Raw genomic sequence first — 72,089 nt, 5'->3', positions numbered from 1 at the left:
TCTGTTCCCGGATGATCACGTTGAACTTCCAGGCTATGGAGGTGACTTCTATGAGGACTACTACGGAGCTATCTGAGTTAGTAGTAGTATCACTAGTATTGTAATAGTTGTATCTCCACTGTCCTGCGTGACTTGTGGGATATGACTTTGTGTGTAATAAATTCCGGAGGTGTAGACAAATAATGTATAGGAGCTTGGAATGCCTCCGATGAGATGTAACGTCTTTCATCATAGTTGTACTATAGCATGGGCTTGTACTAAACTATGTATGATGTGTATGACCGTTGGTATATATATGGCCGTTTTATATTACCATGACATACGGATGAACATCTCTGCATTCCGTGTCATCCATTACATTCTGCACTTCCTTGCTAAGTTTGAGCCATCCTTATCTAAACCGTTGTCTTGTTTTCTCCTAGGATGGTCAACACCCACAGCAACCCTGCTGCCCCGGTGCAGGGGAAGCCAGTGCAGCTAGGGGTGAAAATCTGCCTCACCCGCCTTCTCTGGCCGAAGTAATGCTGGAGGCGGAAAGAAACAAGCGTGAGACTAACCGCCTGCTAGAGCGGATTGAGCAGAACACTGCATGCCATCATCGAAATGACTTGGTGTCAATCAATGACTTTATCAAGCTGTACCCACCAAACTTCAACCATTCCATCGAGCCCCTCGACGCGGATGACTGGCTTCGCAGCATTACCCACAAGCTACGTTCTGCCAACGTAGCCGAAGCCGACAAGGTTACTTACGCTGCCTACCATCTCGAAGGCCCTGCTAGCCTCTGGTGGGAAAACTTTGAAGCTATGCGCCCGGTCGGCCAAATCACTACTTGGGCTGAATTCAGTGAAGCTTTCCGTGAGCATCACATTCCGGAAGGTCTCATGGATCGCAAGAGGGAGATGTTCTGCAATTTCACCCAAGGAAGACTGACTGTGGATGCATATAGTCGTGAATTTGGGAATCTGGCACGTTATGCTCCCGAAGAAGTATCTACCGACGCTAAGAAGCAGGCAAGGTTCTGCAAGGGACTCAGCCCTGAGCTTCGCCGCGATCTTCGTCTGCACGAATGCACCACTTTTCAGAAGTTGGTCAATAAAGCCATCAGTGCTGAGACAGGCCAGACTGATTATGACGCTTCACGCAAGCACTCACGTGATTTTGGCTCTTCATCCGGCTCTGGAGCTCAGAAGTGCCGGGTGTGGATCCCAAGCACGGCACTGCCATCCAGGTTTATTCCGAGGCCATCCTTTGAGGCGCCTCGTCCCAACCAGCAGTTTGCACCGCCCAAGCCCTATGGTGGCCCCGCTGCTAATGCTGCTCCACGCCCCAATGTTGTGACTTGTTTCAAGTGTGGAGAGCCGGGTCACTATAGCCGAGAGTGTCCTCAGAACAACAACCCCAATCAGACTGGAAAGTCTGTTGGCCGTGGTAAGCCAGCGGGAAAGACATTCTACGCCAAGCCGGTCACTACTGCCCGTGGCCATGTCAACTATGTTTCAGCCGAGGAGGCTCATGAGGATCCTAACGTCGTCCTTGGTACGCTCCTTGTTAACTGCCATTCGGCATCTATTCTTTTCGATATTGGAGCATCTCATTCATTCATATCCGAGAACTATGCTCGATTGCATAACACGACATTCTGTGACATGCCCTCTACCATGGAAATTCAAACCCCTAGCTCTAGATGGCAAACTTCTAGAGTAAGCCATGGGAACGAAATTCTTGTCGATAGACTTGTATTCCTTGCATCCTTAATAGCTCTCAAGTCCTCGGACATAAACATCATCTTGGGTATGGACTGGATGTCAGCTCATTATGCTAAGATTGATTGTGCCACTAGAACCGTTCAACTTACTCACCCATCGGGCAAGACAGTCAATGTCTTAACTCGAGTGGCCAAGCGCCAGCTTTACTCCCTAAATGCCAACCCCCTTCCAGACCTTGAGGATGTTTCGGTAGTCTGAGATTTTCCGGATGTCTTTCCAGAAGAACTGCCAGGTGTTCCACCTGACAGGGATGTCGATTTTGTGATAGACCTTGTTCCAGGAACCGTTCCAATTTCTAGAAGACCCTACAAGATGGCACCCTTAGAACTAGCCGAGCTTAAGAACCAACTCGATGAGTCCTTGAAAAAGGGTTTCATCCGTCCTAGTTCCTCTCCTTGGGCTTGCCCCGTCCTCTTCGTCAAGAAGAAGGATGGAACGGATCGAATGGTTGTAGATTACCGACCTGTCAATTTGGTCACTATCAAGAACAAGTATCCGCTTCCCAGGATCAACGATCTGTATGATCAGCTCGCTGGATCCTCAGTATTTTCCAAGATGGATTTGAGGTTGGGCTACCACCAAATCAAAATCAGAAACGGGGACATTCCCAAAACGGCCTTTGTTACTCGTTATGGCCAATACAAGTACACCGTTATGTCTTTTGATTTAACCAATGCCCCAGCCACCTTCTCTCGGTTAATGAACTCGGTCTTCATGGAGTACTTGGATAAATTCGTCGTAGTATACCTCGATGACATACTCATCTACTCCAAGAATGAAGAGGAACATGCCGAACATCTAAGGCTGGTATTGATGAAACTTCGAGAGCATCGCCTTTATGCCAAATTCTCCAAGTGTGAATTTTGGTTGCCAGAAGTGACCTATCTAGGCCATGTAATCTCTGGTAAGGGTATTGCTGTCAATCCTGAGCGAGTTCAAGCCGTCCTTGATTGGACTCCACCTGAGACGGTCAAGCAAGTTCGGAGCTTCCTTGGCTTAGCGAGCTATTGCCGCTGCTTCGTCGAGAATTTCTCCAAGGTTGCTAAACCTCTAACTGAACTCCTCAAGAAAGATAAAAAGTTCGAGTGGACTCCACAGTGCGAGTTCAGCTTTCAGGAACTGAAAAGACGCCTGACATCTGCTCCCGTACTGGTACCACCAGATTTCTCCAAGGACTTTATTATCTATTGCAACGCCTCGCGACAAGGACTAGGTTGCATACTCATGCAGGATCGTCAGGTAATTGCCTATGCTTCACGGCAATTACACCCACATGAGGAGAACTATCCCACACATGATCTGGAGCTTGCAGCTGTAGTCCATGCACTTAAAAACTTGGCGACATTACCTCCTCGGTAATCATTGCGAGATCTTCACCGATCACCAAAGCTTGAAATATATCTTCACCCAACCAGATTTGAATCTCAGGCAAAGACGTTGGGTCGAGTTGATCTCGGATTACGACTTAGGAATAACTTACACCCCGGGCAAAGCCAATGTCATGGCTGATGCACTAAGTCGTAAGTCCTATTGTAACAACCTGATGTTACAACAAAGTCAACCACTTCTCCATGAGGAATTTTGTAAGCTTAATCTTCACATTGCTCCTCAAGGATTCCTATCCACCCTGGTGACGAAGCCTAATCTTATGGATCAGATCATAACCGCCCAGCGGTATGATAAGGGCATATCCCGGATTAAGGAAAACATCGCTAGCGGAGTTGCTAAATGTTTTTCCATGGATGAGCGAGGTGCTGTCTTCTTCGAGAACCGTTTGGTGGTTCCCAAGAAACAACATCTACGCTAGTTGATTCCTAAGGAAGCTCATGAATCCCCTCTCACCATTCATCCCGGTAGTACTAAAATGTATCAAGACCTACGCGAGAGGTTTTGGTGGACTAGGATGAAAAGAGAAATCGCTCAATACATTGCTAATTGCGACGTTTATCATCGTGTTAAAGCAGAGCATCAACGGCCTGCTGGCACCCTTCAACCTTTGACTATTCCTGAGTGGAAATGGGATAAAATCAGTATGGATTTCATCACTGGGTTTCCCAGGACTAAGAGAGGGAATAATGCCATCTTCGTCGTGATCGACCGACTTTCCAAAGTAGCCCACTTTCTCCCTGTTCGTGAGAGTATCACCGCTAGCCAGCTTGACGTAGGTTGTTCTAGGATCACTTCTTGACCATAGTTTCTCGACCGTGCCTTGCATTCTCTTCTCGCTCTCCTTTGCGTATGTTAGCCACCATATATGCTAGTGCTTGCTGCAGCTCCACCTCATACCTTTTACCTTACCATAAGCTTAAATAGTCTTGATCGCGAGGGTGTGAGATTGCTGAGTCCCCGTGACTCATAGATTACTTACAAAACCAGTTGCAGGTGCCGATGATACCGTGCAGGTGACGCGGCCGAGCTCAAGGAGGAGCTCGATGAAGATCTCGTTCATTGTGTTGTTTCGTTCAGTTGATCAATAGTGGAGCCCAGTTGGGGCGATCGGGGATCTTTCGCATTAGGGGTGATCTTCTTTTATTTTGGTTCTGTAGTCGGACCTTGGTTGTATCTGGATGATGTAATGCTATTTTCATGTATTGTGTGAAGTGGCGATTGTAAGCCAACTATGTACCTCTTTTCTTATTCAGTACATGAGATGTGTAAGGATTGCCCCTCTTGCGACATTGCCTTCAATGCGGTTATGCCTCTAAGTCGTGCTCCGACACGTGGGAGATATAGCCGCATCGAGGGTGTTACAATTGCGGTGATGATGATGACCCCCGGTGGCACTCTGGTGCCACCAGAAGCGAGGGGGAGAGAGCCCTCCTCCTCCTTCTTCTTCTTCTTCCTTGACCTCCTCCCTAGATGGGAGAAGGGTTTCCCCTCTGGTCCATGGCCTCCACGGCGTGGGAGGGGCAAGAGCCCCTCCGAGATTGGATCTGTCTCTCCGTCTCTCCCTGTTTCTGCGTTCTCAGATTCTACCCTTTCACAGTTTCTTATATTCCCGGAGATCCGTAACTCCGATTGGGCTGAAATTTTAACACGATCTCTATCCGGATATTAGCTTTCTTGCGGTGAAAGAAGGGCATCAACCGCCTTACGGGGTGGCCACGAGGGCCCAGGGCGCGCCTGCCCCCCTGGGGCGCGCCCCCTGCCTCGTGGCCCCCTCGGGCATCGTCTCGCGTGGATTTTTCTTCCCAAAAATCATATATATTCCAAAAAAATCTCTGTCAGTTTTTATCCCGTTTGGACTCTATTTGATATGGATATTCTGCGAAACAAAAAACATGCAACACACAGGAACTGGCACTGGGCACTGGATCAATATGTTAGTCCCAAAAATAGTATAAAAATTTGCCAAAAGTATATGAAAGGTGAATAATATTGGCATGGTACAATCAAAAATTATAGATACGACGGAGACGTATCAGCGGGGTCCTAATGGAAACTAAGGGATATTAAGGCCTCCTTTTAATAGAGTACCGAACCAAAGCATTAACACATAGTGAATACATGAACTCCTCAAACTACGGTCATCACCAATAAGTATCCCAATAATTGTCACTTCGGGGTTAACGGATCATAACACATAATAGGTGACTATAGACTTGCAAGATAGGATCAGGAACTCTCATATATTGATGAAAACATAATAGGTTCAGATCTAAAATCATGGCACTCGGGCCCTAGTGACAAGCATTAAGCATAGCAACGTCATAGCAACATCAATCTCAGAACATAGTGGATACTAGGGATCAAACCCTAACAAAAACTAACTCGATTACATGATAAATCTCATCCAACCCATCACCGTCCAGCAAGCCTATGATGGAATTACTCACGCACGGCGGTGAGCATCATGAAATTGGTGATGGAGGAAGTTTGATGATGACGATGGCGATGGATTCCCCTCTCCGGAGCCCCGAACGGACTCCAGATCAGCCCTCCCGAGAGAGTTTAGGGCTTGGCGGCGGCTTCGTATCGTAAAACGCGATGAATCCTTCTCTTTAATTTTTTTTCTCCCTGAAAGTGAATATATGGAGTCAAGGTTGAGGTCGGTGGAGCGTCAGGGGGCCCACGTGGCAGGGGGCGCGCCCAGGGGGGTAGGGCGCGCCCCCACCCTCGTGGACAGGGTGTGGTCCCCCTGACATGGATCTTTCTTTCAGTATTTTTTATATATTCCAAAATAATTCTACGTTGATTTTTAGGTTATTCCGAGAACTTTTATTTCTACACAAAAATAACACCATGGCAACTCTGCTGAAAACAGCGTCAGTCCGGGTTAGTTCCATTCAAATCATGCAAGTTAGAGTCCAAAAGGGCATAAGTGTTTGGAAAAGTAGATACGACGGAGACGTATCAACTCTCCCAAGCTTAAACCTTTTCTTGTCCTCAAGCAATTCAGTTGATAAACTGAAAGAGATAAAGAAAAACTTTTACAAACTCTGTTTGCTCTTGTTGTTGTAAATATGTAATGCCAGCATTCAAGTTTTCAGCAAAGATTATGAACTAACCATATTCACAATAACATTTAGGTCTCATGTTTACTCATATCAATGGCATAATCAACTAGCGAGCAATAATGATAAATCTCAGATGACAACACTTTCTCAAAACAATCATGATATGATATGACAAGATGGTATCTCGCTAGCCCTTTCTGAGACCGCAAAACATAAATGCAGAGCACCTTTAAAGATCAAGGACTGACTAGACATTGTAATTCATGGTAAAAGAGATCCAGTCAAGTCATACTCAATGTAAACTAACAATAATGGATGCAAATGACAGCGGTGCTCTCCAACTGGTGCTTTTTTAATAAGAGGATGATGACGCAACATAAAAGTAAATGGATAGGCCCTTTGCAGAGGGAAGCAGGGATTTGTAGAGGTGCCAGAGCTTAGTTTTGAAATATATATGAATACTATTTTGAGCGGTATACTTTCATTGTCAACATAACAACTGAGAGATCTCGATATCTTCCATGCTACACACATTATAGGCGGTTACCAAACAAAATGGTAAAGTTTATACTCCCCTCCACCAACAAACATCAATCCATGGCTTTCTCGAAACAACGAGTGCCTCCAACTAACAAGAGTCCCGGGGGAGTTTTGTTTGCAGTTATTTTGGGACTGGGCATCCTGGTGCCAGCCATTTTCTTGTGAGTGAGGAGCGGAGTCCACTCCTCTTGAGAATAACCCGCCTAGCATGGAAGATACAGACAACCCTAGTTGATACATGAGCTATTCGAGCATACAAAACAGACTGTTTATTTGAAGGTTTAGGGTTTGGCACATACAAATTTACTTGGAACGGTAGGTAGATACCGTATATAGGTAGGTATGGTGGACTCATATGGAACAACTTTCGGGTTTATGGAATTGGATGCACAAGTAGTATTCCCTCTTAGTACAAGTGAAGGCTAGAAATAGACTGGGAAGCGACTAGCTAGAGAGTGACAACATTCATGAACATGCATCAAAATTAATCAACACGGAATGCAAGCATGAGTAGGATACAATGCACCATGAACATAAATATCGTAGAGGCTATGTTGATTTTGTTTCAACTACATGTGCCAAGTCAAGCCACTCGAATCGTTCAAAAGAGGATACCACCCTATCATACCACATCACAACCATTTTAATAGCATGTTGGCACGCAAGGTAAACCATTATAAGATCCTAGCTAATTAAGCATGGCATAAGCAACTACAATCTCTAATTGTCATTGCAAACATGTTTCTTTCATAATAGACTGACTCAGGAACGATGAACTAATCATATTTACAAAAACAAGAGAGGTCGAGTTCATACCAGCTTTTCTCATCTCAATAAGTTCATCATATAATCATCATTATTGCCTTTCACTTGCACGACCGAATAGTGTGGATAATAATAATAGTGCACGTGCATTGGACTAAGCTGGAATCTGCAAGCAATCAATTCAAGAGAGAAGACAAGGTAATATAGGCTCTTTGTTAGATCAACAATAATGCATATGAGGGCCACTTAGCATTTTCATTATGGTCTTCTCCTCTAGACCCCCAAAGGACAAGAAAAGAAATAAAACTATTTACACGGGAAAGCTCCCAACAAGCAAAAAGAAGAACGAGAAATCTTTTTGGGTTTTCTTTTTAATTACTACTACTACAGCATGAAAAGTAAACTAACTAAAAGCTACAACTAATTTTTTTTGTTTTTCTTAAGGTTTATCAAACACACAAGAAGAAAGCATAAAAAGGGAAATAAACTAGCATGGATATTACAATGAAAAAGTATGAGCACCGACAGCTAGCAAGAGTGTGTGAACATGAATGTAATGTCGGTGAGAAATACGTACTCCCCCAAGCTTAGGCTTTTGGCCTCAGTTGGTCTATGGCCACGGCTGGCCTGGCGGATATCCAAAGTAATAGTTGGGGTCATACTGAGAAGGAGCCTCGGGTTGCCACTGGTTGGCAATCTCCTCCGGATTCCACTGATAAACAGACTGCCGGTGAGGATCAAATTATGGTTTCGGCTCTGGCTCTGTAGCTGGTGTGGGTTTCGGTAGGCGTGAATGGCCTCCGGTGGAACAAGGTACTTTCCTGCAGATAAGTCAAACAAGGAAGGAGCAGGCAAAGTAATAGTCTCAGGGTGATTTTTATCAAATATCAGCTTGTACTTAAGCATCTTTTCCTTATTCTTAACGATAAAATCATGTGCTACCATACTCTTATAGTCCAGAAAAACAGGAGGCAACAACTTTTCTTCCTTCTCATAATGTCTAATACGTATGTTAAAATATGCAGCGAGGCGTGATGCAAAAATACCTCCCAAGATGGGGCCCTTAGTATGGTTAAGATTTAACCACTTTGCAACAATAGCGCCCATACTAAATGTGTCATCAGGGAACAAGGCATGGCACAAAATAACAATATCAGGGGCACTAAGGTTGCCACAGTTTTCGCGACCAATTAAGCATCTACTAGCAAATATTGCAAAGTAACGTAAAACAGGAAAATTGTATGCTAGTAATTCTTGCATCGGAAACCTTTCTCGTTTCCCCTACAACAATTGTATCAATAAACCCTTCCACATCGTCACGATGCAGTTCCTCTACACTGCCCTCAAAAGGGATCAAACAAACCCGACAAAAATCACGAAGTGACATCTCCTTATGCTCATCATATAAATAAAATTCCACCATAGGTGGTGAGCTCCTAGCATGGAAATGAAAGTTTTGCACAAAGATATTTGTGAGTAAGAGATATTGTTCGTGTTGGTCGTGGAGGAAGGCGGTGAGGCCTGCATTCTCAGCCAATTCATAGAAATCATCATAAATCCCGGCTGCTCTCAAGAAATCATCACAAGGCCATTCACACGGCGGAACCTCCGCGGTGCGAGGGAGATTATAGTTGGGCTTCTTGTTCTCTTCACTTTGTTTATCCTTCGAGCCTCTTCATTATTTTCTGAAATTTTTAGTAACTTCAAAATAAAAGTGAACCAAACTCAACAAAATTGATAGCAACTACTCCTACAAGTGCCTAGAGGTAATATCATGCATTAAAACTACTTTTGACCATATAAATTTGACATGCAAGCTCAAGAACAGGGTCACCTAAGCAGATTTTTTTTGCAATCAATAAAGCACTAGAACAAAAACTAATTGGACCATTGGAGGAGTCACATACCAAAGAACAATCCCCCAAAGCAGTTTTGTGAATGGAGCTTTGAGCAAGGAGATCGAAAATGGCAGCAAGATGAGCAAGAACTCGGGTTTGAGCTGGCTAGTGATGTTTTTGGGAGGAAGAAGGAGTGTGTGGTAGCTGGAATAAGTGGAGGGGATCCACCATGGGCCCACGAGGCAGGGGGCGCGCCCAGGGGGGTGGGCGCGTCCCAGACCCTCATGGCCAGGTGCTTGCTCCCCCTGCTGTGTTCTCAGTGGCAGATATTCTCAAATATTCTAGAAAAAATCATATTTAAATTTCAGGGCATTTGGAGAACTTTTATTTTCGAGATATTTTTTATTGCATGGATAATTCAGAAAACTGACAGAAAATACTATTTTTGCTTTATTTAATATAAATAAAAGAAAGTAAAAAGGGGATAGAGAGAGTTGTGTTCTCTAAATTCATCCATCTCATGCTCATCAAAAGGAATCCACTAACAAGGTTGATCAAGTCTTGTTAACAAACTCATTCCGAATTGCATGAAACCGGAGAATTTTCGAATAACACTAGGTTACCTCAACAGGGATATGCACATCCCCAACAATAAGAATATCATATTTCTTCTTGACAGTAGGAAGAGGAAATTCAAAACCACCAATGGTGATTGTTGAAAATTTTCTAATAGAATTGATACTGTGGACTTGAGGTTGTTTCCTCGGAAAGTGTACTGTATGCTCATTACCATTAACATGAAAAGTGACATTGCCTTTGGTGCAATCAATAACAGCCCCTGCAGTATTCAAAAAGGGTCTTCCAAGAATAATAGACATACTATCGTCCTCGGGAATATCAAGAATAACAAAGTCTGTTAAAATAGTAACGTTTGCAACCACAACAGGCACATCCTCACAAATACCGACGGGTATAGTAGTTGATTTATCAGCCATTTGCAAAGATATTTCAGTAGGTGACAACTTATTCAAATCAAGTCTACGATATAAAGAGAGAGACATAACACTAACACCGGCTTCAAGATCACATAAAGCAGTTTTAACATAGTTTCTTTTAATGGAGCATGGTATAGTTGGTACTCCTGGATCTCCAAGTTTCTTTGGTATTCCACCCTTGAAAGTATAATTATAAAGCATGGTGGAAATTTCAGCTTTCGGTATCTTTCTTTTATAAGTAACAGTTTCCTTCATATACTTAGCATAAGGATTCATTTTAAGCATATCAATCAAACGCATACGCAAAAAGATAGGTCTAATCATTTCAACAAAGCGCTCAAAATCCTCATGACCCTTTTTCTTGGATGGTTTGGGAGGAAAAGGCATGGGTTTCTGAACCCGTGGTTCTCTCTCTTTACCGTGCTTCCTAGCAATAAAGTCTCTCTTATCGTAATGTTAATTCTTTGATTGTGGGTTATCAAGATCAACAACAGGTTCAATCTCTACATCATTATCATTACTAGGTTGAGCATCAACATGAACATCATCATTAGCATTATCACTAGGTTCATGTTCACTACCAGCTTGTGTTTCAGCATCAGAAATAGAAATATCATTGGGATTCTCAGGTGTGTTAATAACAGGTTCACTAGAAGCATGCAAAGTCCTATCATTTTTCTTTTTCTTCCTCTCAGAAGGACTGGGTGCATCTATGTTAGCTCTCTGAGAATCCTGCTCAATTCTTTTAGGGTGGCCCTCAGGATACAGAGGTTCCTGAGTCACCTTACCTCCTATAGTTGCAACTCTAACAGCAAAGTTGTCGGGGGGGGGGGGGGGGGGGGGGGTGGACCCCGGGCAGGCAACGGAACCCGGATCCTCTTAAAAAATAACGGGGTTGGCACTGCCCCTCAATACCGGCACGCGCTTGGCCGGGTCGCTCGACCCGGCCAAGTACCGCAAGCCGGCCAGACAAGCCGACCTGGCAAGACGCGTCGACTCGGCCCTAACAACAAGCGCAAGACAACCGAACCCGACACAACCAAAGCCTCCTCAACAAGCCAAGCACCACCCGTGGCGTGCTATGCAATCCAGCCACGGGTCAACTCCCGTCCCATCCAGGCCGTACGATGGGACGAGACCTCAATCAACGTGACCGAGGTAACAGCGCCCCGCCCATGCCTCTGGTCAGCAGGAACGTGGCAACAGTGCCCCTCACCTACCCGCTGACCAGGGCTGGCGTGGCTACAGTGCCCCCGCCTTCACCGCTGACGAGAGCAAGCGGCAACCTGACGGAGAGCACTATACACGACTCAACTCGGCCACGCCCTGACGATCGACAAGACGGCGCACAGTCCCCCTAGGCGTGCGGGGCCCGCACCTAGAGGAACCCGGCGAACCACAAGCCCTCAGCGGGACCCAGCCCGGGTTCCCGGACACCGAAAATACAGACCCACCGACTTGTAACATTACCACTGTACCCCTGGGGGTTGACGTATAAAATCCCCCCAGGAGCCCTCATGCATGGGACAGAGGGAAGAGAACTCATTACATCACACACACCTAGTTAGCAACACCCGAGGAGAGGGAACTGCCTAAGCCTGGGCCAGCTTCCTTCCTCCTCCATACAGCTCTAGGAGCAACATTGTACTATCGATCATCCAACCACACTTTTCAGGACTAGGGGTATTATCTCTCCGGAGAGCCCCGAACCTGGGTATGTCCGGCGTCCCGCACCCGCTCATGCCAACCTCGCCTCTGGAGTCCACCAGCGCCCTTGAGCCTCCTCCTCTCTTTAGCCATCCCTTGGCATCTGTCGTGCGCCCACCACGACAGTTGGCGCCCACCGTGGGGCAGCTCGAGGAGCTGGCCGGGAACATGCTTCAGACGGGGCCCTTCTCCTACACCGACGAGTCCGTCGCGTTGGCGGACGACGTCGTCGGCGCGCTTGTCGCCTCCTTCGCTTCGCTGCGCATCTCCGATGCGTTTGCGGCCGACGAGTACCCCAACGAGGTGCTCAGCTACTCCGACTCTCCCCTCTCCCTCGGCGGCGGCATTTCCACCAGAGCAATGGACGTCCACGTGGAGGTCTTTGTCAACGGACGGTGCCTCCTCCTTGTCGAGCAAGACGAGGAAGGCTGCCGAAGCCAGGGCCGCAGCGGAACGGATCGAGCCGTCCGATCCGTTGGGCGCCGCGATGCAGAGCCTCCGCATCCCCATCGGCACCGACGTCGACACCACCAACGTCGCTGAGGCCCGAACCCAGCTCGAGGAAAGGCGCTAGCAGATGCTGGACCTGTCCGAGACGCTCGCCGCCACTCAGCGTCGCCTGGACGCCGCTCAGCTGGAGCACGATGCCGCCTATGGATTCACGCCCGCCGCGGCCGACCCAAGCTGGGTCGCCGATGCGCGCGCCCAGGGAGGAGCGATCGGCCGGGCCCTCAGCGCCGTCCCAACCGTCTACGAAACCCCAGCGAAGAACATGTGCGCTGCCCAGGCAGCCGCAACCGGCCTAGACCAGCTCGCGGGTGAGGAGCTGAAAGAGCGCATCGAGTGGATGTGCGAACTCCTCCACGCCGCCAACACCCAAGAGGACTGCCTCAACTAGCTCGCCAAGCCAGCGGGATCCAGCTCCGCCCGCCTTGGTAGGTCCGGTGAACTTCTACACACCGCTTCCTCGCCACCCGGCGAGGCGCACTCCGGCCGAGCCCAGACTCGGCGTGACCCGGCCGCTACAGCTGCCGATGGATTGGGCGACGAGCCCGTCCTGGAGATCCAGCATGGACCCGACCAACACGGTCTTTTCTGGCGCTGTTGCCGGGGAGGTTAGCGCTTGAAGGTATATCTTTAGATCTTGCAATCGAGTCTTTTAGTTTCTTGTTTTATCACTAGTTTAGTTTATAAAAGAAAACTATAAAAAATGGAATTGAGTTTGTCTCATACGCTTCACCTTTTTAATACCTTTCGTGAGTATGATGGAAAGGATAATTGTGCTCAAGTGCTAGAAGAAGAAATCTATAAAATGTTTGGCACTAAATATTTGAATGATGAGCATGATTGCAATGTTGTTAGTATGAATTCCTTGAATATCCATTATGCTAATGATATGCAAAGCCACAAGCTTGGGGAAGCTATGTTTGATGAAGATAATATTTTGTGTCCCCCAAGTTTTGATGAGCAAATTTATTATGATGAAAGCATGCCTCCTATCTATGATGATTATTGTGATGACATGTATGCTTTAAAGAGTAATAATAACAATGAAACTTGTCATCTTGATTTCAATTTTCAATCCCATAATAGTTACTTTGTTGCCAGCTGGCGAAAGGGGGATGTGCTGCAAGGCGATTAAGTTGGGTAACGCCAGGGTTTTCCCAGTCACGACGTTGTAAAACGACGGCCAGTGAATTGTAATACGACTCACTATAGGGCGAATTCATTCATGATGCTACTGAAAATTATTATGAGGGAGGAATATATGTTTGTAGGAATTGCAATAATATCAAGTTTCCTCCCTATGTGCTTAAAATTTTGAAGTTATGCTTGTCTTACCTTCCTATGCAAGTTGATTCTTGTCCCCATAAGTTGTTTGATCACAAAATCCCTATGCATAGGAAGTGGGTTAGACTTAAATGTATTAGCAATATTCTTCATGATGTTCTCTTTATGTTTCAATTCTTATCTTTTATGTGAGCATCATTGAAATCATCATGCCTAGCTAGGGGCGTTAAACGATAGCGCTTGTTGGGAGGCAACCCAACTTTATTTTTGTTCCTGTTTAGTAATAAATGATTCATATATACTCTGTTTAGATGTGGTTTTATGCTTTTAGTTAGTGTTTGTGCCAAGTAGAACCTTTGGGAAGACTTGGGGAAAGTCTTGTTGATCATGCTGTAAAAAACAGAAACTTTAGCGCTCACGAGAACTGCTGCCATTTTTATTTGGAGAGTGATATTTAGTTAGTTCTTTTTGAAGATGATTAATAAATAAATTACTCAGGTCCAGAAGTTTATTTCAGAATTTTATAAGTTACATAAGTATACGTTTGATCCAGATTACTACAGACTGTTCTGCTTTTGACAGATTCTGTTTTTCATGTGTTGTTTACTTGTTTTGATGAATCTATGGCTAGTAAAATAGTTTATAAATCATAGAGAAGTTGGAATACAGTAGGTTTAACACCAATATAAATAAAGAATGAGTTCATTACAGTACCTTGAAGTGGTGTTTTGTTTTCTTTCGCTAACGGAGCTTACGAGTTTTCTGTTAAGTTTTGTGTTGTGAAGTTTTCAAGTTTTGGGTAAGGATTTGATGGACTATGGAATAAGGAGTGGCAAGAGCCTAAGCTTGGGGATTCCCAAGGAACCCCAAGGTAATATTCAAGGATAGCCAAGAGCCTAAGCTTGGGGATGCCCCAGAAGGCATCCCCTCTTTCGTCTTTGTTCAACGGTAACTTTACTTGGAGCTATATTTTTATTCACCACATGATATGTGTTTTGCTTGGAGCGTTAATTTATTTTGTTAGGATTTGCTTGCTTTTATTTAGAACAATGTTTTGCATCTTTTATTTCAATAAAAGTGGCATTGATAGCCTTTACTATGCCTATTTTAGAAGTCCACATGTTGCTGTTTAAAAACAGAAAATTTACCGCTGTTGCAATAATTCCCTAGAAAAGTCAGAATGTGATAAAATGTTGAAACCTTTTGAATATTAAGCTCTGATAAATTTACTACAGTGGGAATTTTCTTTCATAATTTTTGGAGCTAGGAAAGTATTGATGTTGCAGCATTCTTTACAGACTATTCTGTTTAGGCAGATTGCTGTTACGTTTGCATTGTTTGCATATGTTTACTTCTTTAATGATTCTATTTGAGGATAGGAGTATTAAATATGCAGAGGCATTTAGTATTCAATGTTGAATAATAATTTTAGTGATTTGCTACATAGAGTATGATAAGGTTTTTGCAATGGTTTATACTAACTTATCTCACGATTCCTTGTTGAGTTTTGTGTGGATGAAGCTTTTGAGATTTAGGGAGACCTTGATATGAGAGGAATCAAGGAGACACAAAAGCTCAAGCTTGGGTATGCCCAAGGCACCCCAAGATAATATTTCAAGAAGTCTCAAGCATCTAAGCTTGGGGATGCCCCGGTTGGCATCCACCTTTCTTCTTCAACAATTATCGGTTAGTATCGGTTGATCCTAAGTTTTTCCTTCTTCACATGATGTTTGCTATTCTTAGATGTCATTTTGTTTTGCTTTTCTTGCTGTTTGAATAAATTATCAAGATCTGAAATTATTAATTGTTAGAGAGTCTTCACATAGTTGCATAATTATTCGACTACTCATTGATCTTCACTTATATCTTTCGGAGTAGTTTGTCATTTGCTCTAGTGCTTCACTTATATCTTTTAGAGCATGGTGGATTTGTTTTATAGAAACTATTGATCTCTCATGCTTCACTTAAATTATTTTCAGAGTCTTAATAGCATGGTAATTTGCTTAATAGTAACATGCTTGGTATTCAAGATTTGTGAAACTTTCTTGTGAGTGTGTTGAATACTAAGAAAAGTTGGATGCTTGATAATTGTTTTGAGATATGGAGGTAGTAATATCAAAGTCATGATAGTAGAGTAATTGTGAATTTGAGAAGTGCTTGAGTTAAAGTTTTCAAGTCCCATAGCATGCACGTATGGTAAACGTTGTGTAACAAATTTGAAACATGAGGTGTTATTTGATTGTCTTCCTTATGAGTGGCGGTCGGGGACGAGCGATGGTCTTTTCCTACCAATCTATCCCCCTAGGAGCATGCGCGTAGTGCCGAGGTTTTTGATGACTTGTAGATTTTTGCAATAAGTATGTGAGTTCTTTATTACTAATGTTGAGTCCATGGATTATACACACTCTCACCCTTCCATCCTTGCTAGCCTCTTCGGTACCGTGCATTGCCCTTTCTCACATTGAGAGTTGGCGCAAACTTCGCCGGTGCATCCAAACCCCGTGATATGATACACTCTTTCACACATAAACCTCCTTATATCTTCCTCAAAACAGCCACCATTCCTACCTGTTATGGCATTTCCATAGCCATTCCGAGATATATTGCCATGCAACTTTCCATCATTCCATTCATCATGACACATTCATCATTGTCATATTGCTAGCTTGATCATGTAGTTGACATAGTATTTGTGGCAAAGCCACCATTCATAATTCTTTCATACTTGTCACTCTTGATTCATTGCATATCCCGGTACACCGTCGGAGGCATCCATATAGAGTCATACTTTGTTCTAGTATCGAGTTGTAATCATTGAGTTGTAAATAAATAGAAGTGTGATGATCATCATTCAATAGAGCATTGTCCCAAAAAAAGAAAAAAAAGAGAGAAAGGCCAAAGAAAAAAAAGAAGGCCCAAAAAATAAAAAAAAATAAAAAGGGACAATGTTACTATCCTTTTACCACACTTGTGCTTCAAAGTAGCACCATGATCTTCATAGTAGAGAGTCTCTCATATTATCACTTTCATATACTAGTGGGAATTTTTCATTATAGAACTTGGCTTGTATATTCCAACAATGGGCCTCCTCAAGTACCCTAGGTCTTCATGAGCAAGCAAGTTGGATGCACACCCACTAGTTTCTTTTGTTGAGCTTTTATACATTTATAGCTCTAGTGTATCCGTTGCATGGCAATTCCTGCTCCTTGCATTAACATCAATCGGTGGGTGTCGGTGTCAAAACCGGCGGATCTCGGGTAGGGGGTCCCAAACTGTGCGTCTAAGGCGGATGGTAATAGGAGGCAGGGGACACGATGTTTTACCCAGGTTCGGGCCCTCTTGATGGAGGTAAAACCATACGTCCTGCTTGATTAATATTGATGATGTGGGTAGTACAAGAGTAGATCTACCACGAGATCGGAGAGGCTAAACCCTAGAAGCTAGCCTATGGTATGATTGTATGTTGTCCTACAGACTAAAACCCTTCGGTTTATATAGACACCGGAGAGGTTAGGGTTACACAAGGTCGGTTACAAAGGAGGAGACACACATATCTGTATTGCCTAGCTTGCCTTCCACGCCAAGTAGAGTCCCATCCGAACACGAGACGAAGTCTTCAATCCTGTATCTTCATAGTCTAACAGTCTGGCCAATGGATATAGTCCAGCTGTCCGGAGGGCCCCTAATCCAGGACTCCCATAGTAGCCCCTAAACCAGGCTTTCAATGACAATGAGTCCGGTGCAGTATTGTATTCGGCATTGCAAGGCGGGTTCCTCCTCCGAATATACCACGGAAGAATTTGAATATAAGGATAGTGTCCAACCCTGCAAAATAAGTTCCACATACCACCGTAGAGAGAATAATATTTCCACAAATCCAATTTGCTGACTTATTTTGGCAACATGACATTATGTCATGGCCTGGTGATTATTCGAACCGTTTCCTTTAACTAGCCCCGCACATAACGCGAGGCAGTTTTTTGACACGTCTTGTCAAAGTAGAGATTGTGTCCCCTTATCACGGGATTCTCATCAATACGGGTGTGGGTAACCCAACCGTGCCATCGATTACGGTGCTTGGGGGACAAGCGAGTTTTACCAGGCTGTGGGGATGCATAGTTTCGTCCGCCCATATAAAGGGATAAGGATTTACCTTTTCATCCATGCCTTCTTCCTCCTTTGTAGTCCACCTTCGCACACTCGAGCTCCAGTGCCCAAGTTCGCATTTCCCACCTCGACCTTCTCTAGCCATGTCCGGAGCGGGAGGCAGGTGGATGGTCTCCTCCGTCACGGAGGGACACGTCAAGAAGCTGAGGAGAGCCGGATACTTGCCCGACGACATCGCGCACCGGCTCCCAGATGAGGGGCAGCTCATCCCCACCCCCAGGCCCCATGAGAGGGTAGTGTTCCTCACCCATTTCCTCCATGGACTGGGATTTCCTCTCCACCCATTTGTCCAGGGGCTCATGTTCTACTACGGCCTGGATTTCCACGATCTGGCCCTGAACTTCATCCTCAACATCTCGGCGTTTATCGTCGTGTGCGAGGCTTTCCTCCGCATCAAGCCCCAGTTCGGCTTATGGCTGAAGACTTTCAATGTCAAGCCGAAGGTAGTGAGCGGCCGCCAGGCGGAGTGCGGAGGCGCCATGGTGGGCAAGATGCCCAACGTCACATGGCTCGAGGGCTCCTTCATGGAGACCATAAAGGGGTGGCAATCGGGGTGGTTCTACATCACCGAGCCGCGTGACCCTACATGGGCAGCGACCCCCGAGTTCCGATCTGGCTTCCCCACACGGCTCACCTCCTGGCAAGAGAAGGGCCTGTTGTCGGTGTCAAAACCGGCGGATCTCGGGTAGGGGGTCCCGAACTGTGTGTCTAGGCCGGATGCTAACAGGAGGCAAGGGACACGAAGTTTTACCCAGGTTCGGGCCCTCTCGATGGAGGTAAAACCCTACGTCCTGCTTGATTAATATTGATGATATGGGTAGTACAAGAGTAGATCTACCACGAGATCGGAGAGGCTAAACCCAAGAAGCTAGCCTATGGTATGATTGTCCTTGTGAATGTTGTCCTATGGACTAAAACCCTCCGGTTTATATAGACACCGGAGAGGGTTAGGGTTACAGAAAGTCGGTTACAATGGTAGGAGATCTACATATCCGTATCACCAAGCTTGCCTTCCACGCCAAGGAAAGTCCCTTCTGGACACGGGACGAAGTCTTCAATCTTGTATCTTCATAGTCCAGGAGTCCGGCTGAAGGTATAGTCCGGCCATCCGGACACCCCCTAATCCAGGACTCCCTCAGTAGCCCCTGAACCAGGCTTCAATGACGACGAGTCCGGCGCGCAGATTGTCTTCGGCATTGCAAGGCGGGTTCCTCCTCCAAGTACTTTATAGAAGATTTTGAACACAAAGATAGTGTCCGGTTCTGCAAAATAAGTTTCCACATATTGCCATAGAGAGAATAATATTTACACAAATCTAATCTGCTGACGTACTCCGTAGTGTGACACACCACGGCTAAGCCTTTATCCGAGTCGTTTCATTATCCCACCTCAGCGCGTCATGCGAGGCGGTTTCCTTGGCACGTCTTGTTAAAGCAGAGATCGTGTCCCCTTATTCTGGGATTCTCATCAATACGGGTGTGGGTAACCCAACCGCTTCTAGGACTCCTAGATTATAGGCAAGTCCTAACGGACACGGAGAGGACGCTTGATATTCACCCTCTTTATAAAGGGACAAGGCTTTTATTTTTCCCTCCCGTGCTCCATCGAATCCTTCCGCCACCTCAAGCTCAAACGCCCAAACTTCAGGTCAGGTGCCCCGAACCTTTAGTCATGTCCGGATCTAGCCTTCAAGGCCGATGGGTGCCTTCCTCCGTCACGGAAGAAGACATCAAAAAGTTGAGGGAGGCCAGATATCTGACCGCCGAGATTTTGCATCGGCTGCCTCCCCGAGGGCAGGCCGTTCCCACCCCCGAACCCAACGAGAACGTCGTGTTCGTCTCCCACTTCCTCCGAGGTCTAGGCCTTGCTCTGGATCCTTTCGTCAGGGGTTTGATGTTTTATTACAGGCTAGACTTCCATGATCTAGCTCCGGACTCCTTTCTTCATATCACGATATTTATTGTCGTGTGCGAGGCCTTCCTCCGGGTTTCCCCTCACTTTGGCCTATGGCTCAAGACCTTTGAAGTAAAGCCGAAGATGATCGAGGGGCAACATGCAGCGTGTGGAGGTGCCTCAATACGCAAGATGACGGGAGCTCCGTGGCCCAAAGGTTCCATCCCAGAGGTGTCTGAATTGTGGCAGCAGGAGTGGTTCTACATCACGGCTCCTAGAAGTGCCAAGTGGGCGGCCGCCCCTGTTTTCCGCTCGGGCCCTCCACCACAACTGATGTCATGGATCAGCAGAGGTCTGAGCTGGGTCCAGCCAAGGACATGCCAATACTGCAAAGCCGCATTCGAGATCTCTTCAATGGAGCTTTGTAGGATCGAAAGTATGTCTAGAGGAGGGGTGATTAGACTACTTGACCAAATAAAAACTTAACCTTTTCCCAATTTTAGTTCTTGGCAGAGTTTAGCTATTTTGGGACAAGTCAAGCAATCATCACACAATTCAAGAAAGCATGCAAAGAGTATATTGGCAGCGGAAAGTAAAGCATGCAACTTGCAAGAATGTAAAGGGAAGGGTTTGGAGAATTCAAACGCTATTGGAGACACGGATGTTTTTCCCGTGGTTCGGATAGGTGGTGCTATCCTACATCCACGTTGATGGAGACTTCAACCCACGAAGGGTAACGGTTGCGTGAGTCCACACAGGGCTCCACCCAAGGGTAACGGTTGCGCGAGTCCACACAGGGCTCCACCCACGAAGGGTCCACGAAGAAGCAACCACCCACAAAGGGTCCACGAAGAAGCAACCTTGTCTATCCCACCATGGCCATCGCCCACACAGGACTTGCCTCACTAGCGGTAGATCTTCACGAAGTAGGCGATCTCCTTGCCCTTACAAACTCCTTGGTTCAACTCCACAATCTTGTCGGAGGCTCCCAAGTGACACCTAGCCAATCTAGGAGACACCACTCTCCAAGAAGTAACAAATGGTGTGTAGGTAATGAACTCCTTGCTCTTGTGCTTCAAATGATAGTCTCCCCAACACTCAACTCTCTCACATAGGATTTGGATTTGGTGGAAAGAAGATTTGAGTGGAAAGCAACTTGGGAAGGCTAGAGATCAAGATTCATATGGTAGGAATGGAATATCTTGGTCTCAACACATGAGTAGGTGGTTCTCTCTCAGAACATATGAGTTGGAATGATGTGTGTGTTCTGATGGCTCTCTCTCAACGAATGAGAAGGAGGTGGAGGGGTATATATAGCCTCCACACAAAATCCAACCGTTACACAGTTTTCCAATCTCGGTGGGACCGAATCAATAAGCTCGGTCGGACCGAAAATGTAAACCTAGTGACCGTTAGTGATTTTCGGTGGGACTGACATGCAACTCGGTAGGACCGATATGGTTAGGGTTTGGGCATAATGTAATCTCGGTGAGACCGATTACACAAACTCGGTGAGACCGAATTTGGTAATTAGCTAACCAGAGAGTTGGTCAGGCAAACTCGGTGGGACCGATTTGCTCTTTCGGTGGGACCGAGTGGAACTCGGTGAGACCGAAAAGTTACAAAGGGGAAACACTGAGTTTACATTGCAATCTCGGTGGGACCGATTCGCTCTTTCGGTGGGACCGAAAAGTTACGAAAGGGAAACAGAGAGTTTGCAACCCCATCTCGGTGAGACCGAGATCCTTATCGGTAGAACCGAATTGCTAGGGTTTGGCAGTGGCTTATGACAAGTGAAACTCGGTGGCGCCGGATAGGAAGAATCGGTATGACCGAGTTTGGCTTAGGGTTTAGGTCATATGTGGATATGGGAAAGTAGCTGAGGATTTTGGAGCATATCACTAAGCACATGAAGCAAGAGGATCATTAAGCAACACCTCATCCCTCCTTGATAGTATTGGCTTTTCCTAAAGACTCAATGTGATCTTGGATCACCAAAATATAAAATGAAGAGTCTTGAGCTTTTGAGCTTGAGCCAATCCTTTTTCCTTAGCATTTTGAGGGTTCCACTTTCACATCCATGCCATGCCAATCATTGAGCTTTCCTGAAATAATCATCTTGAAATAGCATTAGCTCAATGAGCTATATGTTGTTATGAATTACCAAAACCACCTAGGGATAGTTGCACTTTCAAGCTTTTAGTTTGGTTTCGGTAATACAAGTTATGCTGGTTCGTCAAGTCCAGCCTTGCAAACGCCAGCCTCTTGGCCTGTGGGAGTTCAATCCCGAGGGACCGCGTGTCATTCAAAATTTTCTCGGCCTGACGCACGAGGAGATGTACAGGCCATTCTTCGGACCTCAGGTGGAGTGTCCGGAAATCACCGAGGACGTGGGCCTGAGTAGTAACCGCGCCGCCGAACAGGTATGGCATCTTCCGGCCGAACATACTATCTCTCCTTTGTTACGAAGTTATTTCTGAGAGTTTGCTTTTTGACCAGGACTGGCTAACAAAGGCGAAGTTGATTCGGTGTTCGGCCCCCCTCCCTGAGGGTTTGGAAAATCCGGTATTGGAAAAGATGCTCCAGACCGCACCTTGCCCGGAGCCCTTGAAGGAAGATACTGTAGAGGATAATACGGGCGGACGCGGGCCCCCAACGCTGCCCATTCTAACTGAGGGAGCGAGCGTCTCCATGAAGGAAGACGACCAGAAGAGGAAAAGGACTGCGCCCGGGGATTCGGAAGCCGAAGCTTCCAAACGGGAGAAGAAGTCTCCCACAGAGGGTCCTACCTTGGGGGGCACTATTGCCGCACAAAGTCCGCGGGGGGATCAATTCTCTCGCGAGTCGTAAGTGACCCGAAATACTTTAATAGTATAGATATGCCATCTTTTTCTTCTGAGAAAATAACCACCGCATATATCTTTGCAGTTCGGGCCTTAGCCCCTCTCAAATGAGCTCGTCTTCGGGGGATCTTCTTCCAGAGATGATGGAGAGTGAAACGCCTCCTCCGGACTCCTCCGCTCTGGAAGCGGGCGACCCTGAAGTGTCGTCGCGGAGGGCCTCTCCGAGTCCGGTGAGGCCACAAGACAATCCCATTGACCCCCGAAGCTCCCAGTGTCTGGCTCCCGAAGAGAGCAGACAAAAGAGTCCGACACCGTCTAGTGTGCGATCGTATGTTCTGAGGGAGTTGGTGGGGCGAGCGGCCATCCCAGATGAACACCGTGTGCTGATGAATACGGTGATGGAGAGAATATCGTCCGCCAAAAGTGGATTGCATGAAGCTTTTATGAGTCTACTGACAGGCTTTGAGGTACGTAAAAGAATGTATGATAGTCCTGCGCATGCTAGGTGTGCCCTGTGTAGATAGTAGCCCCTGAGATTCTGGTTGTCTCCGGAAATGATGACAAACAGAGGATCATATTCCCAGGTAATAACCATACCGCCTCTATGTGCAGGTGATGGAAGCTCCGGTGGCTAGCCGGACTAGCGAGTTTGCCCATTTAGAACGGGAGTTGGATGCGGCAGACGGCGACATCGAGCTTGTTAACAAAAGGCTTGACGAGGCACAGGGTAAGTGTCATTATCTGGTAAACGCCACATAGGAAGAGCAGCATGATGCCAGTATCTTTAATATGTTGTGACTGCAGATGGAGCTGCCACTGTTGAAGCCTTGCGGGCAGAACTTGCCCGAGCCAAGGAACAAGCAAGGTTGGGTAATGCGGCTGCTTTGAAGGCGGCCGAAGAGTTGCAAGCCGAGAAGGCCGCGCATGGCGAGAGCCGAGAAAAGATGGCCAAGATGGCCATAGAATTAAAAGCCGCCGCCGATCGTTGCCGGGTTCTTGAAAAGGAAAACCAAGCGAAGGCATCGGACCTTGAGAAGGCTGCTGCGACGAGAAAGGACCTCCGCTCTGCTATGAGGGCAAAGAAGGAGGAGCTGCGGGAAGCCGGGGATATTGTAGCTGGGAAATCCTTTATGTTGCGGAGGAAGTTCGGAGATCCATGGTATGCCCCTCTGGATCGGCTGTGGAGTTCGGAGGATGTATATATGGATTTGGCGGCGAGTGCTGCCGATGCGGCCAAGTATTTCCATGGTCAGACGGACCATGAAGTAGACTAGCTGTTTTGGAGACAATTCCATTCTCCCGAGCGTCCGCTTTCATTGACTAACCAATTAGGCGAATGGGCCGAACTAAATAGGTTGTCCAGACTCTCCATGAGGTCTGTTGTGGATCAGCTATGGCCGGAAAGGTCAAAACTGAACAGCTATTTCAGCTTGGTGCAGCAGTTCCTTGAGGTGGTGCCACGCATTAATGCGATGAAGAGGTTGGCGTGCATATAGGGCGCACGGATGGCCTTTGTCCGTGTTAAAGCATATTGGGCAGAGATGGATGCTACCACTGTTGCAGCGCGGGATTCGGCCATAGGTCAAAGGGCTACTGAGCACTACTTTGAAGAAGTTCTTGAGGGTGCTTGTTTGATAGAGACCCAGTGCTCAAAAAATATTATGTTTGAGTGATATGTAATCTCATTGTAAGCGAAATGCTTTTATAAATTTTTATAAGGCTATTTTTATACTTTTTCCTGAAAGTAATATGATGCCTCCTGGGCGGCCGTTTATGTATACATGTGTATAACCTGAAAGATTGCAGCCGTCGGCTTCAACCCTCACGCATATAATGCGGAGGTGCTCGCAAAAACACGCATTCACACTTAACCCAATGTCTTGGTCCTATTAAGGAGGTGATAGCAGAGCGAGCGAGGAAACCGGACTATAATGCTTTAGCACTTTCACTTAGCCATAGGAGTTTGATAGTGGGGCTACTAAATAGCCCATGGTGGCTCCGCACTTTCCCGATCCTGGGGTGCGTACATGCCTGGCCAGAAAACAGCCCTTCGTTAAGGCGGAGGAATTCTAACATTCCAACAGGTCATCGAGTGGTTGACCAGTCTCACGCTATATCATGACAGTCAGTTTTCGGCTTTCTCTACTAAGGTGCTCGTCCGGATGAACCGGGGCACAATCGCAGTAGTTCTCCTGGTGCTAACTTAGTCGGTAAAGCGGAACGCAAGGCACCAAAACACAGGAGCTGGGAAAACCCAACATTTGACCAAAGACAATTATTCGGAGCTGATGCATATAAGGCCAAACTCGCGACGCCGAACACTCCCTAAGGTATTCGGTCTTAGTGGTATAAACCGGGCCTAAATAATGGCCTTTGTAAGAAGCCCCTTGTGTCCAGGTACGTGCATTGTTCTGGAGTGGCCACATGCCAAGACGTCAGCATCCTTCTCAACGGTGGATATGTAACAACAAGAGACAGTAAAAAAGGTTTACGCAGGGTCTTAATCTAAAAGGAATCCTTGGAGCGGGTCCCTGCTGCACGTCTGCGCCTGTGTCTCCGTTGTGCCGTATCCTGGACGGGTGTAGCACGATGATCGTCTGTAAAAGAGAGGAATTTAGGTGAAAAAGTTGTCGTGCAAAAAGATAGTTTTTTAAGGAAACCATGTATAATTCAAGATGAGGAGAAATTGCCACTTGTCTGCGCGCGTTGAGCCCCTTGTATTGACAAATAGGGGTGTGACCATTTATTAGGTATAAGTAGCGGCGCCGGACTCGATTAGTTGTGTCTAAGGTCATGACGACCTATTGGATGCTTTCACTGGTCCGGGCGCCTTTAGTGTGCGGCTGCCAAGGCAGCCTCACTCTCTTCGGCGTGCAGAGATCGCTTGATATTTCTGTGCACTGAAATGATGCCACGTGGACCGGGCATCTTGAGTGTGAGGGAGGCGTAGTGTGGTATTGCATTAAAGCGAGCGAAAGCTTCATGTCCGAGCAGTGCTTGATAACCACTTTGAAACGGAGCGATATGGAAGGTTAAATGCTCACGACGGAAGTTATCGGGGGAGCCGAATATAACCTATAGTAGGAGGGAGCCCGTACAACGAGCCCCTGGGCCTAGCGTTACTCCTTTGAAGGTAGTATTGCTATGGAGAATTTGTGTTGGGTCTAACCCCATCCCGCGGATTGTATCCTGATATATTAGGTTTAGGCTGCTGTCGCCGTCCATCAAGACTCGTGTGAAGTGATATTCGCCAATTACTGGGTCTAATACCAGGGCAGCCCATCCTGCGTGTCGGATACTTGCTGACTAATCGCGATTGTCGAAAGTGATCGGTTGAGACAACCAGTGGCAGGACTTTGCGGTGACATGCACTTGGTTATATTTTCCTGGGAGTGCTGTGTTGTTTTTTCCCTTGATCACGTGTATCACGTTTACTGTTTTGACTTCTGGTGGAAATTTCTTTTGTTCCCCCGTGTCTTGCTTGGGAGGCTCGTCCTCGTCTTCACTTGGTGTATCCTCCCCCTTGTGTACAGCTTTGAGCTTGCCGGACTGCTTGAAGACCCAACATTCTCTGTGGGTATGATTAGCAGGTTTACTAGGGGTACTATGGATCTGACATACTTGGTCCAGAATTTTGTTGAGGCTGGACAGTTCATCCCTGGTGCCTTTAGGGGGCGGCTTTTGACCTGGCCGAGAGCTTTTATATCCGGCATTTACTGTCGTGCCCTTCGTGCTGTTTTCTTTATTCCGGCGTTTGTTATTGCTGTTGTGCCGTGATTTCCTGTTTCCATCTCTAACTTTAGATATACTGGGGTCGCTGGTGCTGCATCTGGCTAGCCAGCTGTCCTCACCCGCGCAAAAGCGGGTCATGAGGTTTGTTAATGCGGCCATCGTTCTCGGCTTATTTTGGCCGAGGTGTCTGGCGAGCCATTCGTCACGGACGCTATGCCTGAAAGCTGCCAAGGCTTCGGCGTCCGGACAGTCGACAATCTCGTTCTTTTTAGTAAGAAACCTGTTCCAAAGCTTTCAGGCTGACTCTCCGAGCTGTTGAGTTATATGACTCAAATCGTCCGCGTCCGGAGGTCGGACATAAGTCCCTTGAAAATTTGCCCGAAAGGCATCTTCGAGCTCTTCCCAACTTCCAATGGAGCTTTCGGGGAGGCCTTTGAGCCAGTGACGAGCTAGCCCTTTGAGCTTGAGGGGTAAGTACTTGATGGCGTGGAGATCATCTCTCGAGCCATATGGATATGAAGGATATAGTCCTCAATCCAGACCCCAGGGTCTGTTGTTCCGTCGTATGCCTCTATGTTTATGGGCTTGAATCCCTCTGGAAATTCATGGTCCAGCACCTCATCGGTGAAACATAGGGGGTGTGCGGCACCCCTGTAGCTGGGTGTACCGCGTTGTTCGGATGTTTGTTGTGTTGCATTGTATGATGGGGCGCGCTTGCGTGGTCCATAGATGGACCTTGTTGCGCCGTCCTTTGGGTGCGAGCCCTCGCATGGGTCGCGTGTTGTATTGTGAGTGGCATTATATGCCGCTCTATGTTGATAAAGGGGTCGTCTATCCGACCAGGTGGCTGCTTTTATATTTGGTTGTGGGGGGATCTGAGGCCTCCTCATCGAATTCAGGTAGCAGCTTCCGCTTTGGGTAGCTCTTGGAGGGGCGATTGTCGCCGTACATCGCTGCTGTGTTGAGTATTTTACTCCATCTGATGTGGAGTGTGTCTTGCGCAGCCTTGAGCCTTTGCTTCTGCTTTTCCAGACTCCTCGCGGTGGCAACAAGCCTTTTACGGGCAGTCTGCTGCTCCGGGTGCCTGTCCGGCGTTATGTCATCCGGACCATTATCCTTGATAGGATTTGTTTGTTCGGTTTGATTATCCGGATTGCCGTTGTCCGGCAGCGGTTCGCCCTGCTCCAGCGCTGGGTCTGTGTGATCGCTATTTCTGTCGAGGCGGGATTTGGGGCGGCGCTTGCATCGCCGCTTTGACTGCTTTTCGAGGGAACAAGCCTTCGGTGCGTCCTTCCGCTCCTTGTCGTCATCTTTTGGTGCGTCCACCATGTATATGTCATATGACGAGGTGGCGTTCCAGGGCCCAATAGGCGCTGGTTCTTCATCGTCTCCTTCATCAACGTCCATACCGTCGATGTCTTCGGAGTCGAAGTCGAGCATGTCGGTTAAATCGTCGAAAGTGACTACAAAGTGGGTGGTGGGTGGGCTTTGAATTTCTTCATCGTCCGTATCCCAATCTCGCTGACCGTAGTCCGGCCAGGGCTCTCCTGATAAAGAGAGAGACTTTAGTGATTTCATAATATCGCCAAAGGGCGAGTCCTGAAAGATGTCTGCGGCAGTAAACTCCATGATCGGCGCCCAATCGGATTCGATCGGCAGAGGCGCGAATGGTTCGGAGTCCGGAGAGGAGTCCGGCTCCTTGGAATCACGATCGCCGTTAGGATCATAGCCCCCGAGGCGGCGTCCAACCACCCATCCTCGATCGGCGCAGTTGGCTCCGAATTAAGGGTCGAAGCCGATGCGGGTGCGGCCTTCAGGGCACTGTTAGGCGGCAGAGCTAGATCATGCTCGTCGTGGTAGTGCGGCGCGCTCGACAGTGGCTCGAATCCGTCGAAGATCAAGTCCCCGTGGATGTCATCGGTGTAGTTTAAACTTCCCAATCTGACCTAACGGCCAGGGGCATAGCTTTCGATCTGCTCCAGATGGCCAAGTGAATTGGCCCGCAGTGCGAAGCCGCCGAAGACGAAGATCTGTCCGGGGAGGAAGGTCTCACCCTGTACTGCATCGTTATTGTTGATCGTAGGAGCGATCGAGCCCGACGGCGACGACACAGAGGAACTCTCAATGAAAGCACCAATGTCGGTGTCAAAACCGGCGGATCTCGGGTAGGGGGTCCCGAACTATGCGTCTAGGCCGGATGGTAACAGGAGGCAAGGGACACGAAGTTTTACCCAGGTTCGGGCCCTCTCGATGGAGGTAAAACCCTACATCTTGCTTGATTAATATTGATGATATGGGTAGTACAAGAGTAGATCTACCACGAGATCGGAGAGGCTAAACCCTAGAAGCTAGCCTATGGTATGATTGTCCTTGTGAATGTTGTCCTACGGACTAAAACCCTCCGGTTTATATAGACACCGGAGAGGGTTAGGGTTACACAGAGTCGGTTAGAATGGTAGGAGATCTACATATCCGTATCGCCAAGCTTGCCTTCCACGCCAAGGAAAGTCCCTTCCGGACACGGGACGAAGTCTTCAATCTTGTATCTTCATAGTCCAGGAGTCCGGCTGAAGGTATAGTCCGGCCATCCGGACACCCCCTAATCCAGGACTCCCTCACCTGTCCTGGGGTAGTTCGGGAGAGCTGACCGGACTCCAAACATGTATTCAAAACATGGTGAACAAGAAGCTCACACTCGTTAACGTAGTCCAGGTCATGCTCCACCGCCGGATCCTCCTGTGCCAACAACGGGCCTTCAACTTGTGGGAGTTCGACATGGCGCAGCACCGAACTCTGAACAGGCTCTTCGACACAACTCACGAAGATGCCTGGAGGGTGCTGTTCAAGAGCGTCGAGGTCCCCCCTCCCATTACTGAGGATCCCGGATTCAGCGCGAAGCGCCAAGCCAGCGCGGTAAGCTGCTTTACCTCTTACAAGATACTTATTTTTCATAGATTGACTCCATGCGGGATCTAAACTCCCGTACCTTTGACAGGACTGGCAGGAGACGGCCGGACAGATCGATTGCCCGACTCCCTTGCCCGAAGGCCCAACAGACGCTCTTCTGGCAAAGATGCTGACTCCGGCTCCTTATACGGTGCCAGAGAAGACCAAGAAGGCCAAGGGAACCCGAAAGAGTTCCAGACGCCAGGCGTCATCGGACTCACCGTCCGAGGACTCTATGGTGCAATCCTCCCCCGAAGACGAGGAAGCAGAAGAAGATGCCCCCCGTCCAGACGGGGGAGAGAAGAAAAGGAAGGCCGCCCCAACTGGGGAGGCCGAAGGGTCCAAGAAGGGGAGGACTCTCCTTCCGGATAGCTCTACCACCGCCGCCGACGGCGAAGACGATTGGCTGCCCAGGGCCAAGCCCCTGGGGAAGTCGTAAGTATTCAGATACCAGAGTAACTCATAGTATTCCTTTGTCGCACTACTTCACCTAACAGCGAAATATGATTATGCAGGCTGCCCCGAGCCGTATCGATGTATCATCGGACGGCTCCCTGGGCTCGTCGGATATGGATAGCGATCCAGTCCCGACCGCCACCTCCCCTCATCCTGCGGACGACGCCGAGGTGCTGTCTCACGAGGCACCGAGTCGAGGGGAGACAGTCCCGGAGGCGCCTCAAGGCGGCCTCCCGGACTCCGGGAGCCGAGGGGACAAGGCCCCTGAGATCTCCCGCGCCGGACCCTCCAGTGGTTCCGAACTCGGGCAGGCGGCCTCCTTCTAAGAGGGGCGAGACGCCTGTACCGGTGACCTCTGTCCATCCAGAGGCACCGGACAATCTGCTGGAAGTGCTCTGCAGCGCTTCCATCAACGAGGAGCACCGCACTATCATGAGTGCGGTGATCCAGAAGGTTCAGTCCGCCAAGAGCGGATTGACTAAAGCTTGTGCCAGCCTTCTAATAGGCTTTGAGGTAAGTGTTTAAAATATAGAAAAATATTACCACATAGACAGTAGCCCCTGATGCTCTGTTCGGTGTTCACAAAGAAAAGCCGAACAGAGGATCAAACAATATCGCAGGAGTCTAATATGAGTATGTCAATATGCATATGCAGGCTTCACTGCTGGCGTCCACCACACTGACTGCGGAGGTCGCCGTATAGAAGCAGGACCTTAAAGGGTCCCAGGATGAGCTCGGCCTTGCCAAGAGGCAGCTCAAGGAGAACAAAGGTAAGTAGTACCTAGTCTGTGGATAATTATAAAAAGAGTGCGATTGCAAAATGACAGGATCATCATGAATTTGCCAGGGGCCACGACCAAAGTGGCGACCCTAAAGCAAGCGCTGTCCGAGGCCGAAGATAAAGCGGCCAAGGAGCGCACTGAGCGAGAAAAGCAAGAGGCTCGGGTGGGCGAGGTGCAGCAAGAGCTCAGGCTCTCGTGACGAAGCTCAAGGCGTTGGAGCTTGACTCGAAGACGCGAGAGTCTAAGCTTGCCGCGGCCCTCGAGAGCGCAAAAAGTGCCAAGGCCGAAGCCCAAAAGGCCCTCCAGGAGATCGACGCAATGAAGAAGATAGCGGCGGGTAAGGCATTCTATATGCAGAGCAAGCATGTAAAAGTAAATTACCGATTACTTACCCGAATTCGGAGCTCTCCAGGAGCATTCGCAGATTTGCCCCGCAGCATGTCAGATGCCGCACAGTTTTACCAGGCCGAGGAGGGAAGCTCAACAGAGAAGCTGTTCTGGTCTCAGTATACTGGGACCGAACACCCGATGCCTCTGAGCGACCAGCTAAAGCAGCTGGTCGAGCTGCACAAGGCGACCGAACAGGCCAGGAAGGGCCTTATAGTCCGGCTGTGGCCTGGTGATGCCCTTCCGAACAGCTACTTCGGCTTGGTGAGGCAGCTTGTGGATGCCTGCCCACGGCTGGAGGTCGTCAAGCGGTCCGTCTGCATCGAAGGTGCACGCCAGGCTTTTGCCCGTGTGAAGGTGCAGTGGGCCAAGCTAGACGCCGTGAAGTTGATCAACGAAGGGCCGCCGCAGGGCAAGGAGCATCGCACCCCCAAAATTTATTATGAGGGTGTCCTGAAGGGTGCCCGTCTTGTAGCGGACGAATGTTCAAAGGATGTAATATTTGAGTAAACTTGCTCGTGTGATCCTGTATGATGAAAACTTGTTTCATATGCGCTATGGAACGCTTGTTTTAATTTAAAATATTACCTTCTGTTTGGTTGTTTATCCAATCTGAGAGATGGCTAGTCCTCGGCTTCTACCCCCATGCCACGAGTGCTGGGGTGTTTGGGATAAACCTGAGCACTCTTGTTCCCATGTTTGGGTCCTTCGAGGGAGGTGCTCAGCACAACGAACAAGGCAACCAGACTAATAATGCTTTATCACTCTCACTTAGCCATAGAATTCTATAATTTTAAATTTCGGCGAAGCCCCTGGTATTCGGATGGCCGAATTCGGGGCGCAATAGACGCCTTTAAGCCGGACAGGGCCGACCCCTCGCTCTAAGCGGCATAAGTCTTTAGGGACTCGAAAACCTCGCCGAACAGCGACCAGTCTATCGCCTTATCATGACAGTCAGTTTTAGCTTTCTCTACTGAGGTGCTTAGCCCAGCAGAATCGGGGAACAATCGCAGTAGTTCTCCTAGCGCTACCTTAGCCGATAGAGTGGAACGTAAGGTACCAAAACATAGGAGGCGGGCAAACCCAACATTTGACCAAAGACATGATTCCGAGCTGATGCATACAATGCTATAAGTTTGAGGTGCCGCACTTGTGAAAGTGTTCGGACTTTTCACACCATATTGTGGGGTACGTAAGCCCCTGGTGTATTGGCCGTACCAAAGTGTACGGTTGCAAGGCGTCATTAATGAACACACACACACACATATATATAACAAGAATGCAATAATAGTCGTAATGTTATGCGTTGTTTATTCAAAAAGGTGCGTTAAAGCAGAATGATACAGATGGTGCGATAAGCAAAGAGTAGGACTATGTCGCTTCCAAGGGAAAGCTGAGGAATAGTATTAAATCAAATATTTCGCTCGTTATTGTAATCCACCTGGGAATTCCGTTGTGTGACGTAGCTTTCTGCCTCCTTGGTTGCTGCATCATGTGTTCGGCAATAGTGCTGCCGGACAGGGTTTCCAGAGATTAAGGTCCCGAAAAAGGGAAAAATAACCAAACGGGAGGCCCCTAGTGCGGTTTAAGCCGCGTCTTGGGGCGTGCCGCAGTTGTGCCCCCCTCCCCACCTGTGCCCATGGTATTTTTAATGCGTAATTATGTATGCGTGGCACGAGTTTCGCCGTTTGGCTGGGACTGGGGTGGGGGCCGCATTGCTACACGAGCTCAGATCGCGCCAGGCGGTCTAGTTGCCGATTGCTCCGAGCACGCTTGAAGGTGTCCGGGTCTTGAAACGCCGAACTGGTGGATTGCCTTGAGAGGCTGCTTTGCGCTTCTGCTGCGAGGGTCGCGGTGTGCTCCTCCGTTCGGAGAGAGCGCTCTGTGTTTCCATTGACTGTAATAACCCCGCAAGGTCCTGGCATCTTGAGCTTGAGGTATGCATAATGCGGTACCGCATTGAATCTCGCAAATGCGGTTCGCCCGAGCAGTGCATGATAACCATTGCGGAACGGGACTATATCAAAAATTAACTCTTCGCTTCGGAAGTTATCCGGGGATCCGAAGACCACTTTTAGTGTAATTGAGCCTGTGCAATGGGCCTCTACACCTGGAATGATGCCTTTAAAGGTCGTTTTTGTGGGTTTGATCCTTGAGGGGTCTATACGCATTTTACGCATTGTGTCCTGATAAAGTAGGTTCAGGCTGCTGCCGCCATCCATAAGGACTCGAGTGAGGTGAAATCCATCAATGATTGGGTCCAGAACTAGTGCGGCGAATCCGCCATGACGGATACTAGTGGGATGGTCCCTACGATCGAAAGTGATCGGATAGGAGGACCATGGGTTGAAATTTGGGGCGACTGGCTCCAATGCATATACGTCCCTGAGCACACGCTTCCGCTACCTCTTGGGGATGTGGGTTGCGTATATCATGTTCACCGTCCGCACTTGTGGGGGAAACCTCTTCTTCCCTCCAGTGTGTGGCTGCCGGGGCTCCTCCTCGTCATCGCTATGTGGCCCCTTGTCCTTCTTTTCGGCAATTAACTTGCCGGCCTGCTTGAACACCCAACAATCCCTGTTGGTGTGATTGCTGGCTTGTCTGGGGTGCCGTGTATTTGACACGAGCGATCGAGTATACGGTCCAAGCTGGATGGACCCGGCGTACTTTGTTTGAATGGCTTTTTCCGCTGACCGGGTTTAGAGCCTTTGAATCCGACATTGACTGCCGTATCCTCGGTATTATCGATGTTAATGCGGCGGTTATGTTTGTTGCGACGTGACCTGCTATTACCGTCCTTGGTATCCGAAGTACCATGGTTCCTTGATATGTTATTACTGCGAGCCATCCAGTTGTCTTCTCCCGCACAAAAGCAGGTCATGAGTGTCGTGAGGGCTGCCATAGATTTCGGCTTTTCCTGACCAAGGTGCCGGGCTAGCCATTCGTCGCGGATGTTGTGTTTGAAAGCCGCTAGGGCCTCTGCATCCGGGCAGTCGACGATTTGATTTTTCTTTGTTAGGAACCGAGTCCAGAATTGCCTGGCCGATTCTTCTGGTGCTGAATTATGTGGCTCAAGTCATCGGCATTTGGTGGCCGCACATAAGTGCCCTGAAAGTTGTCGAGGAATGCGGCTTCCAGATCTTCCCAACAGCTAATGGACTCTGCTGGCAAGATGTTAAGGCAATGCCGTGCTGGTCCCTTGAGCTTTAGTGGGAGGTATTTGATGGCGTGTAAGTCATCACCGCGGGCCATGTGGATGTGGAGGAGGAAATCCTCGATCCATACCGTGGGATCTGTTATGCCGTCGTATGATTCAATATTTACAGGTTTGAAACCTTCTTGGATTTGATGATCCATTACTTCATCTGTGAAGCATAAGGGGTGTGCGGCGCCTCTGTATTGGGCTATATCGCGACGCAGCTCGAATGGGTCTTGCCCACTGTGTTCGGCCCGGCAGGATTTGCTTTTACTGTATCCGGCGTGACGTTTATCGTCTCGCATAGTGGCGCGCCCTCATGATCCATAGATCGATCTTGCATGCTTTGCTTTGTCCTCCAATATGTCTCACAGGTCTGGCGTATCTCCCCATTCCTTTTTATTTGAATGGCGTCGGGGTGCAGGCTGAGTTTTTGGCTGGAATGCCTCTCTATCGCGGCCACGAGGTGGCTGATCAGCCGCGTCATACGCTTCTTCCTCCAGTCGGGGTAGCAACCTGCATTTCGGGTAACTCTTGGAGGGGCGCTCGAGTTTATATTCCTCGGCCGCGAGGACTTCAGTCCATCTGTCAGCTAGTAGATCTTGATGAGCTTGAAGCTGCTGCTGCTTTTTCTTAAGGCTATTTGCCGTGTCTATAAGCCGGCGTTTGAAGCGCTCTTGTTCGACGGGATCCCTTGGCACGGCGAATTCGTCGTCGCCGAGGCTTGCCTCGTCTTCGGAGGGGGCATGTAATTATCATCCTCTGCCTCTCCATCTGCCGCTCTCTTAGGAGGGCTGGCTCCTCCATCCTCCTGCTCTAAATCTTGCTGGAGGGGATTGTTGTTGTCTTCGGCACTATCCGGAGTGTTATTATCTCCTGTGCCGGTATCACCACTTTTGCTTTGGCGGGACTTAGAGCGGCGCCGCTGACGTCGGTGCTTGGGCTGCTTCTTGGAGGGGTCATCCTCCGCTATCTCGTCGCCATTGCATTCTTTGGGTGTATCCACCATGTATATATCGTATGATGAGGTGGCTATCCAGTGCCCTGTGGGCAGTGGTTCCTCTTCGTCTCCCGCATCGTCGTCCATACCGTCGATGTCTTCGGAGTCGAAGTCGAGCATGTCGGTTAAGTCATCGACAGTGGCTACTAAGTGGGTGGTGGGTGGGCCGCGAATTTCTTCGTCGTCCGCATCCCAGTCCTGCCGGACATAGTTCGGCCAGGATCCTCCTGACAAGGAGAGAGACCTTAATGAGTTCAGTATGTCACCAAAGGGCGGGTGCTGAAAAATATCTGCGGAGGTAAACTCCATGATCGGAGCCCCATCGGATTTGGTAGGAACAGGCGCATGCGGTTCGGAGTCCATGGCCGGAGAAGGACCCGGTAGTTTAACAACACAGCTCTCATGCAAGGTAAGGTCGATTGTCGGGGGTTGGGTGCAACATATGCCAACGGATGGCTTATCATGGTGGGGGCGAGTAGAACGTCGCCGGTGCCTGAAAACGGGATGAGGCGAAGACATGCACGCCGGCGAATCTTACCCAGCTTCGGGGCTCTCCGGGGAGATAATACCCCTACTGCTGCTCTACGGGGTCTCCGCATGATCACTATGGTCAAGTGTTTACACGGTTCCTCCTTGAGCTGTGTCTGGTGGCAGGAGAGGGCAAGGCTGGCTCTCTCCTTCTATCTAGTATGGTATAGAACTACTGGCATCCAACCCTTTGCATGGGTGCCCTGGGGGTTTATATAGGCCTACCCCCCAGGGGTACAATGGTAATTTGACTGGGCGCGGGTCCAGCCGTCAGTGCCTCCGACCTCCGACTTCTCCGCCGACTGCTAGGGCCCACCGACTGGTCTGGTACGGAGCCGACAGGCCGCGTCCGCCGCGGGTAGGTCTTGCCGACTGCTGATTACTGTAGCCGTGCTCCTGATGACGCGAGCTTGGTCTTGGGGTCGTGGCAACAGCCTCGCCGCCTGGCGGGCGAACACTGTGGCCACTCCCCATCTCTTCTTGATTAATGGCGTGCGGGCCCCGGGGGAGGGCTCGGCCGGCTCCCCCGGGCCGACTCCCGATAGGTCCGACTGGCGGTTCTCCCGCCGTCTCCCGAGGTCTCGCTGGCTGGTGGGCCCTGCCGCCCCCAGGCCGTACAGACAAGCCGTCGTGGGCGTAGGACCCGGTACAGTGGTGCTGATGTCAGGGCCAGCCAGGCAACAGTGCCACGCCGTGGGAAGATCTCCCCAAGTACGGCGTGTTGTAGCCATGCCTGCCCTTGGTAAGGGGCGGGGAGTGGGCTTCATTGTAGCCACGCCCCTGCCCCGTCCCCTTCGATGAGGTCACGGTTTGTTGGAGTCGCTGGCCGACTCCCCAAAGCCGGCTTCTCTGGAAGTCGCCCTTGGGACTCGCCCGTGAGCGGGCAGTCGGCCGCCTTGCCGTAGACTCCCTAGGAGGCGGCTCTTCGCCCTGTGATCTTGAGGGGCGCAGCCTGCCCCGATGTCTTGAAAAGGTTATGGGGCTCGGGTTGGCCTACCCGTGGCCCATTACTCCGACAGTAGTCCCCGAAGCTGGTGAGGCACCGCGGACGATCGGCCGAGAAGCCTCAGCAGTTTCCCTTTCCGGGTGCTCTACACAGGGTCTTGATTGACTTCTGCCGGGCTGACTGGAAGGAGTCGGGCTCGCCCAACTCGGACTCACTCAATTCCGACTTGCTCAGTAGTTCGAACGTCGCGGCGGGATTTCAAGTGGCATGCTAGCTAAGCTTCCAGGCCGCCGCCCGCTCTTGGCCTGTCATGCGAGGGCACGTGGCCAGGCCGTCCTGCCAGCCCACGCGCGCGACGGGACAGGCCCGTAGGCGGGGCCCGCCACTACCGCGCCTCGGCGCCCGAGCGGATCCGCTATGGCCCTGGTGGACGGTTGGGATTCCCGTGAAGTTACTGCGCGCAGTAACTTTACGTGGATCATGGGGGTCGTGGGGTTGCAGGCACAGTAAATTCCTACATCTGCTCCCTCGGCTTCGCAGCCCACGGGGCTATAAGTAGGGGGAAGAGGGGGGCACGCGCGCCCCTCCTTCCCACTACCCCTTGCTTTCTTCCTCTTCGCAGCTCCTTGCTCTCCTGCTTGCTCTCCTCTTCTTCGATCCGCCGCACGCCCAGGCTCCGGCGAACACTGCGGTGACAGCTTCGCGATGAGTTCTTCCTCCGCTGCCACGCCTCCCCCAGTGCGCTCCGGCACCTGGGACGGCTCTGAAGTCCACGAAGACCATATCGAGTTCCTCCGCCGGACCCGTCGGCTTACCTGCGAAGATCGCGTGCAAGTGCGCCTTGCACCGGCGGGGGAGGTTTCCCCCGCCCCGCAGGAGGGCGAGCGGGTCATCTTCCGCTCACACTGCCTGCACGGGTTGGGGCTGCCGGCGAGCAGCTTTTTCCTGTCATTCATGGAGTTCTACGGCCTCCAGCCGCACCACCTCACCCCAACACAGTGGTGCTGCTGTCCGCCTTCGTGGCTCTGTGCGAAGGCTTCCTCGGAGTCCTCCCCACCCTCGAGCTCTGGGGGAGTTATTCTTCTCCAAGCTCGGCACCCAGGTCGCGGGCGTGCCGGCTCAGTGCGGCGCCTTCATTGCTGTGCGAAGGACAGGAGCCGACAACTACTTCCCCTCCATCTCGCTGTTGAAGTCGGTGAAGATGTGGCAGAGGTCCTACTTCTACGTCAGGAACATCGCAACCAGGGGCGACTGGGTCAATCTGCCGGCTTTCGAAGCCAGCCCGCCGGCTGGCAGACTGCCCAACTGGTCGTACCGGGCCAGGTTGCTGACACCTGCGGGAGCCGGCGCCATCACCCGAATCCGAGTGCTGACGCAGTCGGAGGGTCTGACTGGTCTGGACCTTCTGGCCGCCTTCGTCTCGCACCGAGTTCTCCCACTCCAAGGCCGCCCTCACCTGATATGCCAGATGAGCGGGGGCCGCAACCCGAGTCGGATGTGCACCAAGGACATGCCTCACGGAGAGGTGGCCCTTATGGTGAACTACCTCTCGGACAGCAGGCTCCCGAGGGACTGGCGATTCGGCAAGGAGCCATACTCCCGCGCCAACCCCCCGCCTGTGGTGAGTCGCCTTTCTTTTCTTTCTTTGGATGGTTTTCTTCTTGCCTACTTTTGTTCTGATCAGTCGGCCTTGGTTAGAATCCCCTTCTTCACCCACCAGCCAGCACCTCGGGGCCGACCCGTGAGTTCGTCGCCGACCGGGCGGAGAGCGACGTCGACGACCCCGATTTGTGGGTGGCGGCCCTGGAAGACGACGCCGAGGGAGGAGGAGGGACGATAGGCGACTTCAGGCCCTTGGCTACCTTCGCCGACTGGCCTGAAGATGACCCCGAGGGAGGAGTCGCCCCTCGCCATCGGCCAGGAGCCAGCCAGCCGGGCACGGGCTCTTCTGCCGCGTCGGGCGCTCCAGGCGGCGGGAAGAAGCGCCGGGCTGCACCGACTTTGTTCGGCAGCCGGCCGAAGAAACCCAAGGGCTCGGCTGCGGCGACCCGGCGGGACGAGGCGGCCGCGAAGGCTATCCGCTTCCGTAAGGAAGTGAAGAAGCCGCCGTTGGTTTCTGCATAAGTATTATGTCTTCAAAGTTTGTTCTTTCTTCGTTTTTTGTCTGAGTCTCTGCTCGCCCCTATTTCTTCAGGGCTCCCCTCTTTCTTGAGCGGGTCGCCGCCGCCTCCGTCATGGGGTCAGCGGAGACGCCCGCCACCACTCGGTGGGTAGACCCCGCAGCCGACCTCCGGGAGGCGACGAAGCGGAATGCGTAGGAGAAGCGCAACGAAGACGAAGCCCTCCGGCTGGAGAAGGCAGAGGCCGACAGGGCGGAGGCCTCCGCTAAGAAAAAACTAGCGGAGGCCGAAGCCGCCGCCGCGGCGAAGCAGCAGGCTAAGGAAGCCGCACACCGCTAGTCGGCCTTGCTTGTTACCCCACTGAACTCTGCACCACCGCCCCAGGAGTTCACGGGTCAAACTGGAGAAGCCGGCGAGGAGAACCTCGTCGAGGAGAGGGAAGGCGGCAAGCCCTCTACCCCAGGCGCGAACGTTCTGCCGCCGCCTCCACCGCCGTCTGAAGGCGTGCAAGGCGAGCAGCCAGCGGACCCTCTGGTGCCGCCGACCGAAGACGAGGCCATGGCGAGGCTGCTCCTCCAGGTCGGCTCGCCAGCGCGCCGTTGTCTGGAGAAGGCGACTTCGGCACCCCGCCCCCTGGAAGCCGGCACCGCCAGCTCGGCGGCTCCAGACGCTGAAGTGACGAGCGCCGCACCTGTTGGGTGGGTGCGAGGAGGTGGCATAGGGCCGCTGAACCGGGCGCTCCTGGACGTCCAGGCGAAGCTCCGCGCTGAGGGCGACGCCCTCCAGAGTTGCACCAAGGCGTTCTTAGCATCATGGGCAGCCGTCCGGGTATGTTTTTTCTTTGGGCCTTTGTTTTTCTTGTTCCTCTCTGTGGGGGCGCGCCAGCGCACCCACTAGGTGTAGTCCTTGAGTTTCGGGCCGGGTGCTGAGCAGGCGGCCCGGAACTTCAATTGATGAACTTCTGGGTACTAACTTTGTCTGTAATGCTTGTTGAAGGATTACCACAACCTCCGCGTCACTGCCTTCAACCGTAATGTTGAAGAGCTGGGCAAGCGGACCGCCGACTTGGCGGAGAGCCAGAGTAAGTCCTTCCTTCTTTTTTCTTCTCTACGGGGCCGCGCTAGCGCACCCGTGGGCTGTAGTCCCCGAGATTCGGGCCGGCTGCTGAGTAGTCGGGCCGGATCTCCCCGGCGACCTACTTTATTGACGACTGTTGTCTTTCTTCCTTTCCTTCAGGAGCCAACGCTGTACTTCAACAGCAGCTGAGTGAAGCCAACTCTGCCCTGCTCGCCAAAGGGGAGGAGTGCAGCAGGCTCGCCACAGAGCGCGATCTGCTGGCCACTCAGTTGGCGGAGCAGAAGGAGCTGCTTGCGAAGTCGCAGCGGGAGGCGGAGGAGACGGAAACCGCCCTCTTGGCCGAGTTCGCGAGCGAGCGCTCCTCCTGGTCTGACAAGGAGGCGCTGCTGTCCTCCGGCTTCCACGAGATTGAAGACATCGTTGATGGTGAGTCTCTTTATTTTCTTTCTTCGAGCTGTCGACTTAGATTGTGCCGATTCCTGGTTTTTGACTTGCTTCTTTGTTTCTTCGTGTCTTTTGCAGACTTCTTCCCTGGGTAGTCGCAGGCCGCTATCCAAGCCATCGAGGCCGATCACGAAAGTCGGAGGGCGGAGGGCGCGGAGATCGCCGCCGAAGCCCCCCGGACTCTTGATGAGCACATCTTGAGCATCGAGGCTCGCCTTCGGCCGGCTCACCGGATGCTGCACAGGCTTCAGCGCGTCGGTGCCTAGGCGATTTCCGCCCTTTGGCCGGATATGCAGGCTCCGCGCACCCCCAGCCTGACGGCTAACTGGTTGGAGGTCGCGGCTGGTCGCCTCGAGGCCTGGAAGGGCTCTTTGGCCCGGGCTGGAGCGTGCCGGGCCTTGGAGTTCGTCAAGGCGTGGTACTCGGGGCTGGATCTAGACCGGTTGGCCACGCTTCGGTCGGAGGCCCAGCCGGAGCTGGCGGCTGCGGAAGACGCCCTCGTCAAGCGTGCTGCGGCGATCGCCGAGTACACCGATACGAGCATCTTCGTCCCCGAGCGGTCTGAAGATGGCGAGGAGGTACCGACGGAGTGGTTTGGGATGAACCCAGACTACGGCGAAGACTCGGCGGAGGTGATTGGCTCCAGCGTCGAGGAGGAGGACGAGGCAGAGGATGAGGGCGAGGCGGAGGCACCAGAAGACAGAGCAGACGGCCAGCCTCAGCCCGACCGTGCCTCCAGCAACGAGCCGCGTGCGACTGACCCGACTGCTGCCGGAGGCGATCAAGCCGAGACTAGCCGGCCGACTGCCCCGACGCCTGACGCTGGCGCCTCCTCCGACCCCCGAATCCGTCTGCCGTCTCCTAAGCTGCCGCTGTGTATTTTGTTTTATCTGCTTCAGCAGTCTTTTGAAGAACTTGTTAATTCGCACAATTCCACCCGCGGGGTGTCTTTTGAACCTCTACTCGACAATTCGGCCAAGGGCCTATGTTATATATATATATCTATCTTTTCTTGCTCATTGTTCTTTTGGCTGTTTTCCTTTGCCGCTTTCTCTTAGTTGCCTGTCTTGCCAATCGGACAGCCGCTTCTGCGGACTGTTGCTGGATCAAGTGCTAGGCTACTTTGGGAAAGCAAGTACTTAGCCGATTTCAAGATTGTTTGAGCAAGTTGGATAGAAAACGACAATCCGACTGTCCGAGAGTCGGTTTGCGAGAAAGGCTGGAAGCCGTCTTGAGCTATGTTTTACGCTTTGAGTCCTTAGCCATTTTTCGTGCAAGCACCCATTCTACCTTACCTCTGCCCACCGTACAGTCGCTCTGCGAGCTGCGGCTTCTGACAGAAGACGGCTTAGGTGTTACACACTACTTGTCCGGCTGCAGGAAGCATTTCATAGTGCAAGGCGGCAAGTCCCCGGGCCGACTTGTCAAGCCCGGTGCCAAGCGGCATGACAAAGAGTAACATACTTACAGGCATAATTTTTATCACACAGACAAAAGAGGGCAGTCCCCGAGCTCGTCTCGGGGGCCCCGAAGTCTTGGTACTTTAATACAAAAGGTAGCGTGGTACATACTGCATCAACTGTAAAATCTTCGGAGAAGATTTGCATTCCATGGCCGCTCTGTCTCCTTACCTAAGTCGTCCCTCTTGCGTGCTCGGGGCTTCTGAGCGTCGATCAGGTAGTAGAAATCGTTGCCTAGTACTTTGCTGATGATGAAAGGGCCTTCCCAAGGCGGCGACAGCTTGTGCTGGCCGGCTGTTCGCTGGATCAGCCGGAGCACAAGGTCGCCTTCTTGGAAAGATCTTGGCCTGACCTTCCTGTTGTCGTATCGGCGCAGGCTCTGCTGGTAGATGCTGGACCGGCTGAGTGCCAATAGCCGGCCCTCTTCCAGCAAATCGACGCCGTCTTGTCGTGCTTCTTCTGCTTCCTCCTCGGTGTACATGGTGACTCGTGGGGAGTCGAACTCTATGTCCGTTGGGATGACGGCTTCAGCACCGTAGACGAGGAAGAAGGGTGTGAAGTCGGTTGACTTGTTTGGAGTCGTGCGCAGACTCCAGAGGACGGCTCGCAGCTTGTCGAGCCAGCAGCCAGCCGAGCGCTCCAGAGGCTCGATCAACCGAGGCTTGATGCCAGACAGGATGAGGCCGTTTGCTCGCTCCACTTGGCCGTTTGACTGCGGTTGGGCGACGGATGCTAGGTCCAGTCGGATGCCCTGTGTTGCACAGAAACGGGCCAAGGCGCCTTTGGCAAAATTTGTGCCGTTGTCGGTGATGATGCTATGTGGTATGCCGTACCGAATTGTGATATCGGTGATGAAGGTCATGGCAGTCGGACCGTTTAGTTTCTTAATTGGCTTCACTTCCACCCACTTGGTGAACTTGTCCACTGCGACAAGTAGGTGAGTTAGGCCACCTCGTGCTGTCTTGAATGGTCCCACCATGTCTAGGCCCCAAACTGCGAAAGGCCTAGTGATGGGGATGGTCTTGAGCACGGAAGCCGGCTGGTGCGGCTTGGAGCTGAACTTCTGGCACCGTTTGCATTTTTGGACCAACTCCTAGGCCTCTTCCAAGGCAGTCGGCCAAAAGAAACCGTGCCAAAAAGCTTTGGCGACGAGTGCTCTTGAAGCCGCATGGTGGCCGCATTCGCCTTGATGGATGTCTTTGAGGATCGCCTGGCCTTGCTCTGGCTCTACGCAGCGCTGGTAGACACCAGTGACGCTGCGCCTGACCAGCTCTCTGTTGACTATGGTATAGGCTGCCGCCCGACGTTGTACTTGCCGAGCTGAGGTCTCATCAGTTGGTAGCTCTTTGTTCACCAAGAATTTGAGGATGGGCTGGGCCCATGAGGGCGCTGCTATTTCTTCGACTGCCAGAACTGCAACTCAGACGAGGGCGGCTGGGCTGGGAGGCGGCGGGCTAGAGTCAACAGCCGCTTGCTGGGCTGATGAAGTCACCGGGCCAACTGGCGTGGTCCTTGGGCCGAGTTCTGGAATCTTCGAGTCCGTCACCGCAGTCCCCGGGCCGGGCTCGACTATGGCAGCTTTGGAGTCGCCCGCCAAAGTCCCTGTTCCGATTGCCGGAGCTCTGGAGTCGGATCCGCCGTCTACGGGAGGAGCCGGCACAAAAATGGAGTCCGATTCTGGTGAAGGCTTGACAGATGGCTTGAGGGGGCGTTGAAGGGCGACGCCAGATGGTATTGCTTGGCGGGTAGAGCCGATTCGTGCCAAGGCGTCTGTTTGGTCGTTGTCGTTTCTTAGCACATGGAGGAACTCGCACCCTTCGAAATACCCGCTGAGTTTCTGCACGAGGAAACAGTAGCTCGCCATGTTTGCGTCTTTCGCGTCCCAGTCGCCAGATGACTGCTGGACCACTAAGTCCGAGTCGCCATAACACAAGATCCGGCGGATGCCCAGTTCTTTGGCAAGCCGGAGCCCGTGAATGAGCGCCTCATACTCGGCCACGTTGTTGGAGGAGGCAAAATGGATTTGTAGTGCATATTTGAGCTTGTCGCCTTTGGGAGAGGTGAGGACGACGCCGGCTCCCAAGCAGGTGCGCATCTTGGAGCCGTCGAAGTGCATCCGCTAATGGGTGGAGTCAGGCGCTGGAGGCAGGTACTGGGTCTCGGCCCTGTCGACGAGGAAGTCGTCCAGTTCTTGTGATTTGATAGCGGTGCGGGGCTGGTAGTAGATGGCGTAAGGAGCTAGCTCTATGGCCCACTTGTCCACTCGACCAGAGGCATCTCGGCTACTGATGATCTCGGCAAGTGGAGCCGTGCAGACCACTATGATTGGATGCTCTTGAAAGTAAGGCTTGAATTTCTTGGCAACAAAGTGCATGCCATAGCACATCTTCTGGTAGTGGGGGTAGTTCTGCTTGGAGGTCGATAGTACCTTGCTCAGGTAATATACTGGTCTCTGGACAGGTAGCGCCTTGCCTTCCTCCTTGCGCTCTACTACAATGACTGTGCTGACTACTCGGCTGGTGGCGGCGATGTACAGGAGCATAGGTTCCTTGGGAGTCGGAGCCGCCAGGACGGGTGGAGTAGTCAGCATCTTCTTAACCTGATGAAAAGCTTCGTCCGCCTTATGGTTCCACTCGAAAAAAGTGGTCTTCTTCATGAGTTAGTATAAGGGGAGAGCTTTCTCGCCCAGCCGACTGATGAATCGGCTGATGGACGCCAAGCAGCCGGTGAACTTCTGCACATCCAGCAGTCGGCTGGGTACCTCCATTCTCTCGATGGCCTTGATTTTTACTGGGTTGCATTCTATGCCGCGTTCAGAGACCAGGAAACCTAGCAGCTGGCCGGCTGGTACTCCGAAGACACACTTCTCTGGGTTGAGCTTGATCTGGAACCGGCGTAGGTTCTCAAAGGTCTCCTTGAGGTCTTGCAGCAGTGTTCCTCGCTTTTCCGTCTTCACCACCACGTCGTCCATGTAAACGTGGGCGTTCCGGCCGAGCTGTTTGAGGAGGCACTTCTGCATGCAACGCTGAAAGGTGGTGCCGGCATTCCTTAAGCCGAACGTCATGGTGAGGTAGCAGAATGCTCCAAACGGCGTGATGAAGGCGGTCTTCAATCTGTCAGCCGGATTCAGCTTGATCTGGTGATATCCTGAGTATGCATCCAAGAAGCTCAACAACTCGCATCCAGCTGTGGAGTCTATCACCTGGTCAATTCTTGGTAGAGCAAATGGGTCCTTGGGGTAGGCCTTGTTGAGGCTCGTCTAGTCAATACACATTCGCCATTGCTTGTTCTTCTTTAGCACCAGGACCGGATTTGCCAGCCACTCCGGGAAGAAAACTTCCATAATGAAGCCGGCTGCTAGGAGTCGGGCTATCTCTTCTCCGACAACTCTTCTCTTCTCTTCTGATAAGCGGCGCAGGGGGCTGCCTGACTGGCTTTGCATCAGATCGGACGTGTAACTTGTGCTCGGCGAAATCCGTCGGTACACCTGGCATGTCCTTGGGAGACCATGCGAAGATGTCCCGATTCTCACAGAGGAAATCGACGAGCTCGCCTTCTTATTTGCTGTCGAGGTTTGCACCTACGATGGCGTACCTCTCTGGGCGCTCCGGATCCAAGGGTATCTTCTTTGTCTCTTTGGCCGGCTTGAACGAACCTTCGGCTTCCGACTCCTTCGGGTCGGGCGATATCTCCGGCTGCTTGCCGGCCATCGCCACAACTCGCTCAAGGAGTCGCTTCTCGGCTGTAATCACCAGGGACTCGGCCAGCCGACTGCTCTCGGCCGCGCAAGCGGACGACTTCCGGTAGTCGCCGGCCACAGTCAGAATTCCTCTGGAACTGGGCATCTTCATCTTGAGGTAGGCGTAGTGGGGGACCGCCATGAACTTGGCCAAGGCGGGCCGGCCAAGTAGCGCATGGTATGGGCTCTCAAGGTCCACTACCTCAAACCAAACAGACTCTCTTCGGAAGTGATCTTTGTCCCCAAAGAGGACGTCAATCAGGATCTTGCCGATTGGTGAGCAGGAGAGCCCAGGAAGAATGCCGTGGAACACAGTCCGGCTGTTCTGAAGCTGTCTCTGCTTGATTCCTAACTTCTCCATGGTGTCCTTGTACAGGATATTGATGCCGCTGCCCCCATCTATCAGAACTCACGAGAAACGCGCGGCCCATTTGTCCATGGCAAAGGTGGCGTCCAGGACCAAGGCGTAGGAGCCCGGACTCGGCATCACTTCTGGGTGGTCAGCCTTGCTCCAGCTGATCGGCCTCTCGGAAAAGTGCATGAAATCTGGCGTCTCTGAGGCTACTGCGTTCACCTCTTGTCGCTGCAGCCGCCTACTGCATCGATCGTCAGCCATACTGGTGAACACCATGTAGGCTCCGTGCTCTTCAGGGTATTCGTCTTGTACTGCGCCGACTGGCCTGACTGCCGGCTGCTGGGGCGGAGGTGGAGGCGGCTGCCCAGCAGGCGGGGGTGGCAGGAGGCCGTCTCCCTTGGCGATCCTGGTGAGCCAGTGGCACTTCCGGGTGGTGTGATTCGACGGCTTCGCGCCGCTGTGGAACTTGCAAGGTCCATCCAAGGTCTGCTCGTAGGAGAAGGCCGGCAACCAGTTCGGCTTGCCGCCTTTCTGTCGCTTGGGCGGAGGCTGCTCTTCTGGCTGCTGGGCTTCAACGGTCGCGACCTGCCGGCTGCTGGAAGCCGGCTGCGGGGCCTTGCGCTTGTTGTCGCCCTGCTATTGTCGCCGGCCGGCGTCTGCCGCCGGAGTTCTTGGAGCCGGAGGAGCTACTTTGCCAGTCGTGTTGATTTGAATTTCCGTCTTCATGGAGGAGTTGGCCGTAGCATACTTGTCCGCTATGATCAGCAGCTCGTCGAGGGTTTCTGGCTCGTCGCAGAGGAGCTTGTGCTTGAGGAGGGTGCCTTCTTGGCACCAGGCTATGAAGTACTCGATGGCCTGCACCTCATGCACGCCCTCGCAGGAGTTCCGGAGCTCAGCCCAACGCGTGAGGTAGTCGCGAGTCGGCTTGTCAGGACCTTGCACGCACAAGGAGAGCTGACGAGGCTTGGGAGGGCGCTTGTACGTGCTGGTGAAGTTGCGGATGAATGCTTTAGTGAAGTCGACCCAGCTATTGATGCTGCGGGGCTTTAGGCTGTTCAGCCATGTCCGGGCTGTGCCCTGGAGCATGAGCGGAACGTACTTTACGGCGACACGCTTGTTGCCGTTTGCTATGCTGACAGCCGTGGAGTAGTCGGCTAGCCAGTCTTCCGGCTTCATAGAGCCGGTATACTTGGGCGTGTCTCTTGGGAGCGTGAACCCTCTGGGAAAGGGCTCGTCCCGAATGCGGGGCCCGAAACAAGGCGGACCCAGCTCATCTTCTTCTTCCAGCGCCAGGGACCGGTGAAGTCGGTCGATCCGATGGCGGGCGTCATTCTCTCCAACTCCCTCTCGGCAGCCAAGGCGGTCGCCGAGAGTCGGATGGTCAACAGGAGGCAGGGAGACTCGCCTCTGCTTGCGGGGATGGGGAGGCGGACAGTCGCCCCGTCGTTCCACTGCTCTTGGGCGGCCGTCTCGGTCGCGCTCTATGGTAATCCAAGTCCGACTGTGGCTGACAGCCGGCTCCTTGTCCTTTCTTCCTCGGGCACCGCCAGTCAGTGTCCGAGACGTCGCTCCTTGATCTCGGTGCGGGTCGTCGTTTGGCCGCTGCGGCGCCTCCGCGCGGCAGCCGGCCTCGTTCTGCGCAGTGGCCGCGTCGAGAAGCCGCTAAACTCGCTCCATCATGAGGCGGCGCTCTTCGCCCTCGAAATTGTCTAGCTCATCCGCCACTGCCTGGGCGGCTCGGATGTTCTCCGCTGGCGTGGCATACACCGGGCGGCTAGCCCCAAACAGGCTGGCGATGGCTACGCCACGCTGCTGAACCGCGCCAAGGTGGCTGGGCCCTGCCGGGGCCGGCGAGCCGCCAACAGCGCGATCCATCTCCCGCTGGTAAGCTTCTGACAAGCTTCTCATGCTGGCCAGCTTCTTCGCGCCTTCAACAAGCTGAAGGCGGCGCGCTTCTAACGTCTCTGCGTCAGCATCTTCCGGAATGGGCACAGCCAGGTCTTGCAGCGCCGCGCCGAGTGAGTCGGGCGCCCCTCCGCCAGGGAACTCATCATGACTGATGACCAGCACCTCAGTGACGGTGCTTCTGTTGCTCTCCGCATGGGGGGGGGGTTCGTCGTAGACCACCATGTTGGTGGGGAACGCGTCGACCGACGCGGTGTCGGAGTCGACCAGCATCGGGTCAGTGGAGCGTACGGACTCCAGTCTACGGCAGGCTCGCCGGAAACGTGGAGTTGATCGAGGAGGCCCGCGAGGAGGTTTTCGGGGCCGCCTGCGCCTCCGTCGGACGCAGGTTCGTCGGAGAGGCAGACCTCGCCGACAAGTTTGGCCAAGGAGCTGGCGGCGCAGGCGATCTGAACGCCGCGCAGCGCGTCGACGCAAACTTCATCTGGCGTGCCTGGCTGGCTGCGCTCGCCAGGGAGGAAAAGGGTTCCCGTCCAGAACAGATCTCCGGACGACGGTGCACCAGGCCCCATGGTGGGTGCCAAATGTCGGGGGTTGGGTGCGACATATGCCAACGGATGGCTTATCATGGTGGGGGCGAGTAGAACGTCGCCGGTGCCTGGAAACGGGATGAGGCGAAGACATGCACGCCGGCGAATCTTACCCAGCTTCGTGGCTCTCCGGGGAGATAATACCCCTACTGCTGCTCTACGGGGTCTCCGCATGATCACTATGGTCAAGTGTTTACACGGTTGCTTCTTGAGCTGTGTCTGGTGGCAGGAGAGGGCAAGGCTAGCTCTCTCCTTCTATCTAGTATGGTATAGAACTACTGGCATCCAACCCTTTGCATGGGTGCCCTGGGGGTTTATATAGGCCTACCCCCCAGGGGTGCAATGGTAATTCGACTGGGCGCGGGCCCAGCCGTCAGTGCCTCCGACCTCCGACTTCTCCGCCGACTGCTGGGCCCCGCCGACTGGTCCGGTACGGAGCCGACAAGCCGCGTCCGCCGCGGGCGGGTCTTGCCGGCTGCTGATTACTATAGCCGTGCTCTTGATGACGCGAGCTTGGTCATGGGGTCGTGGAAATAGCCCCTCCCCATCTCTTCTTGATTAATGCCACGCGGGCCCCGGGGGAGGGCTCGGCCGACTCCCCCGGGCCGACTCCCGACGGGTCCGACTGGCGGTTCTCCCACCGTCTCCCGAGGTCTCGCTGACTGGTGGGCCCTGCCGCCCCCAGGCCGTACAGACAAGCCGTCGTGGGCGTAGGACCCGGTACAGTGGTGCTGATGTCAGGGCCGGCCGGGCGACAGTGCCACACCGCGGGAAGATCTCCCCAAGTACGGCGTGCTGTAGCCATGCCTCCCTTAGTAAGGGGTGGGGAGTGGGCTTCATTGTAGCCATGCCCCTGCCCTGTCCCCTTCGATGAGGTCACGGTTTGTTGGAGTCGCCGGGCGACTCCCCAAAGCCGGCTTCTCTGGAAGTCGCCCTTGGGACTCGGCCGTGAGCGGGCAGTCGGCCGCCTTGCCGTAGACTCCCTAGGAGGCGGCTCTTCGCCCTGTGATCTTGAGGGGCGCTGCCTGCCCCGATGTCTTTAAAAGGTTATGGGGCTCGGGTTGGCCTACCCGTGGCCCATTAATCTGACATTGATGTTTGGTTCGATCGCCGCTGAGGGTAAGGCCTCCGTGGCGGGGTCCATCCACCCGTCCATGGACGGCGCAACTGGCTCCGAATTGAGGGTAGGAGCGGCTGCCTGTGCGATCTCCTGAACACTGTCCGATGGTAGAGCTAAATCGTACTCATCGTGACCGCGTGGCGCATAAGGCAGAGACTCGAATTCGTCGAAGATCAAGTCTCCACGGATATCGGCCGTGTAGTTTAAGCTTCCAAACCTGATCTGGTGGCCAGGGGCGTAACTTTCAATCTGCTCCAGATGGCCAAGCGAATTGGCCCGCAAAGCAAAGCCACCGAACATGAAGATCTGTCCGAGGAGAAAAGTCTCACCTTGGACTGCATCGCTATCGATGATAGTAGGAGCCATCAAGCCTAACGGCGGCGACATAGAGGAACTCTCAATGAAAGCACCAATGTTGGTGTCAAAACCGGCGGATCTCGGGTAGGGGGTCCTGAACTGTGCGTCTAAGGCGGATGGTAACAGGAGGCAGGGGACACGATGTTTTACCCAGGTTCGGGCCCTCTTGATGGAGGTAAAACCATATGTCTTGCTTGATTAATATTGATGATGTGGGTAGTACAAGAGTAGATCTACCACGAGATCGGAGAGGCTAAACCCTAGAAGCTAGCCTATGGTATGATTGTATGTTGTCCTACGGACTAAAACCCTCCGGTTTATATAGACACCGGAGAGGTTAGGGTTACACAAGGTCGGTTACAAAGGAGGAGATACACATATCCGTATTGCCTAGCTTGCCTTCCACGCCAAGTAGAGTCCCATCCGGACACGAGACGAAGTCTTCAATCCTGTATCTTCATAGTCTAACTGTCCGGCCAATGGATATAGTCCGGCTGTCCGGAGACCCCCTAATCCAGGACTCCCACAGTGGGCATCTCCATAGCCAATTGATTAGCCTCATTGATGTGAGACTTTCTCCTTTTTGTCTTCTCCACATAAGCCCCCTCATTATATTCTATTCCACCCATACTGCTATATCCATGGCTCGCGCTCATGTATTGCATGAAAGTTTATGAGTTTGAGATTACTAAAGTATGAAACAATTGCTTGGCTTGTCATCAGGGTTGTGCATGACGAGAGCATTCTTGTGTGAAGAAAATGGAGCATGACTAAACTATATGATTTTGTAGGGATGAACTTCCTTTGGCCATGTTATTTCGAGAGGACATAATTGCTTAGTTAGTATGCTTGAAGTATTATTATTTTTATGTCAATATGAACTTTTGTCTTGAATCTTTTGGATCTGAATATTCATGCCACAATTAAGAAGAATTACATTAAAATTATGCCAAGTAGCACTCCGCATCAAAAATTCTGTTTTTATCATTTACCTACTCGAGGACGAGCATGAATTAAGCTTGGGGATGCTGATACGTCTCCAATGTATCTATCATTTTTGATTGCTCCATGCTATATTATTAACTGTTTTGAATGTTTATGGGCTTTATTATACACTTTTATATCATTTTTGGGACTAACCTATTAACCCAGAGCCCAGTGCCAGTTTTTGTTTTTACACTGTTTTAGGGTTTCGAAGAAAAGGAAAACCAAACGGAGTCCAATTGACCTGAAACTTCACGGAACTCATTTTTGGAAGGAAAGAAGCCCAGAAGACTTGGAGTGCACGTCGGGGGATCTGCAAGGAGGTCATGAGGCCGGGGGCGCGCCCACCCCCCTGGAAATATGCCCTAGAGGCAATAATAAATTGATTATTATTATATTTCCTTGTTCATGATAATCGTTTATTATCCATGCTATAATTGTATTGATAGGAAACTCAGATACATGTGTGGATACATAGACAACACCATGTCCCTAGTAAGCCTCTAGTTGACTAGCTCGTTGATCAATAGATGGTTACGGTTTCCTGACCATGGACTTTGGATGTCGTTGATAACGGGATCACATCATTAGGAGAATGATGTGATGGACAAGACCCAATCCTAAGAATAGCACTAGATCGTGTAGTTCGTATGCTGAAGCTTTTCTAATGTCAAGTATCATTTCCTTAGACCATGAGATTGTGCAACTCCCGGATACCGTAGGAGTGCTTTGGGTGTGCCAAACGTCACAACATAACTGGGTGGCTATAAAGGTACACTACGGGTATCTCCGAAAGTGTCTGTTGGGTTGGCACGAATCGAGACTGGGATTTGTCACTCCGTGTGACGGAGAGGTATCTCTGGGCTCACTCGGTAGGACATCATCATAATGTGCACAACGTGATCAAGGAGTTGATCACGGGATGATGTGTTACGGAACGAGTAAAGAGACTTGCCGTAACGAGATTGAACAAGGTATCGGGATACCGACGATCGAATCTCGGGCAAGTATCGTACCGCTAGACAAAGGGAATTGAATACGGGATTGATTAAGTCCTTGACATCGTGGTTCATCCGATGAGATCATCGTGGAACGTGTGGGAGCCAACATGGGTATCCAGATCCCGATGTTGGTTATTGACCGGAGAACGTCTCGGTCATGTCTGCATGTCTCCCGAACCCGTAGGGTCTACACACTTAAGGTTCGGTGATGCTAGGGTTGTAGAGATATTAGTATGCGGTAACCCGAATGTTGTTCGGAGTCCCGGATGAGATCCCGGACGTCACGAGGAGTTCCGGAATGGTCCGGAGGTAAAGAATTATATATAGGAAGTCCTGTTTCGGCCATCGGGACAAGTTTCGGGGTCATCGGTATTGTACCGGGACCACCGGAAGGGTCCCGGGGGTCCACCGGGTGGGGCCACCTGCCCCGGAGGCCACATGGGCTGTAGGGGGTGTGCCTTGGCCTATATGGGCCAAGGGCACCAGCCCCAAGAGGCCCATGCGCCAAGAGAAGAGAAAAAGGGGAGAGTCCTAAAGGGGGAAGGCACCTCCGAGGTGCCTTGGGGAGGATGGACTCCTCCCCACCCTTGGCCGCACCCTTCCTTGGAGGAAGGGGCAAGGGCTGTGCCTCCCCCTCTCCCTTGGCCCTATATATAGTGGGGGAAAAGGAGGAGCAAACCAATCTAAGGCCTGGCGCCTCCCTCTCCCTCCCGTGACACATCTTCCTCCTCCCGCGAAGCCCTGTTGGAATCCCGCTACTTCCACCACGCCGTCGTGCTGTTGGATCTCCATCAACCTCTCCCTCCTCCTTGCTGGATCAAGGCGTGGGAGACGTCTCCGCTCCGTACGTGTGTTGAACGCGGAGGTGCCATCCGTTCGGCGCTAGGATCATCGGTGATTTGGATCACGACGAGTACGACTCCATCAACCCCGTTCTCTTGAACGCTTCCGCGCGCGATCTACAAGGGTATGTAGATCCACTCCTCCCTCGTTGCTAGATGACTCCATAGATAGATCTTGGTGACACGTAGGAAAATTTTGAATTTATGCTACGTTCCCCAACAGTGGCATCATGAGCTAGGTCTATTGCGTAGATTCTATGCACGAGTAGAACACAAAGTAGTTGTGGGCGTTGATTTTGTTCAATATTCTTGCCATTACTAGTCTTATCTTGATTCGGCGGCATCGTGGGATGAAGCGGCCCGGAGCAACCTTACACGTACTCTTACGTGAGACCGGTTCCACCGACAAACATGCACTAGTTGCATAAGGTGGCTGGCGGGTGTCTGTCTCTCCCACTTTAGTCGGATCGGATTCGATGAACAGGGTCCTTATGAAGGGTAAATAGCAATTGGCATATCACGTTGTGGTTTTGCGTAGGTAAGAAACGTTCTTGCTAGAAACCCATAGCAGCCACGTAAAACATGCAAACAACAATTAGAGGACGTCTAACTTGTTTTTGCAGGTATGCTATGTGATGTGATATGGCCAAAAGGACGTGATGAATGATATATGTGATGTATGAGATTGATCATGTTCTTGTAATAGGAATCACGACTTGCATGTCGATGAGTATGACAACCGGCAGGAGCCATAGGAGTTGTCTTAATTTATTTATGACCTGCGTGTCAACATAAACGTCATGTAATTACTTTACTTTATTGCTAACCGTTAGCTGTAGTAGTAGAAGTAATAGATGACGTGACAACTTCATGGAGACACGATGATGGAGATCATGATGATGGAGATCATGGTGTCATGCCGGTGACGATGATGATCATGGAGCCCCAAGATGGAGATCAAAGGAGCTATATGATATTGGCCATATCATGTCACTATTATTTGATTGCATGTGATGTTTATCATGTTTATACATCTTATTTACTTAGAACAACGGTAGTAAATAAGATGATCCCTCATAACAATTTCAAGAAGTGTTCTCCCCTAACTATGCACCGTTCCTAAAGTTCGTCGTTTCTAAGCACGCCGTGATGATCGGGTGTGATGGATCCTTACGTTCACATACAACGGGTGTTGACGAGCCTAGCATGTACAGACATGGCCTCGGAACACATGCAAACACTTAGGTTGACTTGACGAGCCTAGCATGTACAGACATGGCCTCGGAACACAGAAGACCGAAAGGTCGAGCATGAGTCGTATGGTAGATACGATCAACATGAAGATGTTCACCGACGTTGGCTAGTCCGTCTCACGTGATGATCGGACACGGCCTAGTTGACTCGGATCATGTAATCACTTGGATGACTAGAGGGATGTCTATCTGAGTGGGAGTCCATAAGATGAACTTAATTATCCTGAACATACTCAAAAGATCTTTGCAAATTATGTCGTAAGCTCGCGCTATAGTTCTACTGTTTAGATATGTTCCTAGAGAAAAATTAGTTGAAAGTTGATAGTAGCAATTATGCGGACTAGGTCCGTAAACTGAGGATTGTCCTCATTGCTTCATAGAAGGCTGATGTCCTTAATGCACCGCTCAGTGTGCTGAACCTCGAACGTCGTCTGTGGATGTTGCGAACATCTGACATACACATTTTGATAACTACGTGATAGTTCAGTTAAACGGTTTAGAATTGAGGCACCAAAGACGTGTTTTGAAATGTCGCGAAACATATGAGATGTTTCGAGGGCTGAAATTTGGATTTCAGGCTCGTGCCCACGTCAAGAGGTATAAGACCTCCGACGGTTCTTCTAGCCTACATACTAAGGGAGAAAAGCTCAATTGTTGCGCTTGTGCTCAGATTGTCTGAGTACAACAATCGCTTGAATCAAGTGGGAGTTGATCTTCCAGATGAGATAGTGATGTTTCTCCGAAGTCATTACCACCAAGCTGCTAGAGCTTCGTGATGAACTATAATATATCAGGGACATATATGATGATCCTTGTGATATTCGCGATGTTAGACACCACAAAAGTAGAAATCAAGGAGGAGCATCAATTGTTGATGGTTTGTGAAACCGCTAGTTTCAAGAAGGGCAAGGGCAAGAAGGGATACTTCGTGAAACGGCAATTCAGCTGCTGCTCTAGTGAAGAAACCCAAGGTTGAACCCAAACCCGAGACTAAGTGCTTCTGTAATAAGGGGAACAACCACTGGAGCAGAATTACCCTAGATACTTGGTAGATTAGAAGGCTGGCAAGGTCGATAGAAGTATATTGGATATACATTGTGTTGATGTGTACTTTACTAGTACTCCTAGTAGCACCAGGGTATTAGATACCGGTTCGGTTGCTAAGTGTTAGTAACTCGAAATAAAAGCTACGGAATAAACGGAGACTAGCTAAAGATGAGATGACGATATGTGTTGGAAGTATTTCCAAGGTTGATCAAATATCATACGCTCCCTCTACCATCGAGATTGGTGTTTGCATTGAGCATAGACATGATTGGATTATGTCTATCGTGATACGGTTATTCATTTAAGGAGAATAATGGTTACTCTGTTTATTTGAATAATACCTTCAATGGTCTTACACCTAAAATGAATGGTTTATTGAATCTCGATCGTAGTGATACACATGTTCATGCCAAAAGATAGTAATGATAGTACCACTTACTTGTGGCACAGCCACGTAAGTCATATCGGTATAAAACGCATGAAGAAGCTCCATATTGATGGATCTTTGGACTCACTCATTTTTGAAAAGTTTGAGACATGCGAACCATGTCTATTGGTGTATATGCATGAAGAACCTCCATGCAAATGGACCGTTTGGACTCACTTGATTTTGAATCACTTGAGACATGCAAATCATACCACATGGGCAAGATGACTGAAAGCCTCGGTTTCAGTAAAATGGAACTAGAAAGCAAATTTTTGGAAGTAATACATTTTGATGTGTGCAGTCCAATGAGTGCTGAGGTATGTAGTGGATATCGTTATGTTCTTCCTTCACAGATGATTTGAGTAGATATTGAGTATATTTACTTGATGAATCACGAGTTTGAATTATTGAAAGGTTCAAGTAATTTCAGTGTGAAGTTGAAAGATCGTCGTGACAAGAGGATAAAAGATCTATGATATGATCATAGAGATGAATATCTGAATTACGAGTTTGGCACAAAATTAAGACATTGTGGAAATCGTTTCACAACTAATACAGCCTGGAACACCATAGTGTGATGGTGTGTCCGAACATCATAACTGCACCCTATTGGATATGATGCATACCATGATGTCTCTTATCAAATTACCACAATAGTTTATGGGTTAGGCATTAGAGACAACCACATTCACTTTAAAGGGGGCACCACGTAATTCCGATGAGGTGACACCGTATGAACTATGGTTTAGGAAAAACCTAAGCTGTCATTTCTTAGAAGTTTGGGGCTGCGACGCTTATGTGGAAAAGTTTCAGGCTGATAAGCTCAAACCCAAAGCGGATAAATGCATCTTCATAGGACAACCCAAAACAGTTGGGTATACCTCCTGTCTCAGACCCGAAAGCAATAAAGGATTGTTTCTAGAATCGGGTCCTTTCTCGAGGAAAAGTTTCTCTTGAAAGAATTGAGTGGGAGGATGGTGGAGACTTGATGAGGTTATTGAACCGTCACTTCAACTAGTGTATAGCAGGGCACAAAGAGTTGTTCCTGTGGCACCTACACCAATTGAAGTGGAAGCTTATGATATTGATCATGAGACTTCGGGTCAAGTCACTGCCAAACATCATAGGATGACAAGGATGCGTACTACTTCAGAGTGGTACGTAACCCTGTCTCGGAAGTCATGTTGCTGGACAACAATGAACCTAAGAGCTATGGAGAAGCGATGGTGGGCCCAGATTCCGATAAATGGCTCAAGGCCATATAATCCGAGAGAAGGTCCATATATGAAAACAAAGTGTAGACTTTGGCAGAACGGCTCGATGGTCGTAAGGCTATTGAGTGCAGATGTATTTTAAAAGGAAGACGGACAATGATGGTAAATGTCACCATTAAGAAAGCTCGACTTGTCGTTAAGATGTTTCCCGACAAGATTCAAGGAGTTGACTGCGATGAGACTTTCTCACTCGTAGCGATGCTAAGAGTCTGTTGGAATTATATTAGCGATTACTGCATTATTTATGAAATCTTGCAGATAGGATGTCAAAACATTGTTTCCTCGATGTTTTTTGAGGAAAGGTTGTATGTGATACCAACCGGAAGGTTTTGTCAATCCTGAAAGATGCTAATAAGTATGCAAAGCTCCAGCAATCCTTCTAAGGACTGGAATGAGCATCTCGGAGTTGGAATGTACACTTTGATGAGATGATCAAAGATTTTGGGTTTATACAAAGTTTATGAGAAACTTGTATTTCCAAAGAAGTGAGTGGGAGCACTATAGAATTTCTGATGAGTATATGTTGTGGATCAAAAATGATGTAGAATTTCTGGAAAGCATATAGGGTTATTTGGAAAGTGTTTTTCAATGGAAAGCCTGGATTAAGCTACTTGAGCATTGAGCATCAAGATCTATATGGATAGATCAAAACGCTTAATAGTACTTTCAAATGAGCACATGCCTTGACGTGATCTTGAAGGTGTTCAAGATGGATCAGTCAAAGAAGGAGTTCTTTCCTGAGTTGTAAGGTATGAAGTTAAGACTTAAAGCTCGACCGCGGCAGAATAGAAAGAAAGGACGAAGGTCATCCCCTATGCTTAAGACATAGGCTCTACAGTATGCTATGCTGTGTACCGCACCTGAAGTGTGCCTTGCCATGAGTCAGTCAAGGGGTACCAGAGTGATCAAAGAATGGATCACAGGACAGCGGTCAAAGTTATCCTTAGTAACTAGTGGACTAAGGAATTTTCTCGATTATGGAGGTGGTAAAAGAGTTCGTCGTAAAGGGTTACGGCGATGCAAACTTTGACACTAATCCAGATTATTCTGAGTAGTAAACTGGATTCGTATAGTAGAACAGTTATTTGGAATAGCTCCAAATAGAACGTGGTAGCTACATCTAGGAGATGACATAGAGATTTGTAAAGCACACACGGATCTGAAAGGTTCAGACCCGTTGACTAAAACCTCTCTCACAAGCAACATGATCAAACCTAGAACTCATTGAGTGTTAATCACATAGTGATGTGAGCTAGACTACTGACTCTAGTAAACTCTTGGGTGTTAGTCACATGGCGATGTGACCTGTGAGTGTTAATCACATGGCGATGTGAACTAGATTATTGACTCTAGTGAAAGTGGGAGACTATTGGAAATATGCCCTAGAGGCAATAATAAATTGATTATTATTATATTTCCCTGTTCATGATAATCGTTTATTATCCATGCTATAATTGTATTGATAGGAAACTCAGATACATGTGTGGATACATAGACAACACCATGTCCCTAGTAAGCCTCTAGTTGACTAGCTCGTTGATCAATAGATGGTTACGGTTTCCTGACCATGGACATTGGATGTCGTTGATAACGGGATCACATCATTAGGAGAATGATGTGATGGACAAGACCCAATCCTAAGCATAGCACTAGATCGTGTAGTTCATATGCTAAAGCTTTTCTAATGTCAAGTATCATTTCCTTAGACCATGAGATTGTGCAACTCCCGGATACCGGAGGAGTGCTTTGGGTGTGCCAAACGTCACAACGTAACTGGGTGGCTATAAAGGTACACTATGGGTATCTCCAAAAGTGTCTGTTGGGTTGGCACGAATCGAGACTGGGATTTGTCACTCCGTGTGACGGAGAGGTATCTCTGGGCCCACTCGGTAGGACATCATCATAATGTGCACAATGTGATCAAGGAGTTGATCACGGGATGATGTGTTACGGAACGAGTAAAGAGACTTGCTGGTAACGAGATAGAACAAGGTATCGGGATACCGACGATCGAATCTCGGGCAAGTATCGTACCGCTAGACAAAGGGAATTGAATACGGGATTGATTAAGTCCTTGACATCGTGGTTCATCCGATGAGATAATCGTGGAACATGTGGGAGCCAACATGGGTATCCAGATCCCGCTGTTGGTTATTGACTGGAGAACGTCTCGGTCATGTCTGCATGTCTCCCGAACCCGTAGGGTCTACACACTTAAGGTTCGGTGACGCTAGGGTTGTAGAGATATTAGTATGCGGTAACCCGAATGTTGTTCGGAGTCCCGGATGAGATCCCGGACGTCACGAGGAGTTCCGGAACGGTCCGGAGGTAAAGAATTATATATAGGAAGTCCTGTTTCGGCCATCGGGACAAGTTTCGGGGTCATCGGTATTGTACCGGGACCACCGGAAGGGTCCCGGGGGTCCACCGGGTGGGGCCACCTGCCCCGGAGGCCACATGGGCTGTAGGGGGTGTGCCTTGGCCTATATGGGCCAAGGGCACCAGCCCCAAGAGGCCCATGCGCCAAGAGAAGAGAAAAAGGGGAGGGTCCTAAAGGGGGAAGGCACCTCCGAGGTGCCTTGGGGAGGATGGACTCCTCCCCACCCTTGGCCGCACCCTTCCTTGGAGGAAGGGGCAAGGTCTGCGCCTCCCCCTCTCCCTTGGCCCTATATATAGTGGGGGAAAAGGAGGAGCAAACCAATCTAAGGCCTGGCGCCTCCCTCTCCCTCCTGTGACACATCTTCCTCCTCCCGCAGCGCTTAGCGAAGCCCTGTTGGAATCCCGCTACTTCCACCACGCCGTCGTGCTGTTGGATCTCCATCAACCTCTCCCTCCTCCTTGCTGGATCAAGGCGTGGGAGACATCTCCGCTCCGTACGTGTGTTGAACGCGGAGGTGCCGTCCGTTCGGCGCTAGGATCATCGGTGATTTGGATCACGACGAGTACGACTCCATCAACCCCGTTCTCTTGAACGCTTCCGCGCGCGATCTACAAGGGTATGTAGATCCACTCCTCCCTCGTTGCTAGATGACTCCATAGATAGATCTTGGTGACACGTAGGAAAATTTTGAATTTATGCTACGTTCCCCAACAGTTGGCACACGTTTTCGTCGTGATTCTCCGGTAGGAACTTTGGGGCACTCTTTGAGGTTCTATGTGTTGGTTGAGTAGATGAATCTGACATTGTGTGATGCATATCGTATAATCATACCCATGGATACTTGAGGTGACATTGGAGTATCTAGGTGACATTAGGGTTTTGGTTGATTTGTGTATTAAGGTGTTATTCTAGTACGATCTCTAGGGATGTTTGTGACACTTATAGGAATAGCCCAACGGATTGATTGGAAAGAATAACTTTGAGGTGGTTTCGTACCCTACCATAATCTCTTCGTTCGTTCTCCGCTATTAGTGACTTTTGAGTGACTCTTTGTTGCATGTTCAAGGATAGTTATGTGATCCAATTATGTTATTATTGTTGAGGGAACTTACACTAGCGAAAGTATGAACCCTAGGCCTTGTTTCCTAGAATTGCAATACCGTTTACGCTCACTTTTATCATTAGTTACCTTGCTGTTTTTATAATTTCGGATTACAAATACCTTTATCTACCATCCATATACCACTTGTATCACCATCTCTTCGCCGAACTAGTGCACCTATACAATTTACCGTTGTATTGGATGTGTTGGGGACACAAGAGACTCTTTGTTATTTGGTTGCAGGGATGCTTGAGAGAGACCATCTTCATCCTACGCCACCTACAGATTGATAAACCTTAGGTCATCCACTTGAGGGAAATTTGCTACTGTCCTACAAACCTCTGCACTTGGAGGCCCAACAACGTCTACAAGAAGAAGGTTGTGTAGTAGACATCACATGGCCGGTTTCCAGCTCCAACCGACCCGGCCCCCCGTGGCCTGGCCGCAAGTCGACTTAGCCCGTGCGCCATCGACGACGCCGACGCTCACCACCGCCTCGATCGGCTCGCTCACTCCCTGGAGATGGAGGAGAGCGGCGCTATCGGGCCAGCGTGCTTCGGCCCCCGCATCCGGGAGGAGTCCTTCCCCAAAGGATTCATGCTCCCCCATGACACCGACAAGTACAACGGGACGGTGAAGCCAGAAGACTGGCTCACCGACTACACCACGGCCATTGGCATCATCGGTGCCAATCGTCGTCTCGCCGTGCGCTACGCACTACTCATCCTCCAAGGGTCGCCCCGCACATGGTTGAACAGCCTGCCGATGGGCAGCATCAACACGTGGGTGGACTTCGAGGAAGCCTTCATCCGCAACTTCACGGGGACCTACAAGCGACCCAGCCGCCCTAGCCAGCTCGCCTTGTGCGTGCAGGGGCCTGCGGAGACCGGTCGCGAGTACCTCACACGCTGGACCAAGCTCCGGAACAGCTGCGAGGGCGTCCATGAAGTCCAGGTGATCCAGTACTTCGTCAACGGGTGCCGAGACGGCACCCTGCTCAAACACAAGCTCTTACGCTCCGAGCCGGCCACCATGGCCGCGCTCATGGTGACGGCGGACAAGTACGCCAACGCCGACTCCGCCATGATGATCCAGGTGGCGCTGGATGAAGCCGGCAAGACGAAGCCGGTTCCCCCTCCGAAGCCGGCCGGCAAAAGCAGCCGGCAGCAGCATCACCAGAACAACAAGCGCAAGGCCGACCAGCCGCCGCCGCATCGCGACAACCGGCTCGTCGCGGCCGCCGAGCCCGCGGCGGACCCGGCGGTGAAGTGCCGGCAAACCGGCAAGACGGCATGTCAACCCGCCATGAGCTTCGAGCAGATGCTCAACGCCCCCTGCATTCACCACAGCGGCGCAAAACCCTCCACACACACGCTCCGGCAGTGCGTCATCACCAAGCACATCATGAGGGGCGACATCCTGCTCCCTCTGGCTCCGGCTCCAGGCGCGGGACAGCCGCCTCCGCCTCCACCGCCGCCTCCAGCTGGCGGCGCGATGCGCAATGACGCCTACCTGGACCAGAACGCGGCCTACATCGTCTTCACCAGCCTCGGCGACGACAAGCGCAACGAGCGCCTCCTTCGGCTGGAGGTGAACACTGTCGTCCCGGCCAAGCCGGATTTCATGCATTGGTCGGATCGCCCGATCACCTGGACCCGGGAGGATCACCCGGCAGTCATGCCGAGTCCAGGTGGTTACGCCCTCGTCCTCAACCCCACCATCGTCATGCGGAGCACATGCAAGTTCTCCCGAGTCCTCATCGACGGCGGCAGCAGCATCAACATCCTCTACCGCGACACGATGACCAAGCTCGGCCTCAAGGCCGAGGACCTGGAGCTGACCCGGACGATCTTCCATGGCATCGTGCCCGGCCTCTCCTGCTCCCCCATTGGCCGGGTCCGGCTAGACGTCCTGTTCGGTGACAGCAGCCACTTCCGGCGTGAACCGATCTGGTTCGAAGTGGTGGACCTGTCCAGCGCGTATCACGCGTTGCTGGGCCGGCCCGCGCTCGCCAAGTTCATGGCAGTTCCCCTCTAAGCGTACCTGAAGATGAAGATGCCGGATCCCAAGGGCCTCATCACCATCACCGGCGATTACCGCAAGTCCCTGGAGTGCGCCCGAGACGGCGCCAAGTTGGCCGAGTCGCTGGTCATTGCCGAGGAGCGGCGCCAGCTCGATCGGATCGTCGCCATGGCAGGCGAGGCCTCCGCCGCGTCGATCCCGACCTCGGACCCGGCCGACGAGGCCGCCTTCAAGCCCTCCAAGGAGATCAAGAAAGTGAAGCTCAACCCAGAAGATCCCAGCTGCAGCAAGTACGTCGTCGTAGGCGCCCGCCTCGATAGCAAATAGGTAGGCGAGCTCGTTGACTTCCTCCGTGAGAGTCGGGATATCTTCGCATGGACCCCCAAGGACATGCCAGGTATCCCGAGGAAGTATGCCGAGCACAAACTTCACGTTCGCAAGGACTCCAAGCCCGTCCGTCAACCCCTATGATGATTTTCCGAAGAAAAGAGAAGGACCATTGGTGAAGAGGTCGCCAAGCTTTTGGCGGCCGGCTTCATAATGGAAGTGTTTCACCCCGAGTGGCTGGCCAATCCAGTCCTCGTCCTACAGAAGAACAAGACCTGACGCATGTGTATCGACTACACCAGCCTCAACAAGGCCTGTCCCAAGGATCCGTTCGCCCTCCCGCGGATCGACCAAGTCATCGACTCGACCGCCAGGTGTGAGCTCATGTCCTTCCTGGACGCTTACTCCGGCTACCGCCAGATCAAGCTGGACCTGGCCGACGCCCTGAAGATGTCCTTCATCACGCCCTTTGGGGCGTATTGCTACATCACCATGTCGTTCGGCTTGAAGAACGCCGGCGCCACCTTCCAGCGCTGCTTGCAGAAATGCCTGCTGTCGCAACTCGGCCGCAATATCCACGTGTACATGGACGACATCGTGGGGAATACCAAGCAGCACCTCACGCTCCTCGACGATTTGAAGGAAACATCCGCCAACCTCCGTGTATTCAAGGTCAAGCTTAACCCAGAAAAATGCGTCTTCGGCGTCCCGGCCGGAAAGCTACTCGGCTTCCTCGTCTCGGAACGCGGCATTGAGGCGAACCCGGAGAAGATCAAGGCCATTGAGCACATGCGCAAGCCGGCTTGGCTGCGCGATGTTCAGAAATTCACCGGATGCTTGGCCTCGGCCAGCTGGTTTCTAAGCTGGCTGGGCGACAGGGCGCTACCCCTATACCAGCTGATGAAGAAGAGGAGCCCCTTCAAATGGAACGTCAAGGCAGACGAGGCCTTCCAAGACCTCAAGCGCATGCTCTCCACCGCACCAGTCTTGGCCGCGTTGACCGACAAGGAGCCGTTGCTGCTCTACATAGCCGCGACCTCGCGGGCGGTCAACATGGTGCTGGTGGTCGAGCGACTAGAGAAGGGCAACATCCAAGCCGTCCAGCACCCAGTCTACTACCTGAGCGAGGTGCTCTCCAACTCCAAGCAGAACTACCCGCACTACTAGAAGATGTGTTACGGCGTGTACCTCACCGCCAAGAAGCTAAAGCAGTATTTCCAAGAGCACGTTGTCACCGTGGTCAGCACGGCGCCTATCGGAGAAATCATCGGGTGTCGGGATACCTCTGGCCGGGTTGCCAAGTGAGCGATCCAGCTAGCCGGCCACACCATTCTCTACGAGCCCCGCATCACTATCAAGTCTCAAGCCCTGGCCGACTTCCTCATTGACTGGACCGAGACCCAGTACTTGTCGCCACCTCCCGACTCGACGCATTGGCGCATGCACTTCGACGGGTCCAAGATGCGACTCAGCTTGGGGGCCGGCATCGTACTGTCGTCCCCAAAGGGCGACCGGCTCTGCTATGCGCTCCAGATCCACATCGCCGCCTCCAAAAACGTCGCCGAGTACGAAGCCCTTGTGCACGGCCTCCGGCTTGCGAAGGAACTCGGCATCCGGCGCATCCTGTGCTACGGCGACTCGGACCTGGTGGTGCAGCAATGCTCCGGCGAATGGGACGCCCGCGACCCCAACATGGCAAGCTACTGCTTCCTCGTCCAGAAGCTGTCCGGATCCTTCGAGGGATGCGAGTTCCTCCACGTCCCGCGCGCGGAGAATGAAGCAGCCGACATGCTCGCCAAAATCGTCTCGTCACGGCAAGCCATCCCGTCCGGCATCTCCCTCGAGCACCTGCGCAAGCCGTCCGTCAAGCCATCGCCGGACTCCGAGTCCATCCACGTTCCAGATGACCCAGCCGCACCTCAACCCCGCCTGGGGACTGCCAAACCCGGCCCAGGGACTGCCGAACACAGCCAGGGGACTGCTGAACCCGGCCCGGGGGGTGCTCAGCTCGACCCGGCCACCATCGTCCCAGACCCGACCGTCGCCAGACCCGACTCGGGGGCTGCTCAACCCGGCTCGGGGGTTGCTGACTCGGAACCCACCCTGGTGGCCGTCTTCGCCGTGGTTACGGCTCCATCTTGGGCCCTTCCAATATCAGAATTTTTGGAGAACGGGGTTCTCCCCATGAACGAGACCGAAGCCCGACAAGTGCAGCGTCGGGCGTCTGCCTACAGCATCATCAACAACGAGCTCGTCAAGCGCAGCTCCACCGGCGTGTTCCAGCGCTACGTCGAGCAGGAACGGGGCATCGACATCCTCCACGACATACATCAGGGCGAGTGCGGGCACCACGCCGCATCACGATCCCTTGTGGCCAAGGCGTTCCGCCACGGTTTCTACTGGCCCACGGCCCTCGAAGATGCCGAGTCGCTCGTCCTCAAGTGTGAGGGATGCCAGCGCTTCAGCAAACACAGCCACCGGCTGGCATCAGCAATCTGCACAATACCGATCGCCTGGCCCTTCGCGGTCTGGGGACTCGACATGGTGGGACCCTTCAAAACCGCTCGAGGCGGAATGACGCACTTGCTGGTGGCAGTGGAAAAATTCACCAAGTGGATCGAGGCAAGACCAATCAAGAAACTGGACGGGCCAACAACCGTCCGGTTCATGAAGGACATAGCGGTGCGCTACGGCATGCTAAACAGCATTATCACCGACAACGGCACCAACTTTGCCAAGGGTGCGCTCGAACAATAATGCTCCGTCTCCGGCATCCGCCTCGACTTGGCCTCCGTTGCGCATCCGCAGTCCAACGGGCAGGTCGAGCAGGCCAATGGACTCAGCCTGTCCGACGTCAAGCCGCGACTCGTCGAGCCAGTCATTCGCTCACCCGGCAGCTGGCTTGACGAGTTGCCAGCCGTTCTCTGGAGTCTACGCACCATGCCGAATCGGTCGACTGGGTTCAACCCGTTCTTCCTCGTCTACGGAGCCGAAGCCGTCATCCCGACCGACGTCGAGTTCGACTCGCCGCGCGTCGCGATGTACACCGAAGCCGAAGCCAGAGAAGCCCGCGAAGATAGCGTCGACCTGCTCGAAGAAGCACACCTCCTGGCGCTCAGTCGCTCGGCCATCAACCAACAAGGCCTGAGGCACTACCACAACAAGAAGATCAAGCCCCTCGCGTTCCGCGAGGGCGACCTCGTCCTCCGACTCGTCCAAGAGCAGGCAGGCCGGTGCAAGTTGTCCCCTCCATGGAAGGGTCCATTCATCGTGAGCAAGGCCTTGCGTGACCGCAACGCCTACTACCTCATCGACGCACGCAAGTCAAGGAAGTGCAAGAAGGACACCGCCGGTAAAGAAACGACCCGGTCGTGGAACGCGGAACTCCTCCGCCCATTTTACAGTTAGCCGCACGAGCGTATGTATCGTAGCCTTTTGTAAACGCATGAAACTAGGGGGTCTCCGAACAAGACTCAGGGGCTGCCTTTTGTCGACCAATTTATTGTGTCCTATTTTCTTGCATCACTATACCACTGAACCCGACCACCGGTCCAACTCGCTCGACCCGGGGGCTGGCCGGCTCGGTCGCCACCCCGCCCCCTTACTTGGTGATTCCTGATAAAGTTAGGACGCCGCGGTCCCCCACTTCGCCCTAAAGCCACAGATCCAGCTTTGGCTGTCGGCTGGAAAGCACAACGGGGCAAAGCTCCTTTACGCTTCATACACTAAGTCAAAGGCTGCCAGGTCGATCAACCCGGCTAACCATTCATCAAATGAACAGCTGCACGACCGGCTGCTCGCCAATCGGCTTCGCCCGATTGCCGCCAGCAGGCCCAGTGGGTGTTTCGCTTGCGCTCAACATTTCGAGGGACCCAAGTCCTGCGCGCTCCTCTCAAAGAACCGAACTCCTTGTCACGGACCGAAGCCTCGGTCGTCTGACTCGCGGTGGGGGGGGAGGTTTGAGAAAGGAAAAACGCATGAAATCGGTCCAAAAACGGAAGGCAAAAAGCAAAAGCACCCACGACATCTACACAAGTATTAAAGAAAAGGCCCACGACCCGAGTTCATTACACCCTAAAAACCCCGGGGCTGGGTGGACCTGCTATTTAAAAAAATATTACATGAAGTGTCTCAGGCATCTCCAGCGCCGCGTCGCGACGTCGACGGCTCTCCCCTGGCGGCCTCCGGATCCAGCGAGGTGCCGGTGTCCTCCTCAGCACCCGCGTCGCGGTAGACGCCCGTCTCCTCCGAGCTCCCCTCCGGATCGTGGAGGAGCAAGCCATAGTATTCACCGTCCATGGCCCTGCCGTCTTCCGTCCGCTCCGGATGGAACTCGTCGTGGAAGATGAACTCGGTGATGTAGCTGGCCCGGGAGGCGATCCGGCCGGCCTGCTCCTGCAAATGCTGCTCCGAACCGGCCCGGTCGCCCATCAACGCGTCCAGCTGCAGGTCCGGATGCCAGGACAATGCGAACTGGAGCGCCATCTCAGCACCAGCACGAGCGGCGGAGACACGCCACTTGCCAAGCCGGTCCGGCCCCATCTCCAACCAACGCGCCAGGCACGAGAGGCTGCTCGGTTGGACGGAGTCCGGCCATAGGGCCGCCGTCATTGTGGTGTCGTCCTGGGATAGCCGCCCCAGCTGCGTTCCCAGGACCTACAGGCGGGCCTCAGCGGCGGCGACGATCTCCGGGAAGGTCCAGGCCACCCGCGGATCTGTCCCGGACCCAACGACACTGGTCGGGTCGCGCTGATGGTGGACGGCTTCCTCCGCCAGCCGCTGCGTCTCCGGGAAGGCCCCTGTCGCAAAGGAAGAAGCAAGTTAGAAGAAGAACGACAAGGAAGAAAGGCCGGATCCTGACCCGGCAAATGACAAGAAAAAGCACTTACTAGAGAAGGACTCTTCCAGGTGCTGTGCTTCAAGCAACGTACCATGCCGCTCCCGTTCGATGGCGCGATCGTGCTCCTTGAGCGCTGAGGGAGTCCGGGATTAGGGGGTGTCCGGATGGCCGGACTATACCTTCAGCCGGACTCTTGGACTATGAAGATACGAGATTGAAGACTTCGTCCCGTGTCCGGAAGGGACTTTCCTTGACGTGGAAGGCAAGCTTGGCGATACGGATATGTAGATCTCCTACTATTGTAACCGACTTTGTGTAACCCTAACCCTCTCCGGTGCCTATATAAACCGGAGGGTTTTAGTCCGTAGAAAAAGATACAGAACAACAATCATACCATAGGCTAGCTTCTAGGGTTTAGCCTCCCGATCTCGTGGTAGATCTACTCTTGTACTACCCATATCATCAATATTAATCAAGCAGGACGTAGGGTTTTACCTCCATTGAGAGGGCCCGAACCTGGGCAAAACTTCGTGTCCCTTGCCTCCTGTTACCATCCGGCCTAGACGCACAGTTCGGGACCCCCTACCCGAGATCCGCCGGTTTTGACACCGACATTGGTGCTTTCATTGAGAGTTCCTCTGTGTCGTCGCCATCAGGAAGGATGCCTCGCCCCGTCTTTAAAGACGGCACCATTGCTAAGGGAGCTTTGGCTGTCGGCCAAACCTTCCGGCTAGGTGGTTTTCTTATGACCGCCTGTTCGGCTTCTGCGCCGATGATGACCTCTCGAGCCATCGAAAACAATCTTCATGTCAGCTCGGAACTCATCGAGAAGTTAGATCCAATGGAGCTCTCCTCAATAAACGAGCTCTTGGATCGCATCGCTGCCCTCCGAGTCGCTACGGATTACGACCAGATTGGGCCTAAACCCGATCTAAGAGAAATTAACTCTCCCCATGTCACCCATCATGTTGCCGTGGTAGAGGGACAGTGCGGCGACCCTTCATCTATCTTAAGGACTAGCTACGTCTGGATTCCCGATCCCTCCAAACCGGATACCCGCGGAGGGGAGGATATCACTCAAGACCTGAACTTAGAGTCAGGCGACGGGCTGGATTCATTGGACAGCATCCAGGAATCCAAATTTTTGAGTTCAGAAATTCCTCGGCCTCTGAGCCTTAGACGGGGTGAGGCTTCAGATTTAATTCCTCCCGCCCACCCGAACATAAGCGATCTATCCCAAATTAGGCAAGAGCCCGATGAAACAGTATATCATTACTGGGCCAGATTCCTCCTGGTTAAGAACAGGATAAAGGACTGCCGCGAGGAAGACGCAATCTCAATCTTTTGCAATAATTGCACGGACAAGGGAATCCTCAACGCCATAAGTCGCCGTGATATTACACGCTTCGCTGACTTGGCATCCATCGTACGAAAGTACTGTGCGATGGAAAGCGCCTGGAAAACCGAAATAAAATTTTGGGACGATCCGGCCCTGAATACAAACCCAGTCCGAAATAAAAGGGTGCATCATCGCCAGACACCCGGGTCAAACACCAAAAAGCAAAAACCCTCTACAGGGCATGGAACCGTACTGGAAGGATGGCTTAATGGACCCTGTAAAATTCACAGTACAGAGGACGACACACCAACTCACAGCCTTAGAGCATGTTGGATACTCCGGCAGGTGGCCAAAATTGGTGAAAGTCTGCTAATTCCGGAGGCCACAGAAAGCCACCCCAGAGACACCAATACGGTATTAACAGTCTCCGAGACTTTTGCATTAAATAATATGCAAAAAAGGACACTCCGCAGCCTTGCCGAAGTCTACCAAGCAGCAACAATAAACCCATGGAGTGACACGGCTGTTACCTTTAACGCCAGTGATGAACCTAAATTCCGAACACCTCGAGCACCAGCCGCATTGGTCCTCAGGTTCCAAATTGCTAAGAGTATGACACATATTCAAATTGGATCATTCTAACACGGCCATTACCTTTTCGCAGAATGGACGGAGGCCGAACTCCCTAAAGAGTACGACACATATTCAAATTGGATCATGCATTTCGACGGCTCCAAGATGTTGGCCGGACTAGGGGCTGGCGTCGTTTTGACGTCCCCCACAGGAGACACAGTTCAATACGTACTCCAGATTATGTACATGGACTCCAACAATGCAGCCGAATATGAGGCCCTTTTACATGGTCTCCGGATGGCAGTATCCATGGGCATTCAATGCCTAGAGGTGCGCGGGGACTCGAACCTCGCAATATCCCAAATAAATGGAGACTTCGATGCCAAGGATCCAAAAATGGCAGCTTACCGCAACGCCGTCCTAAAAATGTCAGCTCAGTTCGAGGGGCTTGAATTTCACTATATAGCCCGGGAAAATAATCAGGCGGCAGATGTCCTGGCAGGCATCGGCGCAAAACACGATGTAGTCCCCCCCCCAACATCTTCTTGGAAAGGCTGTTCAAGCCACCCGTAGTATGGGAAGGGGAGTCGAACAATAACAGCCCAGACCCAACCGCACTGCCCGACACCGAACATTCTGACACAATCGAAGGCTCTGCCAATGAAATAACACCTTCAGCCCATGTAATAATGGCCGTCATCGCCCCGTGGACAGAACCATTCCTCGCCTACCTTACTAGGCAGGAACTCCCCGAGGACCAAAATGAGGCACGCTGCATAGTGCGGCGATCCAAAGCCTACAGAGTCCACGAGGGAGAGCTTTATAGGAAAAGCACTACCAGAGTCCTTCAAAGGTGCATCTCCGAAGAGGAGGGGCAGAACCTCCTGGCTGAAATTCACGCCGGACTCGGCGGTCATCATGCTGCAGCTCGGTCCCTTGTAAGCAAGGCCTTCCGTACAGGCTTTTATTGGCCGACGGCCCAGGCAGACGCTCAGGACTTAGTCCAATGATGCATCGGTTGCCAACTCTTTGCAAACCAAAGCCATATGCCACCCACCGCCCTCCAAACTATCCCCATCACTTGGCCCTTCGCGGTCTGGGGGCTTGACATGGTTGCACCTCTTAAAGGCGGAACCCACAAGCAAAAATACTTACTGGTCATGGTGGATAAGTTCACCAAATGGATAGAAGCCAAGCCTGTTAAGACGGCCGAATCCGGACCGGTGATAGACTTTATATCCGGGGTTGTACACCGTTGGTTGTACACCGTTACGGCGTCCCCCACAGCATCATCACGGATAACGGCACGAACTTTACGGCCGACGAGGTAAAACTCTGGTGCAAAAACATGGGCATCAAGCTCGATTATGCCTCCGTCTATCACCCACAAACTAACGGTCAGGTCGAACGTGCAAATGGTCTTATCATGAGTGGCATCAAACCCAGATTAGTGCAGTCCCTCAAGGAATCTAACACGCACTGGGTAGAGGAGCCTGACTCCGTACTCTGGGGGCTGCGGACCATGCCGAATCGCACCATCGGATACACACCATTCTTTATGGTGTACGGCGCAGAGGTAGTTTTGCCTTGCGACATAATTCCTGACTCACCTCGAGTGCGCATGTACGAAGAAAGAGAAGCCGAGCTTGATCGGCAGGACAACTTGGACGCATTGGAGGAGGAGCATGACGTGGAAAAAGCCCGTTCCGCATTCTATCAATAGCAGGCTCAAAGATACCAAAGCAGAGAAGTACGGGCCAAAAATTACAACATTGGCGAATTAGTTCTACGACTACCGGAAAAGAAAAAGGACAAACTCAAGCCCAAGTGGGAAGGTCCCTTCATAATCGACCATGTCCTGACTGGTGGAGCGTACCGCCTGCGAGATGCATCGGATAACCGACTCGAGCCGAACCCATGGAACGCAGCCCATCTCCAAAGATTCTATGCCTAGCGCCGGACTCTGTGTTCGTCTCCTTCCTCTCTCCATTTTTTATATACTTTCTGTCTTACATTCCTCTTCTTCTCTCTCTCTCTTTTATAGCCTTTAAAGGCTCATAAAGTGACGCGCTATCCGCGCTCATTAAACCTGGGGGCTTCTTTAAATAGAAGCTTATCTATACGGGCTTTATGCCCAACACATGTGTCACACTTCCGCATGTACCTTTTATTCACCATTATATGCATCGATATGACTTAAGTTTTGGCCAAGCTGGGTTGCCTGGCTCCTGTGCTTACCCCTACGTTCCCGATTGTTCGGCTAGGTGGTAAAGGGAGCGCCTCTACGATTGTTACCGCCGGGTCAGCCGGACGTGTACCTCAGACTGGGTGAAGCCGAAAGCTAGCGTTCTTAAGGGAATATTCGGTCGGTGAACTAAAGATGATCCTTTTTTTATTTATCTATACGCCCTAGATGTTTTTCCTGCGTTTCTTTTCGCAGCATAGACATGCACTTTAGGGCATGCCTCCCAAGGAAAGGAACCCCTAACGGAACTATTCTCCCTGGAAGATGTTTCTTACTAACCATGTAATATAACATAACTAGTCGGGCACTTGTCTTTTCATGCACTAATGACCCCTACGCCTGGTCTCCATGCATTCCCCGGTTCCTATATAACCGCATGGGAATTCGGACACACTCCGGACCGTCAGGTCCCGAGGCTGAAGCGAAAAGGTCGGCCATGACAAATGATCTACAATCCAGCTAGAAGGCATTATAAATGTCAATTAAATTACATAGTCAGTTTGACTAATTGTATTCCTCTTCAATACC

The sequence above is a fragment of the Triticum urartu genome, chromosome 1 (genome assembly GCF_003073215.2).
Source record: "Triticum urartu cultivar G1812 chromosome 1, Tu2.1, whole genome shotgun sequence".
NCBI classification, from domain to species: Eukaryota; Viridiplantae; Streptophyta; class Magnoliopsida; order Poales; family Poaceae; genus Triticum; species Triticum urartu.
This window is presented reverse-complemented; position numbering follows the sequence as displayed.